Source organism: Symphalangus syndactylus, chromosome 9 (assembly GCF_028878055.3).
Source record: "Symphalangus syndactylus isolate Jambi chromosome 9, NHGRI_mSymSyn1-v2.1_pri, whole genome shotgun sequence".
In the NCBI taxonomy this organism is placed as follows: domain Eukaryota; kingdom Metazoa; phylum Chordata; class Mammalia; order Primates; family Hylobatidae; genus Symphalangus; species Symphalangus syndactylus.
The window spans coordinates 75,689,638-75,761,726 of record NC_072431.2 but is presented as its reverse complement, the minus strand read 5'-3'; the positions used below and the strand labels follow the sequence as shown (position 1 = coordinate 75,761,726).

At 37.9% G+C, this 72,089-nt stretch overlaps 1 protein-coding gene across 1 annotated transcript; it reads left to right on the top strand.

The window, feature by feature from the left end:
• Positions 1 to 46,764: 46,764 nt before the first annotated feature.
• On the top strand, positions 46,765 to 58,283 carry LOC129490725 (rho GTPase-activating protein 5-like). The gene is given in 12 exon segments (XM_055294534.2): positions 46,765 to 46,865; positions 46,927 to 46,992; positions 47,252 to 47,309; positions 53,265 to 53,496; positions 53,813 to 54,073; positions 54,076 to 54,640; positions 54,642 to 54,826; positions 54,829 to 55,784; positions 55,786 to 56,398; positions 56,401 to 56,441; positions 56,443 to 57,399; positions 57,402 to 58,283. Coding segments are annotated over 12 exon segments (4,917 nt in total).
• The last annotated feature ends 13,806 nt before the right edge of the window (positions 58,284 to 72,089 follow it).

Genomic DNA, 72,089 nt, shown 5'->3' with positions numbered 1-72,089 from the left:
TCAAAATTGTTAGTTGCAACTTGAGATAAATAAAATACACATAAATCCTCCCAAGTGGAAAAATATTCACTGTGTGTGTCTTTCATTTTCATTCATTAAGACAAAGTTCTGAAAGCCAAGTACTATATTTGTTGTTTAGTTCCCTTTTGCACTCAGAAGATTCAAAGGGAACTTGACATTAGCATTTCTAATCACCCTCTTTCAGTAAGAGCTGACACACAATCTATTTTGAATAGGCCTGAATGTCAATCACTGGTTTAGAGTCCACAAAGTGGGGAGGAGTGTGTTGAGTGTGAACCCAGAGAGCTGCATCTCCAGCATTTGAGCTTTAGATTCCTGAGGGCGCCCAAGTGAAGACGTCCATCATACAGCTGAATAGATGGTTCCAAACGTCGGAAGAAGACGCTGGATTGGAAATACAAATATGACTGGAATATAAGTTGAAAAAACTTTCTTTAAATTTTTTCAAATGTACTCCAGTGTCTCCAGACTCTGCTACTCCAGGCCACATGGCCAAGAAGTGAGTCTGTTGTATGAGAACCGAAACGAAGGGCAGTGAGTAGGACGCATGCTTGGACAGTAACACTTCTTCTCAGTGTAAGAGACTAGATGAAAGCCTAAGGAGAAAGATTGTTTAAAAAACAGGGCCAGAGACTATGAGGATTATAGGGAAGAGGAAATGGAGACACTTCATTCTTCAGTGTTGGAAGCTGATCAAGAACATTTCTTGAAGTGCATGGAAGAGAATTCTGTGCTGAGTTATTATTCTACCCATTTTGGGAGCACCATCAACACAAATCACTTATCAAGCCATCGAGTAGTTCATTTTGAGTTACACTGGTCAGTGTTTGGGAACTGGCACAACCTCCTCTCCAGGGACTATTCTGCTGCAGAAAAACACAGGCCAAGACTCTTTGCCCCAAATCGAAGCTGAGGCTCCTTGACTACTTGGGAGGTAATAGTGTGAAGCCCACACCCTAGGCAGAGGGGGAATGAAGAGAGCTGTTTGGTCACTGTCCAACTTACGCAATTTAGGCCTATTATATCTTGGTACTTATCTAGGATACTCTTAAACTCAGAATCTAGGTTTGGGGTTGTATTGCAAACATAGTAGCCACAATAGATGAAGCCAAGTGTATCTCTTTCAAGAATGACAAAAGATCTGAAATTTTACTCTCCTTGCAGACAAACAGGTTAGCCTGCCACATTTTCATGGATGCTGGCAGGAGAGACAAGACTCCCAGGTCATAGACAACTTTTTTTGCTCACAGCACAGCAGGCAGCATGAGCTTTGTGCTTGTTTCAATCCCCTCACCCCGCAATTTCCATAGGGGAATGAAGAGGCAAGCAAGTGATGTTGTGCATACATTGCAGCCAAAGAACCCCAAGCTCAGGAAACCCCCATCTTTTATAAGGGGCCTGTAAGTAAACCTACTTGCCTTTTCCCCAAAGGAGACATCATCTTCATCACACTGCACAGAAAACAAGGCTGCCCCTTGCTCCAGAGAGATACTATTTCCACACAGCCTGGCTGTTTGCTGGACAAACATCCTTGGAAAGATGGTTTGGGCATTAGTTGGCTTAGAAGAATGATTCTTAAGGGATGGCAGGAACAGCTATAATCCATGCTGGGAGAAGGTGGTATGGTTCATTGATCAGTAATCACTAGTTAATAGCTAACTAATTGTAACCAAATTACAATCCATGAGACCACGCAACAACCAAACAATATCTGTTATGCAATTCTATGTGAAATACAACAAATTATTTCCCATAGAAACAAAAACATCACCCTTGACTAGATGGGACTGAGGGAATTATTATAATTGTTCAATTTATACTTGGTGTACAGGCTTAAACACAGAGGCAGTAGTTGACACCACGGGCTAGGATGAGATTACCCACGGAATATAATAAGTAAAGATGTGATGAAGGACGGCCAAGATGGGAAACCAACTGAATAAACTTAAGGCACCTGGCCAAACCCTGGGTCAGCGTCTTAACATTGCTGCCAGCGTTACACTTGCACATTTAATGAAGATTTCTTAGTAACAAGATCTGACTGAGCTTGAAGCTGCTTCTACCCTTGAATGTTTAATTTCATAAACCTGTAAATGACCTGTTTTCCTTCCTAGGAATACCTTGAATGAAAAATAGTACACACTCAGAAAGTATATTGTTAGCATACAGCAGGAAGGATTATCACAGAGGCACATATCATGAAATTAGAATCCAGACCAAGAGTTAGAACAATCCCAGACCCCATATGCTCCTCTTAATCTCCTTGCTATTGGTACCCTGTGTTCATTTCAAAAGGCAACCACTGTCCTCATTTCCAACATCATAGATTATGTTTATCTTCATTTGAACTTTGTTATACAATGGCATCATGTGGTATGCATTTCTCGTGTCTGGCTTCTTTCTCTCAGTATCATGTTTGCAAGATTTATAGTGTTGTATTGTGTGCAGCCATAATTAGTTCATCCTAATTACTGAATAGTATTCCATTGTATGAATATATCACAGCTTATTCATTCAGTATAATCTTGATGGAATTTTGATTTGTTTTTAGTATTTGTCTATTAAAGATAATGTTCCTATAAAACATTCTTGTACACATCTTTTGACATCTGTATACATTTCTGTTGGGTTTAAACTTAAAAGTAGAATTACAGGGATTTAGGGCATGCATAAATTCAGCTTTAACATGTAATAGAAAACAGTATTCCAAATGACTCTACCAGTTGACACTATCACCAGCAGCATATGAGAGCTCTGCATTTTCATAGGTGCCTGCTACTGTCATCCTATTTAATTTTAGCCATTCTATTTGGTGTATAACAGAATTTCGTTGTGGTTTTAATTTTCATTTCCCTAATGACTAATGAGCATGATTACTTTTTCATACGTGTATTGATCATTTGTATATCCTCTCGGTAAATTTCCTGTTAGAATATCTTGCCCACTTTTTCTATTGGGTTGTTCGTCATTTTAAAAATAGATTTTAGGCATTTAAAAATTTTTAGGCCAGTTGCAGTGGCTCACACCTATAATCCCAGTGTGATGAGAAGCCGAGGTGGGAGAGTCAATTCAGCCTAGGAGTCCAAGACCAGCCGAGGCAACATAGCAGGATTCCATCTCTACAAACCATTTAAAAAATTAACCAGGCATGGTGGTGCACACCTGTAGTCTTAACTACAGGAGGCTGAAGTGGGAGGGTCACTTGAGCCCAAGAGTTGGAGGTTGCAGTGAGCTATGATTGCCCCACTGCACTCTAGCCTGGGCAGTCCCTTGTCAGTTATATGCACAACAAATATCTTCTGTGACTCAGTAGCTTGCATTTGACTCATATTAAGTGTCTTAGTTTTAATATTGTCTTCCTATAATTACTTTTTTTTGGTTCATGGTTAACACTTTTGGCATTTAGGAAAATGTTCCCTGCTCTTAAAATATATTCTCCTATTTTGTCCTTAGATATTTTATTGATTTGTTTATCACATTTAGATCTATCACCCACCTGGGTTTTGGTTTTGTGGAGAGTGTGAATTGAGGATAAGATTAAACTTTTTCTTATGGATATGCAGCTAATCTAGCTTCATTTATTTATTGTCCTTTTGGCACTACTCTCCAATCAAGTGACTGTATACATGTGGGCTTATTTCTCTATTCTCTGTTCTGTTCATTTGGTCTGTTTTTCTATCTTGCACCAATGACACAGTCTTTTAGTTACTCCAGTTTAATAATAAATCTTTATATCCAGAGTGTAAATCCTTCAAATTTTTAATTCTTCTTCCTGTGTGTCTTGGGACTAAATGTATTAATTTTAGAATTATCCTATCGGTTTACACACATGCATACACACAACTGCTGCCGTTTCTAAGTAGGGATTGTATCAATTTAATCATTTCACAGGAAACTGGCATCTTAATAATATCTTCTGATCTTAATGCAATCTTCTGATTCAAGGACAAGGTATATAGCATTGTTTATTTGTCTTCTTTACCTTATCTCAATGCTGTTTTCAAGTTTTCAGTGTAGAAGCTTTACGTATTGTTAGATTTATCCCTAGATATTTAATGTTTTATGATGTCATTGTGAATAGTATTACTTTTAATTTCATTATCTAATCCTTGATGACATACAAACCTAAAATTGTGTGTTACATTTTCAATTCTATCCAGCAATCTTGCTAAATTCACTCATTAATTCTAATAGGTCATCTACATTTTCTACATACATAATCATGTTGTCTGCAAATAATGGCAATTTTATTTCTCTTGCCATCTTTATATATTTTATTTCTTTATCTTTATTTTATTGGCAAGGGAACTCTGGTAGTAGGCATCCAATTTAAAAGGAAAAACTTTCAATATATCACTAATGAATATGTTCACTGCTTTAGGTTTGCTAAGAAACATTGAATTTTATCATATGATTTGTCTGCATTTATTGAAATGGCCATGATTTTTTTCCTTTAATTTGTTAGAGTTTATGGTTGCTTGTTTTTGAACTTTATATACATAGAATGATTTAATATGTATCCTTCATGTCCAGCTTTTTTGTTCAATATTAAGATTGTAAGATTTATTTATTTATTTATTGAGACAAGGTCTTGTTGTGTCACCCAAGCTGGAGTGCAGTGGTGCGATCTTGGCTCACTGCAGCCTTGACCTCCTGGGCTCAAGCCATCCTCCCACCTCAGCCTCCCGAGTAACTGGTCCTACAGGCACACATCACCATGCCTAGCTAACTTTGTATTTTGGGCAGAGATGAGGTTTCACCATGTTGCCCAGGCTGATCTCAAATTCATGGGCAGAAGTGATCCACTGGACTCAGGATCCCAAAGTGCTGGGATTATAGACATGAGCCACCACACCCAGCCATTCATGTTTTTGCATGTACCTAGGGCTATTTATTTTCATTGCTGAAGAAAATTCCATTGTATGATTATACCACAAATTATTTATCAAATATCAAATGGAGTCTTTTCTACAGCAGCATGTACTACATGCTAACAGTGGCTAAATTAAGAGTGAGGACTGGGAAGATTTGAAGAGACATAAAAGAAGTGTCAGATACAGACATTGTGTTTGGAAAATTGCCTGTGGAAGTAAGGTCAGATCTACTATGACATTATCTTTCCCCAGAGAGGATTTAATTTGTTTTTGCAAGAGGCCTGGAGACACTGGCACCTGAAGATGACCCTAATCCAATGTGAATAACCGAGGTGATTCCCAGCTGAGTTACAGTCTCTGGTAAGGCCCACTGACTTATAGTTCACTATCTGGGAGCATCTCTTCAGGGTCCCAATCAAAAGTGAGGCCCAGATTCGCCACTCGTCTTTCCTCTTGGCAAGTCTTGGATCCTCTGTCCCCTTGAGGCTGCCCAAATTGCAGCTCAGCCTCTCAGCTGTTCCCTCTGACACCAGCAAACAACTCCTGAGATAAAGACTCCTAAATCCACGGCCACCTGCCTGGCTTCGCTTCTCCACTCACCCTGGCCCAGTGCTTCACTGAGTTATTGGCTCTTCCATGGTATCCAACAGATATTTTGCCGTATTTTCTAGCTGCTTTTAGTGGAAGTGTTTGTCCAAATTACTTACCCATTTATTTCACATAAGCAAGGTCATCTTTTAAACAAAGCCCATGAACCAATAAAACACAACATAAAATGAATTGTAATTGGTTAGTACACATTCGAAAGATACCAGCTTCCTAATTATTAAAAAAAAAAAAAATCCAATCTCAAATGAGATGATTTCAATGTTAAAGTAACGAATATTAAAGAAATGAGGATAATGGATGGAGCTCATTATCTCAGCTACCGCTAGTGAGTGTCAAACAGAAACTTATCTGAAGAGAATTTTGACACTATTAACAAGAATGGTACTATTTTTCATACTTACTGACAGTGCAATCCCACTGCTGGGGTAATTTATTCTAAGGCAATAATCTGAAAGGTAGACAAATATTTAAGTCAAGTATATTCAATTTAGGATTACCTTTAATAAGGAAAACATTTAAACTTCCCTATAATATGGTAATAGATAATTAAATAATAATATATCAATAATAGAATATTATACAATCTTTAAAATTAAATTTATTAAGCACGTCTCCTATAGTTTTAAATAACACTGTATCCAAAGCAAAATTTTAAAAATATATAATATGAATTCAATTATTCTAAAAAATACATAAAGAAAACTCCTGAAAAATATTCCAGATGTGTTAGTATTGGTTTCCTGAGTGGATACATTATAGACATTTTGTCTCTTCATTTTTATAGTTTTAACTGATTCATAAACTTTCTACCGAGTACACAATTCTTTTATAATCAGAAATAACCAGAAAAAAAGACTTTTATGTTAAAATTAATAATAGTAAATTATTCATTGAGAATAAGAATCCTGGCTAGTTTAATTTTCAGATAATTAAATATTTATGATATGATGCATATTCCAAATAGAGTCCCTGCCAGGAATAACATCATGAAATAATTCAAAACTAGACAAACAGAAATCAGCTTTTCTCTTATAATTCATAAAGCATGTCAACTGTTACACTTTTCAAGGGTCACAGTCGTGAACATTGGTTAACACTCTATCAAAATATCTTAATCTCTTTCTTACTGTCTTCTTTTCCTAAGAGAACGAGCCCATTCATGATGTCTCCGGCACTTCATATATGATTTTTCATTAATTTTCCCACACTTCATTTAAGGCAAACTTTTAAAATGTATTTTACAAATGTATAACAGATTCTCAAGAAAACGTATGACTGCAAAATTTCATGTCCACACCTTAGAGCTGGGACATAAGCGCACTGCGCGCTCTGCAGAAATTCTACCCGCCTCTCCAGGCCCTGCTTCCAGCTCCCGGCAGAGCGGGCTGGAAGTAACGGGGAAGAGTGGTTATTTGTTGGTTTAATATAATTTGTTTAGTCACCCAAGGATGACTAATTTGCATTTTCTCTCTCTTTTTATATTGATCCGTAGCACACTCTGTTTTCCACCTAATGGATATTTGGGCACTAACTTGTTAGTGTCACTTTCCTGTCCTTTCATGCAGGGTTTTCACGCTGTGGGTTCCCTGGCAGCCACCTCCCATCACTATGGTGTCCTCGCTTCAGTTTTGACACGACATCATTAGCAGCTGCAGACAGTCCTTGTTCCGGCTGAATAAGAGAGCACAGACGGACTTGGCACTGGGCACACACCAGGAGGGTCCGAGGCGGGGCCGCGGGGACCTGCTCTTGGGAGCGCGGACAGAGCCCCACTGTCCCTCTCCCCAGGGCCGTGCTCGTCAAAGACGGACAGGCAGTGGCTACACATGAAGCCACGAATGCCTTGAACTCGGCTCTGGACCTGATTTCTTATTTAACTGAAGGACAAAGAAGAAAAGAACAAAAACACCCATCAGCACGCCGTGGCGTCCCCTCGGACTCGCAGCGGGATTTCCAAGCTCCCCTTCCCAGGGCACAGGCGGGAGGACCTCCACGATGTTGGGGGCGGAGGGGGCTCCACCCTGGCAGCTTCCTGTAACCCCACTGACCCGTGCCACATAGGTCACAGCACTGCAGAATTACAGCTTTGAAAATAATTTAGGAACAGAAAATTATGTGATTATAATATGCTGAGTTTTAAAGCTAAGATATAAAATCATATTCACACTGAATACCACTAACAAAATATTCATATGCAAATCAGGTTAAAATATACTCCAACAGGATTCATAGAAGTTGTATGTTAGGTAGTAGAAAGTGATAGAAAGATTGTTTTGGAGCTATATCACACTTAGGCTGAATGCAATTTAAAAATAGGCATTATTATTGCATGTTATCAAATTGCAGTGGGGGCTCTATAACAAAAAGGATCAGTTTTTTAAGGAAACAGATAAAGGAGATGATAAGAAAAAACCCCACCCTATTGTATTATCAATTGTAAAGTCATATTTGCAATGTACCTTTCCTCTTCTTTTAGTAAAATAAGCATAAACTGTTTTCTTTAAAGACTATCCTACTAGATGTGAGGCAAGGGAGTGAACGTCCTTGCTAGGCCCGGCTCCTCCTCATCGCCCCTCCTCTGCCTCAGCCCAGGACACAATGTATTATACGTGAACCATCATTGCACATGCTAGATACACAATAAAAGTTAGTGCCATTCTTTCTCCTCTCTTCTTATATGGATCCTTTCTATTCATTTATTACACCTTATAAAAGTAATACATCTTAATAATAGTAAATTATTTATTGAGAATAAGACAGAATATACCATATACGATCACATAGAAAAGGAAATAACAATACACATTTCCATAGCATTCAACATATACTCAGTATTGTTCAATGCCCTTTGTACACATTATCTCCTTTAATCCTCAAGCGGTCCTGTGAAGATGGATTATCCGCATTTTACAGATAAAGAAACTGAGGACAAATAAGTTAAATAACTTGCCCAATTTAGATTTTCACAAAACTACCTTAAAATTTTGATTTGTGTAAGGCTAATTTTACAGAGTAATTCCAAATTAATTGTGTCTCACCCTGTCCCCCAGCCTGGAGTGCAGAGGCATGAACGTGGCTCATTGCAGCAGTAAGCTCCTGGGCTCAAGCAATGTCCCTACCTCAATCTCCCAACATGCTGGGATTACAGGTGTAAGCCACCACACCAAGCCTCTATTTATTTATTTTTAATTTTTTTCTTTCATAAATTGTGTAGTTTCCACATGGAGGTCTTATAAAATTTCTACAGTGTTCATTTCTAGAAATGTTATAGTTTGAATTGTTATTGTAAATTGAATTGTTTTGTATTATATTTTTATAATTGGGTATTGTCACTATGCAGAGGAACAATATTTATTTGTTGTTCTTATTTCAATCTCTATTTTGTTGCTATACTCAGAGTTTCTAATAAAAACACAGCATCTGCCAAAAATGTTAACTAGTTCCTTTCTCTCTTTTTTAACTTCATATCTAATCCCTAATTGGATAGATTTTTGTTACTATTCTTTGTTAATGTATCTATTTACATTTTCCTTAGTTTAGATAACATGGTCTCTATTATTTACGTATCTTTAACTATGTGTGGACATTATAGCCTGCTACAGGATGAAAATTATTTTATAATCCATTGGCATTAGAAAAAAAATGTGCTCTTTTGTTTCAGAATAAAGTTTGGCATAAAAATCCAAAAAACAAGTTTGTTAATAATGTTGCTCAAATTCTCTGTAAGTTTGTTTTTCTACTTGAACCATCAGTTTGGGAGTTTTTCTCTCCACTCTGATTGTGGATCAGTTAATAATTCCTTGAGTAGATAAAAGAATTTATTTTTATAAATACTAATCTTCTCATTTGAGACACAAAGTTTGATTACTATCACTTTCTTGATGAATTGCTTTTTATTAAGGAATATGATCCCACTTTTTCATATTTTATGCTTAGTCTTTCCTACATGTATCTTATTGATATTGGCACTTTTATTTTATTTTTGTTAGACTATACTTGGAATATCTTTTGTCCTTTCTAGGTCTATTCTTTTTAAGATACACTTTTTTTATGACTTTAGCTTTCTTAATTGTTTCAAGTCCTATCTAAAAGTCCCTGTATTTAAAGTAGGAAATTTAATCCATTCACATATATTGTGTTATTTTGTGTGTTTGAAATAATTTTTGCCAATTTGTATTCTATGGTTTCTTTTTCTTCTGCCCTCTCTACTAATTAAAAGCAATAGCTGACCCTAGACCAAATCTTGTCCCGGGCAGAAAAATGCTGTAAAGACATTATTGGGTCAACTGACAAATTGTAATATGTACAGTAGATTAAGATACTGTGTCAATGTTAAATTTACTGAAATTAATAATTGTATTGTGGTTGTGTATTTTCTATTCCTAGGAAATACACACTGAAGATTTAGGAGTAAAGGTCATGACATACTCTCAAATGTTAGGGGGGTAAATTGTGTGTGTGTGTCTATAGTATATATTTGTTTATATACACATATATACGTATACACACAATACATATAAACATGTAGGTATATATGTTTGTATACACACATATAGGAGCATATATATATACACACACACACACACATGCACACACCCAGACACATACATATGAATTTCCTTTACTGTGCATCATCAATAACATTATTGTCAGAATTAATTTCTTTTCCAAATCTGATGATAGTGAAAGTCTATCTTATTTTTGTTTTAATTTTCCTCAATTACTGGTGAAAATAACACTCCAGCTCTTGTTTATCTTCTCTTGTTTTATAAGCACTATTCTAAACATGTCCTTTTTTTTCTTTATTTTTTAAGAAAGACACCTATGTGCATGTCTGTATATAGAGGGAGTACATGTGCACAAATGATGGAGCTAATGGGGTTAATGATAGGTGAAGCTGGTTGAAGGACATGTATAGGTATTTTTATACCAGTCTTTTTCTTGTATCTATTCTGTAAGTTTGATATTATTTCCAAATGAAAGTTTCAGAAAAGCAGATATGTCATTCAGCACAGCAGAACAATACACCTTCCAATGCCCCTATCTCAGAGAAGCCAGATCCCCTGCAATGGCCCACGAGGTCTACTCCAGGTCCCCCTACTTTCTCAGAACCTGTCCTCCTCTTTCTCCTGGGAGACTCCCCACCATTTCCACCCAGCTCCCCCTTAGAACACCTTGCTATTCGTTGACAAAGCCCAGGGGCTCCTGACTTGAGGGTTTCGCACTTACTTTTCCTTTTGCGTGGAACACTCTTCCCCCAGATAGCTGCACAGTCAGCTCTCTCACTTCCTTCAAGATTTGCTTAAGTGTCACTTGTCAGGGATGCCTAGCCCCATCATCCTATTCAAAACTGCAACACTCTCAGCCCTCCATCTCCTCCATCCCGGCTTATTTTTTCTCAATATCACTTACTTCTTCAAATATATTAAATAACATGCTTATATATTTTGATTATTGTCTGGCTTCCCCCCCTAGAATAGACTCTCCATAAAGGAAGATATTTTTGTGTCTTATTCACTGTTATAGCGTCAGAGGCTAGAGTAAGCATCAATTTAATTGCTGAAAAAGCAAATTTATTTATCATATCTTTTAAGTGTACAAATCTGCATGCCACTTATTTTTATTCATTGTCTGTGATATTTACATAGAAATATATACTTCCAGTTTTTTATTACTTTTACTGCTCTATATAATTCCATTTTAAGAATATGTCACAATTTATTTACCCCTTTTCCTAATCATGAACGATTAGGTTATTTCTTATCTTTCCCTGTTACAATGCTGTCATTAACATTCATGAACACTCACCCTGATACCCACGAATGTCAATCTTTGTATACCTCAGCGAGAGTTGTTCTAGGCTGTAGAATTGGGAATGGAATTGCTAGAGGTCAATGCTTAAGGTCTGTGCATTTTAAACTTGACTAGGTGCTGCTCGCTGATATGATTATACCATTTCCCCCACTCATTAGGAGAACGACACAAGTTTTCTTTGCTCTCAGCAAGAATACATTAATACTTTCAGATTTTTAATTCTTGTCAAATGTGATTCTGAAGCATATCTCATTTGTGTTTTAATTTGCATTTCACTAATTACTAGCAAGGTTAAGCAGACCAGCTCATTTTCATCTCTTCTCTGCTGTATAAGCTCTACTTTGAAAACATGGGTCTTTTTTCTTTCTTTCTTTAGCTTTAAGAGATTACATAGTAATTTGTTGAGACTCTGGAGAATCTTTTCCTCTTCCACAGGGTGATTTTCACGTAATGTGCAATCGTTGTGTGTCTGCTGCTCATGTCCCTTGCCTCTTTCCCTCTGCAGTACCTCTGTTCATTTCCTGTTAACTGTGGTATTCCTCTTTGCAGGGGGCAGCGAGTTTTGATAATTAGCTGTGGAGAGGAGCAGGGAGATATAGGGCTGCGGCCATCTAGAGCTTTCATTCTGGTATTTTTTTCTCAAACTCACTCTTACCAAGTTTGCTACTTTCTGTTCTTTTTGAGTTTATCTCCTTCAAGTTTAGGAGTTAGCCTGACTGTAGGTAGGCTACAATAGAGCCCTTGATTCTTTTCTCTTCATCTCCTCACCTCTGCACCCTCCGTGCGCCAGGTCACATATAGGTGTAAAGTGTCAGTTTGGGTTTTCCTTCAGCATCAGGCCTCCTGCTGTTTCCACAGGATGGTTCTCCACTCACCGTGGCCTGCTCATGCCCTCAAATCTTGATCTACTCAAAAGATTGCTGGATGGGCCTTTCTAGATGATGCCACCTGTGAAGAAACTCTCCCTGCGTCGAGTCTGAGCCAGCAGGGCTGAACTCATCAGCTTCCTTGCACTCTCCTGCTCGTGACGCCACATCTTTGCATAATTTGTGTTTAAGTTTGCACTTTTAGCTACTTCTCTGTTTCATTAAAGATGAGAGTTTTTTTCTTTTTTTTTTTTTTTTTTTTTTGAGACAGAGTCTCACTCTGTCGCCCAGGCTGGAGTGCAGTGGCGCGATCTTGGCTCACTGCAAGCTCCTCCTCCCGGTTCACGCCATTCTCCTGCCTCAGCCTCTCCGAGTAGCTGAGACTACAGGTGCCCGCCACCACGCCAGGCTAATTTTTTTTGTATTTTTAGTAGAGACGGGGTTTCACCGTGGTCTCGATCTCCCGACCTCGTGATCCGCCCGCCTCCGCCACCCAAAGTGCTGGGATTACAAGCGTGAGCCACCGCACCTGGCCGGGTTTTTTTTCTCAATTGTACAATATGGGTATTCTGCAGTTGAAATCCTGATAAGGGAGGAGAGAACAGACCCCATGGTGAAGACACAAGGAGAGAGACGACAGCCAGTGTCCTCTTCTCATTTCCAGGGTGGTCTTTATGAAATTCAGTCTGGCAGATAACCAAGTAGACTCTTAGAAACTGTATCCAGACACAACGATGTGATAAACTAATTGCTACTGAAGAACAGGAAAGCAATAAGAAAATGTCAAGCATTACACAAGGACAAATGAAAATGATAGATTCAAGTATTGCTGTTGAAACTAAAAATAGTCTTGTTGTTTTTTGTAGCTGAACATTAATCCCCTTTTAAGATCTAAAAACAAGTTCATGTTTTCCTTTGATTTTTTTCTGAATTGATTTTTTTTTATTTTTTTCTTTTAGTGATTTTTGTAGTCATAAATCCTGTTTCTCTTTTAATGGTTGACCTCAAACTGTCAGTAAGTGTACCCTTCTACTCAATGTTGAGAATTAACCAATAGCTGGCCAACCCTGAAAGACCAGAGGAGACATTTTTGCAGTTTTCCTCACTAGCTCTTCTCCACACCAATGACAACTTGTTAAAATCATGTAGCATTTTAGTGTCAATATTTTTATACTATATCTTTTACATTTGTAACAATCCATTCTCAACTGTTGTATAAAAAGTTTCAGCAAGGCCAGGCACAGTGGCTCACGCCTGTAATCCCAGCACTTTGGGGGAGGCAAAGGTGGGTGGATCACTTGAGGTCAGGAGTTCGAGACCAGCCTGACCAACATGGTGAAACCGCTACTAAAAATACAAAAATTAGCTGGGTGTGGTGGTGCATGCCTGAATCCCAGCTACTCGGGAGGCTGAAGCAGGAGAATCACTTGAACCCAGGAGGTGGAGGGTGTAGTGAGCTGAGATTGTGCCACTGCACTCTAGCCTGGGCAAAAGAGTGAGACTCCATCTCAAAAAAAAAAAAAAAGAAAAGAAAAAAAAAAACAAAGAAAAAGAAAAAAGCTTTAGCAAAATCACCAGCAATGACTGGAACTCACTGTGCGTCTCACTGTCACCAGATTACATATCTACTTCCTTGGTTGAGTTCATTTTTTTTTTTTATTTTGTTAAAATACAACCCAGGGTAATTCTCCTTTTTTTTTTCCAGAGATGGGTAGCCAAGTGTTTACATGTGTGAAAGGATTTGGGTTGCAAGCATGGAATAGTGTGATGGATGAGCACAACTCTCTTCCCGTAAGAAGGTTCAAAGCACCACCAGGTTGGCATCTCCAGAGATCCCTCATTGCAGTCTCGCTCTAGTTCTTCAGGGGCTTTTCCCCTCGAGAGGTGGTTAGATTTTTCTCTTTGTCATTGGAAATCAGAAATATCATGAAGATTTTCCCAGATAGTACATTATTGTTCCTCAGCATCTCATGGCCACTTCCAACTGAAGATTTACATTGACTTCCAGGAAATGCTTACTTTATTACTTCTTGGATTAGTTCCTTCTCCCCCTTCTCTCTGTTCTATTTCAAACAACTATCAAACAAACACTGAGTCTCCTAAAACTGTCCTGGGCTCCCTCAAAATTTCTGCAATATTTTCACTTTGACTTTTTAATCCATATTTGGGGATATTTCTTCTATTTTATCTTCCAATTTACTAATCTGGCCATCAATTACTGACGCCTACCACTAAATACTTTATTTGGCAATCTTTTTTTGTTACTAGAAATTTTCTTTGCTCGATTTTCAAAGCAATCTGTTTCATGTTACAAACTTGTTCACTACATCTGAAAATATTTCTGCAGATATTATTGAAACTTATTTTTAAGTTCTTGTGCCTTTCTTTGATTGTGTCTTCTCGAAACTAATCTTCTCTTCCCCGTCTTGATTCATCCTGTTCCTTTTCTCTATTGCCCATTAATTTTTAACACAATATATATTCACATATTTTAAAGAGTTAAAATGAAACAGCTATACAAGCTTACTAGGAAAAACTATGCTCTCCTATTGATGGATTATTTGGAGTTTTACTTTTATGTTGCTAAATAACATGCTTATATTTTAGTTTTTCTATTTTTTTCCAATCTTAGGCACTTTTATTGGCATCTCAGTATGGAAGAATAAGATACAGCTCTTATCACACATGCCACCAGTTCACTCACACTTCTTGTATTCTGTTCCACTGATAAGAGTTATGCCATAATTTTTGTTAAGTCAATATTCAGTGTTTATATAGCTAAAACCTTCAATACCGATTTTTCCTTTGACACTCAATTTTTATTTTCTCTGGAGTAGTGTCTATTTTAGTTTTGCTCAGTTTTCTATATGCTTAATTTATCACCCAAACATAGCCCCTGTGATGTAATGTTCTTTCTACCCTCTATAGATTTGTCATCTATTGATCTATCAAACTATAAATTCCTCTATTTTCAAGGTAACATAAACATGGCACCTCCTGTGTGTCAGGCACTATTCCGAGCACTTCCAAATTCACTGAATGCTTACAACATTAACAGGTAGTTATCTTGTTATCCTCATATTTCATGTGAGGCATGAAGAGAACAAATTCACAGTTCATACATGAAAGAGCTTATTCCAACCCATGTGATCTGACTCCAGAGTCTGTGGTCTTCCTCCATCCTCTGCAACCCCATATATACAAGCGACCCCTTGGGAGGGAGTCTAACAATCCCAACATCTTAAAAGAGCCTCTGTTGCAGTTTCCACCCTGTCCTACTTGGCTCTGGTCAGCTCCAGCCTGGTTGCTCAGCATTCCTCCCAGGGCTTCTATCACCATCATGGGGACCTCTTTTGCCTTTCTTTCATGTTGATTTCCCCAATTACTGGTTCCCCTGACTTCATCTTTCTTGGTTATCTTCTTGCTTTAGCAGAGCACATTCTCCCCTCGCTTCCTGGGAAAGGATGCCTAGGGCTGAGTTCCAAAGACCCGGCATGCCTGGGGATGTCTTTATATTATGTTCACACTAAATAAGAGTCTGGTTGCACAAAATGCATGTTGAAAACATCAGCCTCAAAATATTGATGTTCCATCCAGATGTTATTCCATTACGTTCTGTCTTTCGATGTTGCTGTTAACAAGTTCAATCCCATTCTGATGCTTGATTCTTCATTTAAAACCTACTTCTTCTCTTTCTTAAAAGCAATTGGCATCTTTTACTTTGTTCTTAGCATTTTCAAAATTTGCAATGATGTATGTTTGTGTGAGATTATTTTCACATAGTGCTGGACAGCAGTGTGCCTTTAACCTGGAAATATGTCCCTGAGCTCCGAGAAAGAGAAAATGTAAGATCAGAAATTTGGAAGGAAGAAGAAAACTTCAAAGGCAATAACCACAAATATTTTTTGAGAGATAATAAAAAAGCTACAGAATGCATGAAACATATAAGAAGAAATACCGTTAAAAAGAGGAAGAAGGCAGGATATTCAGAGAACAAAAAGAGCTCTGAAAAGTTAAATATGTGATAACATAAATGAAAGCTAGAAAGATTGAAAGAGCAAAGGAAACTTTTCTTGAATCATTGCTTTCATGAATTCTTCTCTTCTGCCTAATGTGGTTCTTCTCTTCTTGGAACTTCTATTCTTCTGCTGATTGGAAGCCCTGTGGTACGTGCAGATTTATTGGCTCTGGGTTCACTCTCAGCTTTCCTTGTCAAGTCCTTGCCTCAGGATGGAAACTCTTCAACTTTTTGGTGTCACGATCTCTTTATGGTCATAAAAATTATTGAGGATCCTAAAGCGCTTTCAGAAGAACAGAAAATGGAGGAGGAAAGACAAATTGTTTCAGCAGAATATGAGACTCAAGAGGAATGCCAGCTTCACATAAAGATGGAAAAGATGAGTGAAGTATGGAACACAAGATTGGGAATGTAAAAAAACTGGAGAAATTGACACAGACCACATTTTTCTAGGTCTTGCAAAACAATTTAAAGAATGAAGAACTCAGGAAGGACCATGAAAGGGTTTTGGTCTGCGGACCAGTATAATCAGAAATATTAATAGCTTTCTGGGAGCCCAGTCTGGCTGCAGGCTGGAGAGGAATAGGAAAAATCAGGGCTGGAAGCAGCAAGGTTGGATGAGGGACTCCTGAAGTAGTCTAGGAAACATATAACATGGCTTGAACAGGGCAGCTGACAAGAAGGTTGGAGAGATGTGCTAGATTTGAGAGATTTAGATGCTAGATTTAGATGCTAGAGTCATCACAAGGGAATGTGCATCACAAGGGAATTATCACATTCATGATAATCTTGGATGTCATAACTTCTATCTTTTCAATATCAATACACACATTCCCAAAGGCTCAGAACAAACGACAGCATGAGGGCACAAAGTTGGAGAAGTAAATAGTTATTTGCTTGTATATAGAAGTATAAAGTATTTTATGTAAGGCAGAACTAAACGTTGGCTTTATTTGTAAAGAGAGAATATGTGGCTTTGGCATGAGGTGGAAAGAACAAATTGTCACTGTTCTGCATTCTTTTTAAATTTTGATTGGTGAGAAATTTACCTACCTTCATACATAAACACAAAAGCCACATGTTTCCAGGTTGGTAGATTAAAGGGGCAGAGGATAATTGCATTTTTAAAAGGGCTCTTGTACTATTTTATGTCCTTTGACTATATTGTCAGGTGTAATTGCTTGCTTTAAACAATTTAAATCTAGTGTTATTTCTCATAATGCTTATTTGGCATGCCCATATTTATATGTTAATCTTAATAATTAGAATTGCACATCCTCAAAATTTCAAGAAATTGGATTGCAATATGGAAAAAATTCATCATCTGGAGAAGAATCTTGACCTTAACAGTTTTGTTAAAAACTAATTGGCAAAATTTTATGACCAAGCACCACCTGCTTCTCCAGGGATAAGGCCAGGATAGGAGACAGATCTGATTGTTGAACATCAGGACATAAACGATGTGTCCAGAGAGGAAGAAATGTAAAAGCCTGGGAACATGTCTCTGAGGAAGTTTCAACATCGTCCCACGTCTGAGGTCATCGTGTCCTTGGATCTCAAGGACATTTTCTTACTGAGCTGGAATCTTGGCTTTGTAAGAAGAGAGTTGATCATAATATCATAAAAATTAAAGATAGTCTTATTCAGACTGTTCATCTTACAGTTGCAAAATTTTAAAAAATGCTCAGGAAAGTTGGATAAATAGCCCAAATTAGTTGCAAAGCTAGACTAGAATGCAGGTCTCTCTGAATTAACTCTGCATTTATGAAATTGTCATTTGACAGAATAGACTGAATAAAGCCAAGCCATGAGTCACATGTCCACACAACCAGTTACCCGAGAAAAACAAGGCTCAGCAGAATCAGTCTATCCACAGTTAAATGTGGCCCTGGAGAAAAGGGCTCTATGCTCAAATTAGTTTGAGAATTCATTGAATTAACTAGAAGTAAACAGCCATTTTTTGCATGTGATTGATTGGAAAGTTGGATTTTGCTGTGACATCCTTGGGGTTGTTTTGTTTGCATTGATCTCCAAGAGTCATGTGAAAAACAATATATTCCAGATTTATGTGGCTGCAAAGTATCATTTACATGAAACACCTATTATCATCTTACCTCCATCTTAATTAATTGATTTTTTTTGAGTCTCTGTCACCCATGTTGCAGTGCAGTGGTGTAATCCTATCTCACTGCAGCCTCAATCTCCTGGGCACAAGTGATCTGCCCACCTCAGCCTATCTTGAGAGGCTGGGACTACAAGTGCACACCATCGTACCCAGCTAATTTTTTAATTTTTTTGTAGAGACAGTGTCTCCCTATGTTGCTTAAGGTGGCCTCCCACCTGGGCCTCCCAAGGTGCTGGGATTACAGACATAAACCACTGTGCCTGGTCCATTTTAATTCTTAATATTAACTTATAGAAGAAAGTTCAAAATATCTCAACATGGCTTTCAAGTTTCTCTACAATACAAATCCAACTTACTTTTTAAATCTCTGTACTTCAGTTAACACTGTCCTCTGTTTTTAGAGTTTCCATAAAATTCATGACTTCCATATTTGCGTATCCTATTCTCTCAGACTGAAATCATCGTTCTTCCATCTCTACCACACAAAGCTTCATAACCAGTCTTCCTTCATGGAACCACCTGTGATCCTTTTTTTTTTTTTTGGAATTCATTTCCGTTTCCTCTTTATCATTCAGTAATCCTATCTTTTATGTAACAGATACTTGCAGAGGGTCTCCTAAGTGCCAGATGTCATTCTAGGTACTGGAAATATAAGTGTAAGCTAAACAAGAAATCACTGCCCCAGGGAGCTTACATTTTATAAGGATGAAGAGGTGGGAAGAGAGAACATTTTTTAAAATTAATTACTTTTATAAAATATTTTATTTTAGTATGGTGCTTTTCATGATACATGAAGGTTGTGTACAGATTCATCTCTTTTTAAACTTGTTGAAGATACTACCAATTCTCAGTCATTGTTACATCTTTCATAGCTCAGCAGGTGCCTCCCATGTACTAAGACTTCAATAAATGTACTGAACTTAGTGCCTCAGAAAGAACCATTTTTGAGCATCTAGTGCAGCACTGAGGGCAGGTGAGTGGGAGGCTTCTGGTGGGTTCTATGCAGGAGACCTATTTCAGCGGTGTGAGGATGGCCATCTTTTTTTTTTCTTTTCTTTTCTTTTTTTTGAGACAGAGTTTCACTCTTGTTGCCCAGGCTGGAGCGTAATGGCACGATCTCGGTTCACTGCAACCTCTGCCTCCTGGGTTCAAGCGATTCTCCTGCCTCAGCCTCCCAAGTAGCTGGGATTACAGCCATGCACCACTACACCTGGCTAATTTTGTATTTTTAGTAGAGACGGGGTTTCTCCATGTTGGTCAGGCCAGTCTCGAAATCCCAACCTCAGGTGATCTGCCCGCCTCGTACTCCCAAAGTGCTGGGATTACAAGCATGAGCCACGACTGGGGATGCCATCTTTCGCTAGGCTTGCCAGGCTCCTGTGTCCTCACCTCACATCCCGTGTTGACTTCGGCAGTATGTCCTAATGTCCTGTATGAAGCTTTCTTCAATCAATTACAAATATTCAGCAGTTAGAGCTATTTTTCAAATTTAGCTGGGCATCCTGTCCTTTAATTGGCTAAATATGGCAATTTAACCTTTTGAATATATGAAAAGGACTGAAACTTTCATTACTGGAAAGCTCTTCTAGGTAGAAACAAAAATCTCAATGAAGGTTAACACAATTTTTATCTATTTAGGCACTTTTACACAATTGATGGAAAAAGAAGCTGCCTCTCTCTTTCATATATGAAAAAAATGTGATTCTTTGGCCAGATAGGAAGAAAAAAGAGAACTTTTACTGCATGCCTGTATATGGTACTAGTTCAATAGAAGTTTCTTCCACAAGCTATAAGAGCAGGAAGGATAGCCTCTAGAAGCCTTGTTTGTAATATATCACGATTCACTTACTGACCCTTGACTCGAACAGCACCCACTGAACTTGATGTATGCCTGGGTCTACCCCTAGGTGCCAAGAATGTGAAATGATTATGGCATCTGGGAGAATATGGTGCTTATTTATTTTTATACTTGATGATTTATTTATTTACACATACATGATTTTCAGACTGGTCCTAAAATCCACTTAAAGCAGCTACCTGATAAAATATATTTAAAAATAAGTGAGAGAAATATAGCTTTAAATTAAGCCTAAATGGACTGAGCTTCTAAGAAAAAAAAACCAGAATAGACATGCTAGCGTGTCCAGAATTGGTGGGTTCTTGGTCTCACTGACTTCAAGAATGGAGCCGCAGACCCTCGCGGTGAGTGTTATAGCTCTTAAGGTGGCGCGTCTGGAGTTTGTTCCTTCTGATGTTCAGATGTGTCCGGAGTTGCTTCCTTCTGGTGGGTTCGTGGTCTCGCTGGCTCAGGAGTGAAGCTGCAGACCTTCGTGGTGAGTGTTACAGCTCTTAAGGTAGCGCGTCTGGAGTTATTCGTTCCTCCCGGTGGGCTCGTGGTCTCGCTGGTTTCAGGAGTGAAGCTGCAAGACCTTCGCGGTGAGTGTTATAGCTCATAAAAGCGGTGTGGACCCAAAGAGTAAGCAGTAGCAAGATTTATTGCAAAGAATGAAAGAACAAAGCTTCCACAGTGTGGAAGGGGACCTGAGCAGATTGCCTCTGCTGGCTGGGCAGCCTGCTTTTATTCTCTTATCTGGCCCCACCCACATCCTGCTGATTGGTAGAGCCAAGTGGTCTGTTTTGACAGGGTGCTGATTGGTGCGTTTACAATCCCTGAGCTAGACACAAACGTTCTCCACGTCCCCACCAGAGTAGCTAGATACAGAATGTCCACTGGTGCATTCACAAACCCTGAGCTAGACACAGGGTACTGATTGGTGTATTTACAAACCTTGAGCTAGATACAGAGTGCTGATTGGTGTATTTAGAATCCCTGGGTTAGACATAAAGGTTCTCTGCGTCCCCACCAGACTTAGGAGCCCAGCTGGCTTCACCCAGTGGATCAAGCACAGGGGCTGCAGGTGGAGCTGCCTGCCAGTCCCGCGCCGTGTGCCCGCACTCCTCAGCCCTTGGGTGGTCGATGGGACTGGGTGCCGTGGAGCAGGGGGCGGCGCTCATCGGGGAGGCTCCAGACCCACAGGAGCCCATGGAGGGGGTGGGAGTCTCAGGCATGGCTGGCTGCAGGTCCCGAGCCCTGCCCTGCAGGAAGGCAGCTAAGGCCCGGTGAGAAATCGAGAGCAGCACCAGTGGGCTGGCACTGCTGGGTGACCCAGTACACCCTCCGCAGCGGCTGGCCAGGGTGCTAAGCCCCTCATTGCCTGGGGCCGGCCGGGCCCGCCGGCTGCTCCGAGTGCGGGGCCCTCCAAGCCCACGCCCACCCGGAACTCCAGCTGGCCCGCAAGCACCAGGCGCAGTGCCAGTTCCCGCTGGCGCCTCTCCCTCCACACCTCCCTGCAAGCTGAGGGAGCCCACTCCGGCCTTGGCCAGCCCAGAAAGGGGCTCCCACAGTGCAGCGGTGGGCTGAAGGGCTCCTCAAGTGCCACCAAAGTGGGAGCCCAGGCAGAGGAGGTGCCGAGAGCGAGCGAGGGTTGTGAGGACTGCCAGCACGATGTCACCTCTCACTAGGAGAAACTCTAAGGGACTATATGTGTATGTGTATATGTGTACATATGAATATATATGCGTGTGCATATAAAATACATATATTTATACACAAAATACATATATTTATGTATACACACATAGCTATTGTAGTCTAATATAATGTAAATCTTATGTATGCTTAAAAATCCCTTTACAAAATCAAAAGGTAAATAAACAGGGGTAAATATATACAATGCACACAAAATACAAGTGGCTGATAATCTTTGTGGCAAAAGGACTCCTATGACTGGGAAGGGGAAGGTGAACACTCCATTCAAAAGGTGCTGCGGGACAGGAAGAGACAGCTGGGGAAGAGCACGGAAGGAGCCACTCGGATAATCTTTGGTGCAAACTCAAACCCTGGTGGTGACTTTAGCATGACACAACTTTCTTCCCTAATTTCACTTTGCCTGACAGCCTTGTCTCGCACAATCATCTAATATTGATGACTATTTGGTGATTGTATTGTAGTGCAACTAATATGGTGAGAAGCCTCCATTCATGTCCATGGCCATCTCTTTCGGACTTAGCTCCAGTTGCTGGTTGGAGCTGTCATCACATATTGTCTCTGGGTTGTTTTAAGGCTCACATCTCCACACACATGAACACACCTGTGCACACACAGGAAGTTTACTAACATAGTGCCCGGCATTCATTCAAAGCTCAACACAAGAATCTTCCCTCTTTCAAGCTTTGTCTTAGACAAGAGTAGTTTGACGGCAAAAGGAGAAACCTACACGAACTAGTCTAAGGGTGAATAATCACAAAGAAGTAGGGATATTTAAAAGAATCGAAGGGCAGAAAACACAGCCAGTCTCACAAGCAACTGGACCTGAGAAAAGAACAATAAAAACTCTGAGGAGCAGCAAATCCACAGGTTTTCCAGCAAGGAGCTGTGGAGGCAGGACCACCCGGGCACCTCACTCTGGGATGCAGCCAGTGCCATGGAAAGGCCTGGGTCAGCATGAGGACAGGTATCATGGAAGCTGGAAACTTGATGAAGTCGGCGGAACAAGCTTGGACACTGGAATCAGGCCAACCAGAATGAGAAACCATCTCCTCATAAGTGCTACTGTGCTGGCCCCGAAACTCACTTCACTGTTTTGGGTCTCAGCTCCTTCATCTATAAAGTGGGGTAATGAGCTTTCCTCATAGGATTGTTGCAAGCGCTAGACAAGGGTTCATAAGAGATTCTCAATCAGTTTTTGCCTCTCTGCTATATCTACATTGCATATGCAATCATAAATTTTATCAGGTCAAAAGGCAGACAGATCAAAATGGAGTATTCAATGAAACAAGCATAAATGCCATGTTCTAACACATCTGGTCCCAAAGGAGAATTTTATTCCTGCAGGAAGAATGTTGAGAAGACCTCCGGCCAGTCAAAGAAGTCTAAATCCCCACCCAGAGCTTTGCACGCTCTATATACCTATTAATGTATTTCTATGTCTAGTGGTAAAGTAACCTAATTTTGCTTAATGTAGCAACTTTCAATTCTCCAAATTACTTTAATTATTAAATAAGGGAGGAAGGTTGTTTTGCTGATTATTAAAATCCTCCAGAAATAATTTTCTGTAGAACATACTTTCAGAAATGTCACACTCTAATGATTCAAGCTTAGTCCTGAATAGAAAACATAATTTTTGTTTTTTCATTTGTAAGACATATGTAATATTGTCATGATGAATTTAGTAAGTCTTATTCAATATTCATTCATATATTCAATTATATTTGGGGAGTTTACTAATGGCTGGAAATTGGGGATATGGAAGCTATTTTCTGATTTCACAGAAATTATAGATGAGCAGAGAAGGCAGACAATATAAAATGTAAGTATATGCAAAGAAGATGTACAGCATCTCATGAGAGGGTGTTCAAAGTATAGAAGGTAAGTGTCATACCGAGATAACTAAAAAGTTATAAATATCATTTATTGAAAATAACACATTTTCTATAGAGTTTTAAAAATGCATGTGTTACTTACATAGGAACACAAAAAAACACTTTATGTCTCTAAAACTGATGTACCAAAGGCCCCACAGTCACACTTTAAAGAAAAAGACCACTTTGGCTTTGCAAATTTGGGAAATTTTATTTTGCCTTTTTGAAGCTAACAAACTTTCCTCAGACTACTTCTAAATCATCATAACATTTCTCACCATGGCAAACGGAGGCATTAGCAAGAAGAGAACAGGAGAGGTTCTGATAAATCTCTTTCAGAGGGATCATTAAATATTGTTGTTTTTCTTGGAATGTCTGAATTTTCATGATCTCTCAGCCCTCCAATTAGGCTGGGTCTCCTCAATGTAGAAAGTGATAATAATGAAGAAGTTAGGTAAGGTGTTCTCTTGAATGGGAAGATATGAAAACTGCAAAACATTAAGGGCAAATCCATTCATCAGCCTCCTTAGCAAATCAGTTCATTCCAAAACTTGACTCAGCCGCTTTGTCACTAAACATACCCTCTTGACCTAGCCCTCGAGAGAGTAATTTTCAGTATTAGGGACATACTCCTGAACTTACTTCATTTCTAAAGAACGGAGTGTTCTCTTGTTACTCATTGACGTCGAATGAGACACCAGAGCAGAAGCTGCACATCAGCTGTAACTTGGGAAATAAGAGACTCACATGACACAGTCTGCTTCCTACAAAATCCAAATTAATTCCACATGCAAAAAAAGAAGACTAAAGTGTCTCTTGAGGATTGAGGTCAGGGAAGACTGTCAGAGAATGGTGAGCACATAGAGTATTTCACAACTTTAGTTGATGGCCATTTCATTCTATCTTGTATAAACTGGGACTTCTTAATAATTGATTCAACGTGTAGCATCATTTTTAGTGTGTTTCTTTGTATAGACATGCCCTTTAATTAGTTCTGATTTTCTATATTCTGTAATAGAAAACCAATGTTGGTTTTGTCATCTGCTTTGTTTTTTTCTTTGAAAATATTTCTCCTTTGCCTCTGTGTACTAGGGAAAAAATGGATTTTGATCAAATCGAAGCAAACCTTTAGGTGAAGAAACTGCTACAGTAAGCAAACAGCCATAAAAACGGTAAATAAAGTGAAAGAAAAAATAAAACAGGTCCTTGGTGGAAAGGGATACCCTTAAGTATTCTTAGCATGAGAACAATGACCTGATTTATGATGAAACTAAACGCCTCTATCCAAATTCTGACCTGATTTTTTCCTGCTTTATATTAGCATACTTACTGTTTTGTTTTTCACTGTAAACTTTTTCATTCACATTGATCTCTTATTATTAAATATAAAAAAAGTACTACAATAATGTTTGGGAAACAGGAACGTAGGTGAGCCTGAGTGACACCATTTTAAAATCAACTCCATCTTAAAACTAGCAAGTCACATTCTTTGCCAGTCACACCCCGTGGTCATAAGATGTTTACAGCTAAGGAAGCAATTTAGTAATGCCCGCAAGGGCAAACTCCTAGACAGAAGAATGTTCATATGTCCCAATATCACATAACAGTATATGCTTCTAAGATGATCATAGCATGCTTTGAGGTACTTGCGCACTCAAATGCCAAGGATAACTTTCTCCATATCAACAAAGTAATCAATTTTTTCATGCTGTTAGCCCGTGCGCACCTTAGCTTTTACATACATAAGATCCCTACACAAGAAGAATTTAAAGCACTGATGGCACATTCCTCAGCTTGTTTTCTGAGGATGCCCTACTCTGTAACCAAGTGGCTTTCCATAAACTCTCTCTTCTCACTGCACTCTGAGACTCACTCACATTTCCTTCCTGTGCGAGATCCATGAACCCTCTCTTGGGATCTGGAACAGGACCCCTTTTTCCAGCAACACTAACAGTTAAACAAAAACAAGCCTTTGGAGATGTCTAGTAGGGTTTCTCAGCTTTTGTGTTTGGTGACTTTTAAGACTGTAATTTTTTTAATTGTGTTTTTAAACATATAACACATATATAAAAGAGTATAGTATATGTGTTTGCTTGTATGTATGTATGTGTGTGCATAAAGAATAGCAGTAAAACAAATAATGTGTACACACTGCCCAGCTTAAGAAACAGAACTTAAAAGTGTCTTCCTGATTTTATCCCCCTCACTCTGTCCCTCCAGAGGTAACCACCATGCTGAATGTTTGTCATTAATTCCTCATATAGTTTTATTTTTATTTTCCCCATGTGGCTGTGTATAATAAATGTACTATTTAGATATTTTCAAAGTTGATCTCAGGAAAGGGCTATTTTTAAAATAAAGCCTCCATGGTAAGAGAAGCTGATCTGTGTCTCTCAGGATCACAGTCTGGCCTTAGTTTTCCTGAGAAGTTACAATAGCCCCATTTGAGAAAACAAGTGGTCGAGGACAGAAGTGAAAACCTGTGAAAAAGCTGGGACTTCTAGAAAGGCTGCAGTGTGGTCCAGCAGGAATACAACTGGGGTGTAGTGGGAACAGGGTTTGTCTTCTAAGCTCAACACAGCCAAGTTCCAACCCTTGGGGGTAACTAGTGCACAGCCCTTCGTGGGTGCCATATGGACGATCTCAGCGGATTCGGGCTGCAGGCACAGGAGACGGAACAGAGGCTCCACCAGCACTGCACACTGATGAGTCTGGTGGGACACGCCGCCATTCCACCTTCACACAGAAAGGCCACGTGTTGATGGCAAAGACGGCACAGATGACCACTTCCTACACACTATGAGTGACACTGCTCCGATTGGGATTTTTTTTTGCTCACTAGCTCTGGTGTCATGCTTTCTCCTTGGGATCTTTCCTCAATATCATCCTGGAACTCCCTTTGCTTCTCTCACATGTTACATCTTCACTGTCTTATTTCCTATGTCCTCCTTTTCTTTAGTGCTTTCACTTGTCTTGGTGAAACCTATCTTCCAAAAACTTTTTGAGAAGGGATTACTTGGGAGAAAACGTGCCTGAAAGTATATTTACAGCTGATTTTCATTATTTGCCATAGTTAACTTCCTATAAAGTTGCCATCGACACTGAATTAGCAAATACTGAGCCATTGCTCTCAGCGAAATAACAAGATTAGGTTCCTGCCAGCCTCTGTTCACAACATTTTCATCTACCAATCAATACATTACCCTGTTTTATGTGTGTTTCTGTTTAAAGACATCTTATTTTATATACAGTTAATTCATTAATATTGCACTCACGGCCAAGAGCACTGTAACTCAGGCCAGAATGAAGCTTATCCGCACATATCACACCCCACTTGTGCTAAAGAAAGCTAGCCAACACTTCAGCACTACACCTGGGGGTCATTTTAAGCGGAGAAACCACAAACAAAAAAGCACAAAAATCCAAAGAAAAAATTGCACTAAATAGACCATGAGAAGAATATGTTCCTGCATGAAAGCTGCATTAAACCATGTCATCTTGTTTAACCTCAACCGGGAAAGTGTGTTGGGCAGTCAAATTGTTTACCATATGTCTGCAAATGACTGCAAAAGTGTTGTAATACTGATTTGAGAGTTACGAATAAGTTTTAGTAAGAAAATTCACAAACACAGAATCCGCAAATAATGAAGACTTCATTCTGTTCTCAAACTTAATTGGTTGTTTGCCCAGATACAGTTGTCCAGGCTGGAAATACTTTTCCTTCAGAATGTTAAAGGCATTCTTCCATTTTCTAGTTTCTAGTGTTGAAGACAAAACATCATCAGTTCTTATTCTTTAATTATGATCTTATTTCTCTCTGAAATATAATATTACAGCTTCTTTAGCCCACGTATTCTGCAAACGTCACGAGAATATGCATGGCTTGAATATTTTATTTTATTCTCATGGAAGCAATGAGATTTTTCAGTTTGGCTGCACAAATTAATTCTAGAAAAATTCTGAATTTATTTAATTGGTGAGTCCTCTCCTCTGTTCTTTTCTTTTTTTCTTTTTTTTTTTTTTTGAGATGGAGTCTTGCTCTGTCTTCCAGGCTGGAATGCAGTGGCGTGATCTCGGATCACTGCAAGCTCCGCCTCCAGAGTTCATGCCATTCTCCTGCCTCAGCCTCCCAAGTAACTGGGACTACAGGTGCCCACCACCACGCCCAGTTAATTGTTTGTATTTTTAGTAGAGACAGGGTTTCACCATGTTTGCCAGGATGGTCTCGATCTCCTGACCTCTTGTTCTCTCTTTTTGAAAGGCTTACCATTCAGATGTCAAACACTTTGTCCTGGTCCTCTAATTGCCTTATCTTTTATGCCTTATTTTCCAGCTCTTTTTCTTTCTGCTCTACTTTTGAGGTTATTTCCTCAACTTTAAATTGCAAACTTCCTATTAAGTTTTAGTTTCTGCTATCATGTTTTTAATTTCCCAGAGCTATGTTTGTTTCTTGCTTCTCATTTATATCATTGCGTTCTTGTTTCACAGGTACTTCTTTCTCTCCAAAGATATTAGTGACTAAGGATGATTCTTCAGAAGGTCTTCCTTTCAGGATGGGTATGACAAGCTTGCCTGAGGCAGACAAAACTGCCACTGAGAACTGGAAAAATGCGAAATGAAAAATTTACCTTGAAATGACCCGAAAACTATCAGAGACATTCAGGAAATGAATAAGAAATAAACTAGAGCAATATCATATTACTTGAAGACAGACTCTGATTAACTATGTATACTGTAAATTCTATGGCAGCCAATACAAAAATTAAACACATTATAGATTATGAGTCAAAAGGTGAAGATAAAATAAAATCACAAAATATGTCCAATCAACTCAAAAGAAATCAGAAAGATGAAATTAAAAAAAAACCAAAATAGATGGAACAAATAGAGATCTAGCAAGATGGCAGATGTTAATCTAAACACAACAAATATAATTTTAGCAGCATAAACACACCAATTCAAGGACAGAGATTGACAGAGTGTGTATAAAAGCAAGACACAACTATATGCTGTCACAAGACAGCCACCTGCACATACAAGAGTTCAAACAAAAAGAATGAAGAAACAGACACCCTGAAACACAACACACAAGTAACATTATCAGGTATGAAGAGAAACAAATCTTTGTGTGTGTGTGCACCTAACAACTAACAATATATTTTAAAATATATAAATAAATCTGATAGAAATAAAAGGTAAAACAGACAAGTCCACAATTATAGTTTAAGATTTCATCACTCCTTTGTCAATAATTAATAGAACAAGTATTTAGAAAGTCAATGAGAGTACAGAAAAGCTGAACAACACCGTCAACCAACTCTATCCAAATGACACCTGCCTATGGAAGAGTCCACTCACCCACAGAAGAGTACACAGACTCTTCCAATGTGCATGGAACAATCACTAACAGAGGCCAGACTCTGGGCTAAAAAACAAATCTCAACATGTTTAAATAAATAGAAAGTATACTGTGTGCTCAGAGATTGTGATCTATAATTGTAATGGGATTAAACTGGAAAAAAAACTAGCAAAAATATATCTGGAAAATTTCTCCAAATATTTGGAGATAAAATGGTGCATGACTAAATAACCTGTGAGTCAAAATAGTTTCAGCTAAAAGTAAACATTATTTTAAAGTGTAGAGGAAATTAAATGTGACATCAGAACTTGCAAGATCTAACTAAAGTAGTTCTTAGGGGAACATTTTTATTTAAATGCCTATATTATAAGAGAAGAATCTCAAATTAGTACTCTAAGGTGATATTATAAGAAATTAGGAAAAGAAGACAATACAAAGCCCAGAACAAGCAGAAATAATAAAGATGAACAGAACCCCAAATTTAGAAAATATAAATATTTTAAAAATTAATAAACCAAAATCCACTTATTTGAAAAGATCAATACAGTTGATTAACTTTTAGACAGACTTATCACAGAAAAAAGTCAGAAAGCACAAAGTACCATATCAATAATGAAAGAGAATACATCATTACAGATTGTGTATGTATTAATAAACCTATAAGTTTAATTTTGAAACATAGATGACATAAACCAATTTCTTGAAAGATACAAACTACCAGAAGTCAATAAATGAGAAATAGATTAGATGAGTAGTTCTATTATTTATTACGGAAGTAAAATCTAGAGTTAAAAACCTTCCAACAAGAAAATATCAGTCCCCTAAAACTAAAAAGAGAAGAAAATATCAGGCCCAGGTGGCTTCACATGTAAATCCTAGCAAATTTTTAAGGAAGAAATAATACCAATTAAATATGATATCTTACAGAATGTAGAAGAGGAGATAACACTTCTCAACTTATTTTATGAAACTAAATCTCCAAATCAGAAAAAAAAACATTATAAGAAAATGACAGATAATACCTCTCATGAACTTAGACACAAAAATTCTCTACAAAATAATAGAAAATCAAGTCCAGCAATATATAAAAAGGATAATACATTTTGACTGTAGAGGGATGAATTGTGTCCTCTAAACAAATACTGAAGGACAGCGTCCTCAGCAGGATGTTGGATAGAAGCTTTCAATCCTCATTCCCCAACAGAAGCAGGGATCTTGACACACCCAAGACAAAAGGACCATTGTTAGAGGCTGGGAGTCTGGCAGAGGGAGCCCAATACCCTATTGGAGGAAAAGGTTCGAGAGTAAACACACTGAGGAAGGTAAGAAGAACAGTTTGATTTTACCTGCCTTTCCCCTCCCGCAAGGTGGCAGAACGAAGTGCCTAGAGGGTGCCCATTGGTCCATGATTTCTCTCATGGGGGAAAGAGAGTGTAACAAGGGTTGGGCTTCCCTAGCCATCCAGGATGCTGCCCAAGAAGCTTACTCAAAACACTGAAGGGATCAGCACAGTTGAGTCACGGTGGAGGAGGAGCTAGGAGCAGGGAAAAGGGGTGGGGGACCCACAGTAACAAAGGTTGCAGCTTCCACTAACAGCCTCCTGAACTCCACCAGGAGGCCTGCCCAAAAACCTAGTGGGACACATTACCAGCAGACCCCTCAACTAGCTGGTGCATGCTGCCAGCACTCCACATGACCTTCCCTATCCCCCTGCCAAGATGGTACAGGCAAGTTTCTGCACATTGTGCATGAACAAATGCAGAGAGCCTGCTAGACTCAAAGGGACTGGGGAAAGGTGCTCAACCTTGAATGCTTCAGGGCACTGTCCCAGGGAAAATAAACAGGAGGCTCTTAGGACCCAGGCCCGCTTTGCATGATAGAGAGAGAAGGTATGAAGTCCACTGAAAAGAGAACATGATGGAGTAAAGCAGGTACATCCATGGAAAAATGTCTGAGAGATCTCTAGAGTCCCTAGCTTGGCTGGCTAGTGAAGCTGTTTTTCTCCTGAAGTCATCACTATAGACTAGAGGAGTTGATTGCTTCTTCAAATGAGAATACAGCAATGTAAGACTTCAAGGAACATAAAAAAAAATCTCAAGAAAACATGACACTGTTACAGGAACACACTAATTGTTTACCAGTTGTAAACACAAACTTCTCTCTTGTAATGAAAATATTCCATTGATAAACCTTATCACAATGTAAGATTGTACCTTCCTCAGTTGAGATCTTGGTTTGAATTTATGAGCCCTGCTTATTGCACTGGTGAAACATGTTGCTCTAATTGTTGTGTGCTAATGATGAAAGAGCAGAGGTGGACTTAATGCAGGACACTGCCCTTGAGGCAAGTACAGGCCAAATGATATTACAGCACATTGTACTGAGGGACATTTTGAAGTCACTGAAATAGAACAGTGGAGTGGGAGAACTGAGTTATCGTGCAGGACAGGCCAGCATCAGCAGGCCACAAGAACTGAGAGCCTGTGTCTTTTCTGTGCCGATGCAGAGTTTATCCATTTTTGTGCCAGGTTGGAACATATTTTAGCAGTAGGGATACTAGTGAATAGGCAATGAAGAGTTTTTATAAATGGGATTTAAAAAAAATTAATAATGCATTTTGAATTGCACTACTAAGTTGATGATTAAATCTAAATAATGTAACAGGGGTTAAAATGATAATGAAGATGCCTTGTATGATGGTCATGCATGCTCAAATGTAAGAGTTAAGAAAGTAAAATGTAAAATACAAAATATAATTTTCCAACATTAAATTTCAACAACATTCTAGCTTCAGCAAAGCATTACCAGCCACTATGACAGAATGATTTTCTGGACAGTTCTATGGTATTTACTTATTAAAGTGTTTGGTTTTATAGATGTATTATAAATATAAGGAATTCATAAGAAAAATAGTGGAAATAACATAGAATAATTATGATAAAATAATAATAGGTACATTGAGTTTTGTTTTCCGTTTAGAGGAGGTTCATATTTACTGTCATGTGAGAAACACATCAGCATCAGTTCTAGAGTTTGTTTAAAATAATGAAGCTTTCAGCTCTGACTGGGCAATCAGGATCTGCTGAGGTGGAAAATTCGGGGTAAGTCTTTTAGAGCCTTGTGGGTAAGTTTGTGATCTAGATGTATGATAGACCCCACTCTGGGCCAAAAGTTTATGAATTTTATTTACTTTATTCAATTTTCCTTTCAGATTAATTACTTTCTCTTCTGTAATTTTAATTCTTTTAACCTAATTTCCTTTGGTTGATTTCACTTTTTCTCACTTCTTGAGATGAATACTTAATTAGTTTATATTTATCCCCTTAAAAATAAAAAAGATTACTAACTAGGTGCAGTGGCTCACACCTGTAATCCCAGCACTATGGGAGGCTGAGGCGGGTGGATCACTTGAGGTCAGGAGTTGGAGACCAGCCTGGCCAACATGGTGAAACCCCGTCTCTACTAAAAATACAAAAATTAGCCGGGTGTGGTGGTGGACACCTGTAATCTCAGCTACTTGGAAGGCTGAGGCAGGAGAATTGCTTGAACCCAGGAGGTGGAGGTTGCAGTGAGCAGAGATTGTGGCATTACACTACAGCCTGGGCGACAGGGCAAGACTCGGTCTCAAAAATAAATAAATAAAATGAAAAGATTACTAAAACATGCCTCTTACATCTAACTATCTTGGATAGTAAGCATTTTTATAATAGTTATTTTCTAAATAGTCTGGAAGGAAAGTTTTAATTTTGCTTTTTACCTAATATTTACATATGATAGTTATTGTTGCAGATGGTGTTTTTATTTTAAAATTTCTGATGGTTTGGATTTTGTTTTAGGCTAACTTTTGTAACTGATGTATAGATTTTTTGTTATCATTACATGTAACTAGTAATACTTCAATATTTTAAAATTCATTAAGAATTTTGGTTTGTTTTTATAAATATTTAATATATATTTGCAAGTCTGTAAATATATATTTGCTCATCAGCCTCAAAATTCTAAGCATGCCTACTAAAGCAAGCTTATCAATTATATTTTTCAAATTCTCTCTATCCTAATTTATTATTTCTTATCAATAAAGAAATAAGACGAATGGTGGAGTAGCAAATTGCAATCGAGGTTTTGTCAATTTCTTTATGTTTTCAAGAATTTTATTTTTATTTTGATGCTATATTGTTTCATATAAGAGTTAGTAAATGTCATAATTCAATTATAAATCCACTACCTTTTGTTAATATGAGCTAACCCTCTGTGCTATTTCCATTGAAATCCCTGTGCTTTGTCCACTGAGTTCTATTGTGTCTGTGCCTGAAATTACCTCCACTACCATTGGAACTCCTCCACTTGCTCTCCTGTGCTTTGCATTTTTTCAGTATATTATTGCATGCTTCTTTTTTTATTAAACTATCATTTTGCTTAGGTGCTTCTCTTATGTGCAGTCAAATTTTGTGTTGTCTTTCAATATGTAGCTTTAATATGAATTTAGCCATTCATAGGTATTAATATGAACATTAATATGTATTTGTATGTATATTGATATGTTTAGTTTTGCCTCAGTTAAGTTTATACTTTGTCATGCTTCTTTCTCACCTTGTTTTTCTTTTTCTGTTGCTCTACTGATAATGTGTTCATTACACTTTTGTATTCTTTGTCTTATTTGAAAGTTAAGAATTATTTTCTTTCTTCTACTTGTAATTCACTTTAAATATAAAATAATAAATTTGAGAAATAATGTAAAGAATGTAACAGCTAATATCTCCAACTCTGAAAGATGAAAATGTTGGATGCCTTTATACCTTCTATTTTTCAACACACCTTCCAATATTTTACAGATTTTGTCTGCAGTTTTATGTATAGTTTTTCTTTTTTATATCAATCATCTTCACTTTTAACAATTATTTTTAATATATGTTGCTTTATAAAAGCAGTGACAATTTTTTAGCTATAACAGGTTTAATTGCTTAGTATCATTTCTTTTAAATACCTCATTTCACTTCTTTTAGTTAATTGCTGTTAATTTCTCTCTTTGCAGGACAAATTTTTTAAGTATTTTTTCAAAGACACATGGTTACCATAGATTAAATTGATGCCCCCAAATGATGATATGTTAGAGTCCTAAACCTCAGAACCTCAGAATATAACCTTATTTGGAAATAAGGGTTGAAGATACACTAAGTTTTTGCAATTATTTTTTTTTTTTTTTATTTTTTTTTTTTTTGGCGACAGTCTCTGTTCCCCAGGCTGGCGTGCAATGGCACAATCTGGGCTCACTGCAACCTCCACCTCCCGGGTTCAAGCGATTCTCCTGCCTCAGCCTCCTGAGTAGTTGGATTACAGGCATGTGCCACAACGCCTGGCTAATTTTTGTATTTTCAGTAGAGACGGGTTTCACCATATTGGCCAGGCTAGTCGCGAATCCCTGGCCTCAGGTAATTGACCTGCGTTGGCCTCCCAAAGTGCTGGGATTATAGGCATGAGCCACTGTGCCTGGCCTGCAATTAGTTTTAATGGCAAAATCTGCAATTGTTTTTGTGCCAACCTAATAGTTAAGGTGAGTTCATATTGGAGTAGGACGGGCCCCTAAATCGATATAACTCATGTTCCTGTAGAGCAGGAGAGAGCACAGTCACACAGACAGGGAAGGGGAAAAGGCCATGACAGAAGGCAGCAAGAGTGGAAGTGCTTCTGCTGAAAGCCAAGCAACATCAAGTATTGCCGACAATCATCGGAAGCTGGAGAGGCAAGGGAGGATTCCACCCTAAGTTTCAGAGGAAACATGGTCCTGCCGACGCCTTGATTTTGCACTCATAGCTTCCAGAACAGTGATTCAATACATTTCTGTGGTTTTAAATAACTCCATTTATGTTACTTTGTTATGGCAGCACTTGGACACTAATAGGATGGGGTAATATCACTTATGATTTTTGATGTTCTTGAACATGTATTGCAGTTAATTTACCCATGAATTTAGTGCATGCCTCAAAATGGAAAGCTTGGGTCTATCCATTTGGGTTGAGATTGTTTTTTCTCAACCTTTGAATTATTGCTTTATTTTTTCTTTCCTTTTTTCTTTTTTCTTTCCCTTTTTTTTTTTTTTTTTTGCAGATTCTTCCTTCTAGTTGATCTCCAGCACCTGAAGCCCTTCTAAAAAACATTGATATAATCAAAATTTACCCTGCCAAAATCGATCTATCACTGCTCACATGCCCTGCATCTGCAGTTCAGTGCTAGAAATCCTAAGGAAGTTCTCCTGAGGGTATTTTCCACTCACTTACTAAGCAATATTTTAAAAGTAATTACTGGTTCTTTGCTCAATTTGCTTAAGCTGTTCTGTATTGGAGAGTTTCCTTATATTTCCTGAAATGTTTCCAGTGCTGATATGGATTCTTCCATATTATCATATTCCTAGTTCAGTTTAATAGATCTTTGGTGAAGGTGGGCTTCTATCAGGGATGGTTATGTCAACAAAGATAGCTTTAGGGAATATGTTTAGAGGGTGTTACAATGGCTACAATGTTAGCCTTTTGTTTTATCCTTTCACCTGTTGGAATGCTTTTATGGGTCATTGGCCACTTCAGCTGGGCCTGAGTTTACTTCAAAGCAGGGAAGCTTTGGGTTTGTGATGGAGTTGAAAATGTTGAAAAGGGGTTTGGTCCACCAGTCGGTCACTTCTTACCTTAAAATTACTTCATTCTACAGGGAAAAGCCCTCATTCTAACTTTCACAAAACACCCTTTCCTTAGACCAGTTCTACTGAATTCTCCTGACAGAGACCTGAGCAGAGCCTCAGCTGTATGGCAGCACCCTTTGGATAACAGGTGTGTGGATAACGTGTCTCCATCTGACGCGGGAGAATTGTAGGTCTTCAGCCTGACAGCGTACCTGCTCCACAGCATAAGCCACATTGAGTGTGGGTCGCCAGCAACATCGGCTTCTCCATCTGGTCTTGGTAGGAGAAGTTCTATAGTAGCTGCAGGAATATTTGGGAGGACTTTCAAATGTGTCTCTATTGTTGGGAAAGTTTCTTTACAATCAGCAAAGTAAAGACAGTTAAGGGTCATTTTCACATGTGCTCACATTAGTGGCCTTCCTAACAGTAAACCCACAAGCCCAAGTCCTGGTTGTGAAGTTGGAGCTCCTTGACCTGATAGTTCCTACACTTCTGCAAACCTTCCAAGGGTATCAGCTGGAAGGGATAGGTCATTGTTGCCAACTGTGGCCAGAAGGTGCAAGAAGCCTTGGCACAGCAGACTGCCTGACACTCCACATGCCCTTCTGACTCAGTCCCAAACCAGCAAAACTGCTAAACGGAACTCCATGCAGCTATTGGTGCAGAATTGGCAAAATAAACTGTGCAATACAGGTGCCAAATCAAAATGTGTAGAAAAAATACGTTGGATTAATTCTAGGTTAACTCATGTAGAAAGTGTTCAAACTCTGCAAAGGATGCTGAAACAGGAGTAATTCTCTGTGTTAAAAGACAAATATTTGCATGAATATTTGATGTAATTTGTGATCATAAGAAAGGGCCTACACCTGACAGATAAAGTTGAAACTGTCCTTGTGTTCATAGTCAATGACTTTTCTTGTTTTGAAGTGTTAATTTTGATGGTTTTAATGTATCAGCAAATCATCTTTTAATTGAAATTTTCAGATTTATTAGCATGCATTTGTACATAGTATTCTTATAACTATTTCCCACATGATGTAGACTATATTCACTTCCTCATTTGTAATTTTTACAAATTCTTCTTATTCTGTATTTTCTAATGTTCATGTTTTTACTTCTCCATTTATTCTGCAGACAATTGTCCATTACATGTATTTTAAAAGTCAACTTTCATAATTACTAAGTCTGTTGTTTTCTTTATCTAATTGCCTATTTCTTATTTAATTAGGCATAATTAAATCCTCTCTTTTTAAAAACTACTGCTTTTTATACATTATGGCATTTAATGAAATATGTTAGTTTCTTTTTTAAATAAGTTACTTCTGCCTGTAAAGTTATCAAGGCTTTGAACAGATATTTCAAAAAAGAAGATACACAAATGTTAAATAAGGACATGAGAAACTTCAAAATCATTAGTAGTCATCAAGAAAATACCAGTGAAAATCACAATCAGATATTGCAACCCACATATTAGGATTGCTAAAATAAAAGGACAGTTACTGGAACTCTTGAGTATTACTGGTGGCAGTAAAAATGGAACAATCACTATGGAAGAAGGCTTGCAGCTTTGTACTAAGCTAAACATACATCTACCCTGGGTCCCAACAATTTCACTCCTAGAAAGAAAAACATGTAATCACGAAAGACTTGTACATAAGTGTTCATAGCAACATTAGTCATAATAGGCAAAAACTGGAAGCAGCCCAGGTGTCCACCAGCAGGAATGGATAAACAAACTTTGAGGTATTCATAGCTTCAACAACCAGTATGTAGCGTTGAGAAGGAAATGAAAAGATCTCATGCAGTAACATGTTGCCTTACAAAAAAAAAAAAAAAAGAGTGTATATTGTATGATTCCATTTACAAGAAGTTCTAAACAAGTTAATCCACGGCAAAACACCAAAGTCAGAGCCCTTGGAGTGGTGGAACAGGTGTGGTGGAAAGTGACCGGGATGTGATGTAGCCCCAGTCATTGCTTTTGGCAGGGGGAGGGAGAAAGGGGAAATGAAATAGGTTGGAGCATTCTGTTGTTAACGATGTCAACCCTCAGGAGAAACGGTCTTACTAGAGGCCTAACCTGCAGGAGTGTTTTTGTCTGTTTGTTTTTTGACACAAGGTCTTGCTCTGTCATGCAGGCCAGAGTGCAATGGTGCAATCACAGCTCATTGCAGCCTTGACCTCCTGGGCTCAAGCAATCCTCCCACCTCAGCCTCCCAAGTAGCTGGGACTACTGGCAGGTGCCACCATGCTCGGCTTATTTTTGTATTTTTTTTGTGGAGATGGCATTTCACCATGTTGCTCAGGCTGGTCATGAATTCCTGGGCTCGAGTGATCTGCCCCTGTCAGCCTCCCAAAGTACTGGGACTCCAGGTGCAAGCCACCATGCCCGGCCTGCTGGGTTGTTATTAGAGCCTAACCAACCTGGGGAAAGAGAAATACACAACTCCAGCCCACTCTAGCAGTCTCTTTCTCACCTGGAAAAACTGAGAAGCACTTGTAAGTTTAAAGTCCAAGGACACAGGCTTACCAGGGACTGAGGCCTATTCACAGGACTCTAGAATGCTTTTCCTTACCCCACACATTACCACTAAAGGCTAAAGTCCTTTAGCATGACTAAAGGACTATTTGTAGCAATTCATTTTACCTGGGACATTATGTCCAGCCATCAAGAAAAAGTTACAAGACATACTACAACATAAAAACACAGTTTGAGGAGACAGAGCAAGCATCAGAACCAGAGTCAGATATGGCAGGGATGTTGGAATGGTCCAGCCAGGAGTTTAAAACAACTGTGATTAACACGTTAAGGGCCCTAATGGATACAGTACATGGCATGCAAGAACAGATGGGCCTTGTAAGAAGGGAGATGAAAATTCTGAGCAAGAACTAAAGAGAAATGCTAAAGGCCAAACTTACTATAAAAGAAATCAAGAAGGCCTTTACTAGGCTTACTGGTAAACTGAATATGGCTGAGGAAAGAATGTCTGAGCTTGAAGATTCTTTAGTAGAAACTGCCAAAACTGAAAAAGCAAAGACGAAAAGACAGAAAGGTGTCAGAACAGAATATCGAAGGCCTGTAGTACAGCTACAAAAGGTATAATATACATGTAAAGGGAGTATCAGAATCAAAAGACAGAGAGAGGAACAGAAACAACAGGGGTTAAGCATTTTCTCAAATTGATGTCAGACACCAAACAGTAGATGCAGGAAATTCAGAGAACACCATCAGGAGGAGCTCCAAAAATCTACACCAATGCATACTATTTTCAACTACAGAAAATCAAAAATAAAGAAAAAATTCTGAAATAACACAGAAGGCCAAAGAAGCATTTTACCTATAAAAGAACAAACGTAGGAATTGGATCCAACTTCTCAGAAACCAAGCCACAAAGAAAGTGGAGTTAAATATTTAAAATGTTGAGATAAAAAATTCACAAACCCAGAATTCTATACGTTGTGAGGTTACCCTTCAAAAACGAAGAAAAAATAAAGACTTTTTCAGACAAACAAAAAATTGAGGGATTTGTTGCCAGTAATTCTGTTGCGAGAAATGTTAAAAGATTTTTTAGAGAAAAGGAAAATGATAAAGATCAGAAATTCAGAATTACATAAAAAATGGAAGAGTATCAGAGAAGAACTAAGTGAAGGTGAAATAAAACCTTTCATTTTTCTTATTCTTAATTGATCTAACAGATAGCAACAATTATTTGATTATGTATGCTTATGTATATGTGTGTATATATGTATGCTTATGTATACACACATATATATACACTAGTATACATAGCCAAATAATTGTTGGAAGAAATCGGATTATTTTGTTATTATAAGGTATTCACACTACCAGTAAAGCAGCATAGTGTTACTTGAGAGTGTACTGGGATTAGTTGTAAATGTACATTGCAAACTCTAGGGCAACACTAAGAAAAGTAAAACAAGAAGTATAATTCACATGCTAATAAAGAACAGAGAATGAAATCAAACGATAAGCATGGTTTTATTGGTTATTATTTTGCATAATGTAGAAAGGTTCTAAACACTCCGCAAAATAATCCAAAATATTTAAAAGACATGATTTAATAAATCATACATAAACTCTTGTAAATTTTATAAAGATCTATTTAGAAAGATCAAAAAAATTTTAAGAGTGACTCAATGCGTTGTTTTTTTCTTAATTCTAGAAAGGTTTAAAAGTGTGCTAATCAGAAAAAAAAAAAGGCACATCCAAGGATGCGAACATACTTTTAAATGGCTAAACCAAGTTTGTAATGTGACAAGAATTAAAATATGTGTACTAATTTTTAAAGTCCAAATCATAAGGGAGAGTACCCTTAGAAAACTGGCTGAAATATCTTCAAAATGTTTAGAGGTTAGAAAAATATAAATAGTCAAATTTTTAAAAAGTTTAAAAGTGAGCTAAAGCAATTCTGTTGCATATAAAATAAAGATAAGTTATAAACACAGCATGGGGTAAATATAAATTTTAAATAAATGTACCATTAACCTAAAAGCAAATTGCCTTTAAGTGAATGAGTTTTAAGCAAAACAGTTTGCTCCTAGTTGGAACACAATAGGAATTCAGTAAAGTTTGCAGAATTCTAGTAAATGGTACAGAATGATTTAGGCTGAATTTTTTGCTGTTATTGTTATTTTTAGAAAATGTGACATAATTCAAATTTCTTTATGTCATAATTTGATCATTGTAATGCCTAAAGTTATGAGATTTTATTCAGCAATATTCATTAAATAGGATTTTTCTGAAATGCCAATTGAAACAATGATAATTACTATCGCTACATAGTAGAATTCAGCAATTAGCCTAAACAATAGCTTCACAGCAAATAGATTGCTACAGGACTAAGTTCAATATAAGAAAAATATTTCAGCATCTGAATAAGCACTATAGAACATAAAAGTTTTCAGGAAATGATTTTTAGACTTTGGTAAGACTGTGATTGGGCAAGGAAATGGCATGGAATGAAAGTAGATGGGCAAAGATTTAGGAATGCAACTATAATAAAACTCACCCTGTTATGTTCAATAATATACATAATAAAATAGAGTAGGAGCCCAAGGAAAGGAGAAAAATATTCTGATATTAATTATGGCTAAATAGTTGGAATGCCTTGAATGCCATGCTGAAGAATCTGAACAATTTTATAAAGTAGGAAAATTTGAAATATAAAAAGTTTTGAGCAAAAAGCATGAGATTTAATTCACATTTTGGTTTCTACATAAAGAAAGGGAGCAGAGAAATTAGAGGGTAGTAGGTTAAATATTTTGTAAAATAATTTGAGAAAGAAATAGTAAAAACAAACTATGGAGGAAGAGGAAGATAATTCTTATTAATGTAAACCAAGTATAATGAAATATGCTTAAAATGTTATCTTAGAGTAACAAAAACATGAGGGAGGAAAGACAAATGACAAAATCTGATAGGCTTTCACTATAAAACAATACTGAGTAAAAATGTAATAAACAACATCTCAAATGTATTGCCAAGTCCTCAAAAAATGAAAATTCCCAGCATCCAAAAATATCAAAGAGGCTGAAAATATAATGATGAATGGATGCTGATGCTACAGTTGTCCTGGGCCTCTGCTGATCTTGGAACCACCAGGGTTGGCTTAATAGCTGCAGAGGTCAGGAAACAAATATTTTAACTATGCAAATGAGGTATGAACCCTGAGAATCTCCTGACAATTTGGACTCTTTCACTCAGTGAAACAGTGAACCTAAAAATATCTTCCCAAGAGGCACACAGATGTTGGGGAAATTTGTCTACTCCGTGTAAAAAATAAAAATTCTTCTTCTCTAAAACTTTCTCACTATAGACTTGCTCCACGTGAATTTGAAATCCAGATTATGTTGCTTGTGTGATCTAGGGAAATGTACACTACAAAATTAACCTGAAGTGCCAGATTTTAAGTCATAGAGCACTTGGCAAATACAAAATCAAGTCGTTTTTGCAGTACATGATTTCACCTTGCCAATACAGGATACCCACATTGCCACAGATAAAATCCTGCACAATATAAATCCGTAATCAAGAATTACCAAATACAGGAGGAAAAAAGCCACAATAATATCTTTAGTGTAAATAACTGACACCCTGGAATTTTATGCAGAGCTGTGCAGTGCGTTAAGAAAGAGGGCAAAGTGGTGCTGAGAAGAATGTATATTCTGTTGATTTGGGGTGTGGAGTTCTGTAGATGTCTATTAGGTCCGCTTGATGCAGAGCTGAGTTCAAGTCCTGGTTATCCTTGTTAACCTTCTGTCTAGTTGATCTGTCTAATGTTGACAGTGGGGTGTTAAAGTCTCCCATTATTATTGTGTGGGAGTCTAAGTCTCTTTGTAGGTCTCTAAGGTCTTGCTTTATGAATCTGGGTGCCCCTGTATTGGGTGCATATATATTTAGGATAGTTAGCTCTTCTTGTTGAATTGATCCCTTTACCATTACGTAATGGCCTTCTTTGTCTCTTTTGATCTTTGTTGGTTTAAAGTCTGTTTTATCAGAGACTAGGATTGCAACCCCTGCTTTTCTTTGCTTTCCATTTGCTTGGTAGATCTTCTGCCATCCCTTTATTTTGAGCCTATGTGTGCTGGAAGTAAAGCACTCTTCAGCAAAAAGAACAGAAATCACAACAAACTGTCCCTCAGACCACAGTGCAATCAAATTAAAACTCAGGATTAAGAAACTCACTCAAAACCACACAACTACATGGAAACTGAACAACTTGCTCCTGAATGACTACTGGGTAAATAACGAAATGAAGGCTGAAATAAAGATGTTCTTTGAAACCAATGAGAACAAAGACACAACACACCAGAATCTCTGGGATACATTTAAAGCAATGTGTAGAGGGAAATTTATAGCACTAAATGCCCACAAGAGAAAGCAGGAAAGATCTAAAATTGACACCCTAACATCACAATTAAAAGAACTAGAGAAGCAAGAGCAAACACGTTCAAAAGCCAGCAGAAGGCAAGAAATAACTAAGATCAGAGCAGAAATGAAGGATATCAAGACACAAAAAACTCTTCAAAAAATCAGTGAACCCAGGAGCTGATTTTTTGAAAAGATCAACAAAATTGATAGACTGCTAGCAAGACTAATAAAGAATAAAAGAGAGAAGAATCAAATAGACGCAATAAAAAATAATAAAGGGGATATCACCACTGATCCCATAGAAATACAAACTACCATCAGAGAATACTATAAACACCTCTATGCAAATAAACTGGAAAATCTAGAAGAAATGGATAAATTCCTGGACACATACACCCTCCCAAGACTAAAGCAGGAAGAATTTGAATCTCTGAATAGACCAATAACAGGCTTTGAAATTGAGGCAATAATTAATAGCCTACCAACCAAAAAAAGTCCAGGCCAGACAGATTCACAGCCGAATTCTACTGGAGGTACAAATAGGAGCTGGTACCATTCCTTCTGAAATTATTCCAATCAGTAGAAAAAGAGAGAATCCTCCCTAACTCATTTTATGAGGCCAGCATCATCCTGATACCAAAGCCTGATATAAAAAAGAGAATTTTAGACCAATATCCCTGATGAACATCGATGCGAAAATCCTCAATAAAATACTGGAAATCGAATCCAGCAGCACATCAAAAAGCTTATCCACCACAATCAAGTTGGCTTCATCCCTGGGTTGCAAGGCTGGTTCAACATATGCAAATCAATAAACGTAATCCATCACATAAACAGAACCAATGGCAAAAGCCACATGATTATCTCAATAGATGCAGAAAAGGCCTTCGACAGAATTCAACAGCCCTTCATGCTAAAAACTCCCACTAAATTAGGCAGTGATGGGACATATCTAAAGATAATAAGAGTTATTTATGACAAACTCACAGCCAATATCATACAGAACAGGCAAAAACTGGAAGCACTCCCTTTGAAAACTGGCACAAGACAGGGATGCCCTCTCTCACCACTCCTATTCAACATAGTGTTGGAAGTTCTGGCCAGGGCAATCAGGCAAGAGAAAGAAATAAAGAGTATTCAATTAGGAAAAGAGGAAGTCAAATTGTCCCTGTTTGCAGATGACATGATTGTATATTTAGAAAACCCCATTGTCTCAGCCCAAAATCTTCTTAAGCTGATAAGCAACTTTAGCAAAGTCTCAGGATACAAAATCAATGTGCAAAAACCACAAGCATTCCTATACACCAATAATAGACAAACAGAGAGCCAAATCATGAGTGAATTCCCATTCACAATTGCTACAAAGGGAATAAGATACCTAGGAATCCAACTTACAAAGTATGTGAAGGAACTCTTCAAGGAGAACTACAAACCACTGCTCAAGGAAATAAAAGAGAACACAAACAAAAGGAAGAACATTCCATGCTCATGGATAGGAAGAATCAATATGGTGAAAATGGCCATACTGCCCAAGGTAATTTATAGATCAATGCCATCCCCATCAAGCTACCAATGACTTTCTTCACAGAATTGGAAAAAATTAAACTTCATATGGAACCAAAAAAGAGCCCGCATTGCCAAGACAATCCTAAGCAAAAAGAACAAAGCTGGAGGCATCATGCTACCTGACTTCAAACTATACTACAAGGCTACAGTAATCAAAACAGCATGGTGCTGGTACTCAAACAGAGAGACAGACCAATGGAACAGAACAGAGGCCTCAGAAATAACAACACACATCTACAACCATCTGATCTTTGACAAACCTGACAAAAATAAGAAAAGGGGAAAGGATTCTCTATTTAATAAATGGTGTGGGAAAACTGGCTAGCCATATGTAGAAAGCTGAAACTCGATCCCTTCCTTATACCTTATACAAAAATTAATTTAAGATGGATTAAAGACTTAAATGTTACACCTAAAACCACAAAAACCCTAGAAGAATACCTAGGCAATACCACTCAAGTCCTTGCATGGGCAAGGACTTCATGACTGAAACACCAACAGCAATGGCAACAAAAGCCAAAATAGACAAATGGGATCTAAGTAAACTACAGAGCTTCTGCATGGCAAAAGAAACTACCCTCAGAGTGAACAGGCAACCCACAGAATGGGAGAAAATTTTTGCAATCTACCCATCTGACAACGGGCTAATACCCAGAATCTACAAAGAACTTAAACAAATTTACAAGAAAAAAACAAACAACCCCATCAAAAAGTGGGCAAAGGATATGAACAGATACTTCTCAAAAGAAGACATTTATGCGGCCAACAGACACATGAAAAAATGCTCATAATCACTGGTCATCAGAGAAAAGCAAATCAAAACCATAATGAGATATCATCTCATGCCAGTTAGAATGGTGATCATTAAAAAGTCAGGAAAAAACAGATGCTGGAGAGGATGTGGAGAAATAGGAATGCTTTTACACTGTTGGTGGGAGTGTAAACTAGTTCAACCATTGTAGAAGACAGTGTGGCAATTCCTCAAGGATGTAGAACTAGAAATACCATTTGACCCAGCAATCCCATTACTGGGTATATACCCAATAAATCATGCTACTATAAAGACACATGCACACGTATGTTTATTGTGGCACTATTCACAATAGCAAAAACTTGGAATCAACCCAAATGTCCATCAGTGATAGATTGGATCAAGAAAATGTGGCACATATACACCATGGAATGCTATGCAGCCATAAAAAAGGATGAGTTCATGTCCTTTGCAGGGACATGGATGAAGCTGGAAACCATCATTCTGAGCCAACTCTCACAAGGACAGAAAACCAAACACCACATGTTCTCACTCATAGATGGAAACTGAACAATGAGAACTCTTGGACACAGGGCAGGGAACATCACACATGGTGGCCTGTCGTGGGTTGGGGGGCAGAGGGAGGGATAGCATTAGGAGAAATACCTCATGTAAATGATGAGTTAATGGGTGCAGCAAACCAACATGGCATATGTATACCTATGTAACAAACCTGCACGTTGTGCACGTGTACCCTAGAACTTAAAGTATAATAAAAAAAAAAAGACAGAAAGAGGGCAAAGTAAATGCATTTTCAAATAAAACCTGAGTTTCCACTAACAGACTTAATTTATTAAAGGAATTTTAAAATATGTAGTTTATTAAGGAAAAGGATATTCTTAAGTGATCTCAATTCTTAGGATGGACTGATATACAAGAGATAATGGCGTGCAAAGAAATTAGAAAGGGAGGGGCAGAGCAGGATGATGGACTAGAGGCCTACACCATTTGTTCCTCCACGGTAACACCAAATTTTAACAACTAACTACACACGAAAAGCACTATCACAAGAATGAAAGATCAGGTGCGCAATCTCAATACATGATTTTAACTTCATATCACAGAAAGAGACTTTGAAAAGGGCAGGAAAGATGGCCTCCACATACCGATGCTCTCCCTCCCTCGTTCTCTCCTGCTGGGAAATCTATGCACTTAAGGGAGGGAGATCACAGTGATTGTGAAGTTTTGCATTGAACTCGCTGGTGCCTTATCACAGTGGAAAGCAGAACAAGGTTGTACTCAACTGACATCTGCCCATGGAGGGAGCATCAGGACCAGTCCTAGGCAGAGAGGAATCACCCATCCCAGTGATCAGAGCTTGAGTTCCAGCAAACCTCACCACTGTGGGCTGAGTGCTCTGGGGCCCTAAGTAAACTTGAGGGGCAGTCTAAGCCACAAGGACTGCAATTTCTAGGCAAGTCCTAGTGCTGAGTGGGGCTCAGGGCCAGTGGACTGGAGGGGCATGTGACCTACTGAGACACCAGCCAGGGTGGCTAAGGGAGTGTTGCACATTATGAAGAAATCTATGTGTTGGGAGAGGGAGAGTACAGTGACTGGAGGACCTTAATTTGAACTCAGTGCTGCCCTGGCACAGCAGAGACCCGGCAGGATTCATCATTTGCTGACTATAGAGCCCCTCCACCATCAGCCCTAAGTAACCAGCAGTGATACCCAGGTAATACACCACAGGCCTAGGGATCTAAGACTTGCTGGCTTCAGGGATGACCCAGCACATCCACAGCTGTGGTGACTATGGTGAAAGACTCCTTTTGTTTGAGAAAAGTAGGGGTGAAAACAAAGGGAACTCAGTCTTGCACCTTAGGTACCAGCCCAGCCACAATGGGGTAGAGCACCAAGTAGGCTCTTGGGGTCCCTGAGTCCAGGCCAAGGCTGTTGATCAACATTTCTGGACCTGCCTTGGGCCAAACGGGAGCCAATGGCCCTGAAGGGTGAGTCCCAGGTCTGGCAGCATTCACCACAAGCTGACTGAAGAGACCTTGGGCTTTAAGTGAACAATGGTGGTGGCCTGGCAAAATCCCACATGGATCGGTGGTGGTGGTGGCCACAGAAAGAGTCTCCTCTGCCTATGGAAAAGGGAGAGAAGAGTCAGAAAAACTTTGTCTTGTTGTTTGGGTGTCAGCTTAGCCACAGTAGAATAGAACACTAGATAAATTTCTAAGGTTTTTGACTTCAATTCCTGGATCCCAGACAGCATCTCCGGACCCACCCAGGGCTTGGAGGAACTTGCTGCTCTGAAGGAGAAAAAGTAATGGCCAGCTTTGCCACCTGCTGATCATAGATCCCTAGGGCCTTGAGTGAACTTAGGTGGTAGCCAGGTAGTGGTTACAGTGGACCTTGGGTGAGACCCAATGCTGTGCTTGGCTGTTCAGGTCTAAAGTAGCACAGTCCTAGTGTTGGTGACCACAGGGTTCTTGTGTCCCCCCACCCCCAGTTCCAGGAGGCTTAGCAAAGACAGAGAGACTTTGTTTGGGAAAAGGTAAGGGAAAAGAACAAGACTTTCTGCCTGGTAATCCAGATAATTATTCTAGATCTTGTCCAAGACAGGTGGTACCTCTCTGAGCCTACAAGAACCATAACGTTATTGGGTTTGGGGCCCATGTCTCTTTGAATACCTGGAAAGCCTTCCCTAGAAGGGTGGGTATAAACAAACAAGCCTAGACAGTGAAGACTACAATAAATGCCTAACTCTTAAATGCCCTGGCACCAACTAACATCTACAAGCATCGAGACCATGCAGGAAAAAAAATGACCTATGAAATGAACCAAACAAAGCCCCAAGGATTAATCCTGAATAAAGAGAGATACGCAACCTTTCAGACAGAAAATTCAAAATAGCTGTGCTGAGGAAACTCAAAGAAATTCAAAATAACACAGAGGATGAATTCAGAATTCTATCAGATAAATTTAGCAAAGAGATTAAAGTTATTTTTAAAAATTGAGCAGAAATTCTGGAGTTGAAAAATGTAACTGACATACTGAGGAATGCATCAGAGTCCCTTACTAGCAGAATTGATCAAGCAGAAGAAAGAATTAATGAGCTTGAAGACAGGCTATTTGAAAATACACAGAAAAGACAAAAGAAAAAAGAAAATACACAGAGAAGACAAAAAAAAAAAAATGAAGCATTTGCTTACAAGATCTAGAAAATGGCCTCAAAAGGGCAAATCTAAGAATTATTCACCTTAAAGAGGAGATAGAGATGGGGTAGAAAGTTTATTCAAGGGGATAATGATAGAGAACTTCCCAAACCTAGAGAAATATATCAATATTCAAGTATGAGAAGGTTGTAGAACACCAAGCAGATTTAACCCAAAGAAGACTACTTGAAGACATTTAATAATCAAACTCTTCAAAGATCAAGGATAAAGAATGGATCTTAAAAGTAGCAAGAGAAAAGAAACAAATAATGTACAACTGAGCTTCAACACTTCTGGCAGCAGACTTTTCAGTCGAAATTTTATAGGCCAGGAGAGAATGGCATGACATATTTAAACTGCTAAAGGAAAAACACTTTTACCCTAGAATAGTTCTGGCAAAAAAAAAAAAAAAAAATCCTTCAAACATGAAGGAGAAATAAAGACCTTTCCAGACCAAAAAAAGCTGAGGGATTTTATTAACACCAGACCGGTCCTACAAGAAATGCTAAAGGGATTTCTTCAATCAGAAAATGACATTAATGAGCAATAAGAAATCATCTAGAGGTACAAAACTCAGTGGTAATAGCACATAAAAACAGAGAATATAATAATACTCTGTGTTGTGTAAAATACTCTTAAATAGAAAGACTAAATGATGAAAACATTAATTTTGAATTATCAAAAATAGTAATTACAGCAACTTTTCAAGATGTAGAGAGTACAATAAGACATAAAGAGAAACCATAAAATGTTAAAAAGTGAGTGGATAAAGTTGAAGTGTAGAGTTTTTATTCATTTTATTTTTGCTTGTTTGCTTATTTGTTTGTTTATGCAATTAGTGTTGTCATCAGTTTCAAATAATGGGTTATAAGATCGTTTTTCAAGCTTCATGGTAACCTCAAATTGAAAAACACATAATGGGCACACAAAAAATAAAAAGCAAGAAATTAAATCATAACACCAACAAAAATCAACCCCACTAAAAGGAAGACAGGAAGGAAGAAAAAAACAAAACAACCACCAGACAACCAGAAAACACATAACAAAATGGCAAAAGCAAGTCCTTACTTATTAATAATAATATTGAATGTAAATAGACTAAAATTTCCAATGAAGAAAGACATAGAGTGGTTGAATAAACATAATAGCAAGACCCATGACTGTTGCCTATAAGAAACACACCTCATCTGTAAAGACACATGTAGACTGAAAATAAAAGGATGAAAAAGATATTGCGTGACAATGGAAGCAAAAAAAAGAAAGGAGTAGCTACACTTATGTCAGACAAAATAGGCTTCAAGACAAAAACTGTAATAAGAGACACAGAAGGTTATTATATAATAATAAATGAGTCAATTCAGAAACAGAATGTAACAGTTGTAAATATATATGTACCCAACACTGGAGCACCCAGGCATATAAAGCAAATAATATTAGAGCTAAAGAGAGAGACAGACTTCAATACAATAAAAGCTTCAACACCTCACTTTCAGTATTGGACAGATCTTCCAGACAGAAAATCAACAAAGAAACATCAGACTTAATCTGCACTTTAGAACAAATGGACTTAATATATATTTACAGAAGATTTCATTCAATGGCCACAGAATACACATTCTTCTCCTCAACACATGGATCATTCTCAAGAATAGATCATATGTTAGGTTACAAAACAAGTCTTAAAACATTCAGAAAAATTGAAATACTATCAAGCATCTTCTCTGACCACAGTTGAATAAAACTAGGAATCAATAACAACAGGAATTTTGAAAACTATATAAACACATGGAAATTAAACAATATGGCCCAGAATGATCAGTGAGTCAATGAAGAAATCAGAAGGAAATTGAAAATTTTCTTGAAACAAATGATAAGGAAACACAACATGCCAAAACCTATGGAATGTAGCAAAAACAGGGAAATTTATAGCTGTAAAAGCCTACATCAAGAAAGAAAGAAAACTTCAAATAAATAAGCCAAGAATGCATCTTAAAAAATTAGAAAGACAAGAGCAAACCAAACCCAAAATTAGTAGTAGAAAAAAAAATAAAGATCAGCACAGAAATAAATAAATTTGAAATTAAGAAAACAGTACAAGAGATCAATGAAATGAAAATTTAGTTTGAAACAATAAATAAAATTGACAAATCTTTAGCGAGACTAAGAAAAAAAGAGACCAGAACCAAATAAATAAAATCAGAGTTGAAAAAAATAGAGACATTAGAACTGATACCACAGAAATTCAAAGGATTAGTAGCTAGTATGAGCAACTGTATGCCAACAAATTGGAAAATCTACAGGAAATTTGTAAATTCCTAAACATATACAACCTACCAAGGTTAAACCATAAAGAAATCCAAAACCTGAACAGACCATTAACAAGCAATGAGATCAAAGCTGTAATAAAAAGTCTCTCAGTAAAGAAAAGTCTGGGAACCTGATGGCTTCACAGCAGAATTCTACCAAACATTTAAAGAACCAATACCAATCCTACTCAAACTATTCTAAAAAGTAGAGGAGGAGGAAAAACTTCCAAATTCCTTCTATGAGGCCAAAACCAGACAAAGACACATCAAAAAAAGAAAACTACAGGACACTCTCTCTGTTGAATATTGATGCAAAAAGCCTTAGCAAAATACTAGCAAACTGAATTAAACAATACATTAGAAAGAATATTCATCATGACTAAATGGGATTTATCCCAGGGATATAAGAACATTTTAACATATGCAAATAATTCAATGTCTTACATCATATCAATAGAATGAAAGACAAAAACCATGTGATCATTTTAATTGGTGCTGCAATTGACAAAATTCAACAACCTTTCATGATAAAAATCCTCAAAAAACAGGCATAGAAGGAACATACCTTAACATAATAAAAGACATATATGACAGACCCACAGCTAGTATCACACTGAATTAGGAAAAACTGAAAGCCTTTCCTTTAAGATCTGGAACACAACGGTGATGCCCACTTTCACCACTGTTATCCAACATAGTAATGGAAGTCCTAGCTAGAGCAATCAGACAAGAGAATGACATAAAGGGCATCCAAATTGGAAAGGAAGAAGTCAAATTATCCTAGTTTGCAGATGACATGAGCTGATATCATCTGCAAAGACTCCAAAGAAAGTACAGAACTGATAAACAAATTCAGAAAAGTTGCAGAGTTGGAAAAAAAAAAAAGACATTAGAACTGATACCACAGAAATTAACATGCAAAAATCAGTAGCATTTCTATATTCCAAAAGTGAACATTCTAGAAAAGAAATAAAAAAAGTAACTCCATTTACAATAACAGCAAAAAAAATTAAATACCTAGGAATCAAAAAGAAGTGAAAGATTTCTACAACGAAACTATAAGACACTGATGAAAGAAATTGAAGAGGACACAAAAAGTATTTCACGTTGATGGATTGGAAGAATCAATATTGTTAAAATGTCTATACTACTCAAAGCAATCTACAAATTCAATGCCATCCCTATAAAAATACCAGACATTCTTCACAGAAATAGAGCAATCTTAAAATTTACATAGAACCACAAAACATCCAGAATAGCCAAAGCAAAAAGAGCTAAACTGGAGGAATCACATCACCTGACTTCAAATTATACTACACAGCTACAGTAACCAAAACAGCATGGTACTGGAATAAAAACAGAAGCATGAATCAATGGAACAGAACAGATAACTCAGACACAAATCCACACATCTCAAGTGAACTCATTTTTGACAAAGGTCCCAAGAGCATAAAATGGGGAAAGGACAGTCTCTTCAATACATGGTGCTGGGAAAACTGGATATTCAAATGCAGAAGAATGAAACTTGATTCATATCTCTAACCATATACAAAAAATCAAATCAAAATGGATGAAAGACTTAAATCTAAGACCTCAAACTATGAAATTATTTCAAGAAAACATTGAAGAAATTCTCCAGGATATTGGCCTGGGCAAAAATTTCTTGAGTAATATCCTACGAGCACAGACAACTAAAGCAAAAATGAACAGATGGGATCACATCAAGTTTAAAAGCTTCTGCACAGCAAAGGAAATGTCAATAAAGTGAAGAGACAACCCACGGAAGGGGAGGAATATTTGCAAACTACCCATCTGACAAGGAATTTATAACCAGAATATATAAGGAGCTCAAACAACCCTGTAGGGAAAAAATAATAATCTGATTTAAAAATAGGCAAAAGATCTGAACAGACATTCCTTAAAAGAAGACATATAAATGGAAGCAAGCACATGAAAAGGAGATGAACATCATTGATCAACAGAGAAATGAAAATAAAAACTACAATGAGATATCATCTCACTCCAGTTAAAATGGCTTTTATCCAAAAGACGGGCAATAACAAATGCTGATGAGGATGTGGAAAAAAGGGAATCCTTATACACTGTTGATGAGAATGTAAATTATTACAGTCACTATGGAGAACAGTTTGGAGGTTCCTCAAAATACTCAAAATAGAGCTACCATATAACCCAGCAATCTCACTGCTTGGTATATACCCAAAAGAAAGGAAATCAGTATATGGAAGAGATAGCTGCACTTCCGTGTTCACTGCAGCACTGTTCACAATAGCTGAGATTTGAAAGCAACCTAAGTGTCCATCAACAGACAAATGGATAAAGAAAATGTGGTACATATACGCAATGGGGTACTATGCAGACATAAAAAGAATGAGACCTTGTCATTTACAACAGCATAGGTGGAACTGGAGGTCATTATGTTAGGTGAAATAAGTCAGACTTGGAAAGTCAAATTTCGCATGTTCTCACTTATTTGTGGGTGCTAAATATCAAAGCAATTGAACTCATGCAGATAGAGAGTAGAAGGATGATTACCAGAGGCTAGGAAGGGTAGTGGGGGGTGGAGGGAAGTAAGGATGGTTAACAGGTACAAAACATACATATATATATCTATGTAATATTATATATATAATTATATATAAGTATATATATAATTAGAATGAATAAGACAGTATTTGATAGCTCAACAGGGTGACTATAGTCAATAATACTTTAATTGTACATTAAAAATTAACTTAGGTCAGCGCCAGGGAGCCCGAGTGGCCGCCATTACTGAGCCTGGCGCTGCGGCTGGCGCTGGGAGAGCGGGGAGGGATGGGGCCGCAGCTGGTGGCAGAGAGGGAGGGAGGGAGGGACGGTGAGCAGGCTGCGGGAGCCGTGGGGCTCAGGGTTTCGGGGCGTGTGTGTCGGGGAGGGCGGAGGGAGGTGGCTGAAGGGACGCGCCGCTCGGTGAGCGCGCCGCGGAAGACAGGCGAGCAGAGAGCGGAGGAGGAGGCGGTGGCGGCGGGAGCGCTACCCAGGAATGTTGCTGCGCAGCCACTGCCAGGGCCGTTGTGGTTGAGGGGGAGACAGAGGAGACAGACGTTGTTAGGAAGACGATCTCTATGATCTTGAAGATGTTTCTGCACAGAAATGAGGGAAATACAAAGAACCAAATACAGTTCTGAAACTTGGGATCTGTATTTTGAGATGATTTTATTTTCAGAATGAGAAGCATATCTGGTTTCATATCTACATTTATGAATGTAGAGACATGAGAAGAGAGTTATGATGGCAAAAAACAAAAGAGCCTCGTCCCCCATCCTATACTATCAGTGTAGCTGGACTCTCTGGGACTGAAAAAGACAAAGGTAGCTGTGGAGTTGGAAAGTCTTGTTTGTGCAATAGATTTGTACTCTCAAAAGCAGATGAATATTATCCACAGCATACTTCTGTGCTTAGCACCATTGACTTTGGAGGACGAGTAGTAAACAATGATCACTTTTTGTACTACTGGGGTGACATAACACAAAATGGTGAAGATGGAGTAGAATGCAAAATTCATGTCATTTAACAGAGTTCATTGATGACCAGACATTCTTGCCTCATCAGAGTATGAATTTGCAACCATATATAAAACGTGCAGCTGCATCTAAATTGCAGTCAGCAGAAAAACTAATGTACATTTGCACTGATCAACTAAGCTTAGAACAAGACTTTGAACAGAAGCAAATGCCTGAAGGGAAGCTCAATGTAGATGGATTTTTATTATGCATTGATGTAAGTCAGGGATGCAATAGGAAATTTGATGATCAACTTAAATTTGTGAATAACCTTTTCGTCCAGTTATCAAAATAAAAAATACCTATAATAATAGCGGCAACTAAATGTGATGAGTGCGTGGATCATTATCTTAGAGAAGTTCAGGCATTTGCTTCAAACAAAAAGAAGCTTCTTGTAGTGGAAACATCAGCAGGATTTAATGTCAACATTGAAACGTGTTTCACTTCACTGGTACAAATGTTGGATAAAACTCATAGCAAGCCTAAAATTATTCCCTATTTGGATGCTTATAAAACACAGAGACAACTTGTCACAGCAACAGATAAGTTTGAAAAATCGTGCAGACTGGGACAGATATCATGCAACTTGGAAAACTGTTAGTAATAAATTAAAAAATCATCCTGATTATGAGGAATACATCAACTTAGAGGGAACAAGAAAGGCCAGAAATACATTCTTAAAACATATACAACAACTTAAACAGGAACGTATAAGAAAAAGGAGAGAAGAGTATATAAATACTTTACCAAGAGCTTTTAACTCTTGCCAAGTCTAGAAGAGATTGAACATCTGAATTGGTCAGAAGCTTTGAAGTTAATGGAAAAGAGAATAGATTTCCAGTTATGTTTCGTGGTGCTAGAAAAAACATCTTGGGATGAAACTGACCATATAGACAAAATTAATGACAGGCAGATTCCATTTGACCTCCTGAGCACTTTAGAAGCTGAAAAAGTCTGTCAGAACCATGTACAACATCCAATATCCGAGAAGAGGAGGGTAGAAATTAAGGAAAAATTCAAAAAGACTTTCGAAAAAATTCAAGTCATTTCACCTGGACAGCCATGGGAGGAAGTTATGTGCTTTGTTATGGAGGATAAAGCCTTCAAGTATATCACTGAGGCTGATAGCAAAGAGGTGTATGGTAGGCATCAGTAAGAAATAGTTGAAAAAGCCAAAGAAAAGTTTCAAGAAATGCTTTTTGAGCATTCTGAACTTTTTTATGATTTAGATCTTAATGCAACACCTAGTTCAGATAAAATGAGTGAAACTCATACAGTTCTGAGTGAAGAACCTAGATATAAAGCTTTACAGAAACTTGCACTTGATAGGGATTCTCTTCTACTTAAGCATATAGGATTTGTTTATCATCCCACTAAAGAAACATGTCTTAGTGACCAAAATTGTACAGACATTAAAGTAGAGCAGTTACTTGCTAGCAGTCTTTTACAGTTGGATCACAGCTGCTTAAGATTATATCACGATAGTACTAATATAGATAAAATTAACCTTTTTATTTTAAGGAAGGTTGGCCTTGCCCAAGAACTAGCAAATGAGATAAGGACACAATCCACTGATGATGAGTATGCCTTAGATGGAAATTTTATGAACTTGATCTTCGGCCGTTCGCCTTACTTTTTGAGTCTGTTATGGACTGCCACCTTTAAACCACATCGGTGCTTCTGTGTATTTAATTCCATTGAGTCATTGAATTTTATTGGGGGAATTTATTGGGAAAATAAGAACTGAAGCTTCTCGGATCAGAAAAGATAAATACTTGGCTAATCTTCCATTTACATTAATTCTGGCTAATCAGAAACATTCCACTAGTAAGAATCTACCAATTCTCAGGCACCAAGGGCAGAAGATGGCAAACAAGTTACAATGTCCTTTTGTAGATGTACCTGCTGGTACATATCCTCATAATTTTAATGAAACCCAAATAAAGCAAGCTCTAAGAGGAGTACTGGAATCAGTTAAACCCAATTTGGATGTGGTGAGCCCAGTTTCTGCCAATAAGGACATATCAGAAGCTGACTTGAGAATTGTCATTTGTGCCATGTGTGGAGATCCGTTTAGTGTGGATCTTATTCCTTCACCCTTCCTTGATTCTCATTCTTGCAGTGCTGCTCAAGCTGGACAGAATAATTCCCTAATGCTTGATAAAATCATTGGTGAAAAAAGAAGGCGAATACAGACCACAATATTATCATACCACTCTTCGATTGGAGTAAGAAAAGATGAACTAGTTCATGGGTATATATTAATATACTCTGCAAAACAGAAAGCATCAATGGGAATGCTTCGAGCATTTCTATCAGAAGTTCAAGACACATTCCTGTACAGCTGGTGGCAGTTACTGACAGCCAAGCAGATTTTTTTTTTAAATGAGGCTATCAAAGAATTAATGACTGAAGGAGAACACATTGCAACTGAGATCACTGCTACGTTTACAGCATTGTATTCTTTATCTCAGTATCATCGGCAAACTGAGATCTTTATTCTGTTTTTTAGTGATGTTCTAGAGAAAAAACATATGATAGAAAATTCTTATTTTTCTGATAATACAAGGGAATCAACCTATCAAAGTGAAGATGTTTTTCTACCATCTCCCAGAGACTGTTTTCTCTATAACAACTACCCTGATTCAGATGATGACACAGAAGCACTACCTCCTTATAGTCCAACTGGGGATGATGTACAGTTGCTTCCCACACCTAGTGACCATTCCAGATATAGATTAGATTTGCAAGGAAATGAATATTCTATTCATAGTACCCCAAACTGTCATGACCATGAACACAACCATAAAGTGTCTCCACCTATTAAAACTAAACCAGTTGTACCTAAGACAAATGTGAAAAAAATGGATCCAAACCTTTTAAAAACAATTGAAGCTGGTATTGGTAAAAATCCAAGAAAGCGGACTTCCCGGGTGCCTTTGGCACATCCTGAAGATATGGATCCTTCAGATAACTATGCGGAACCCATTGATACAATTTTCAAATAGAAGGGCTATTCTGATGAGATTTATATTGTCCCAGATGATAGTCAAAATAGCATTAAAGTTCAAAACTCACTTGTAAATAACACCCAAGGAGATGAAGAAAATGGATTTTCTGGTAGAACCTCAAAAAATCATGGGGAACGGAGGCCTTCAAAATACAAATATAAATCTAAAACTTTGTTTAGTAAAGCCAAGTCATACTATAAGAGAACACATTCAGATGCAAGTGATGATGAGGCTTTCACCACTTCTAAAACAAAAAGTAAAGGAAGACATCGTGGAAGTGAAGAAGATCCACTTCTTTCTCCCGTTGAAACTTGGAAAGGTTAGGTATTGGTAATCCTGCAATCACTTCTGACCAGGAGTTAGATGATAAGAAGATGAAGAAGAAAACCCACAAAGTGAAAGAAGATAAAAAGCAGAAAAAGAAAACTAAGACCTTCAATCCACCAACATATAGAAATTGGGAAATTAATTACTTTGGGATGCCCCTCCAGGATCTGGTTACAGCTGAGAAGCCCATATCAGTATTTGTTGAGAAATGTGTGGAATTTATTGAAGATACAGGGTTATGTACTGAAAGACTCTGCTGTGTTAGTGGGAACAAAACTGACTAAGACAATATTCAAAAGCAGTTTGATCAAGATCATAATATCAATCTAGTGTCAATGGAAGTAACAGTAAATGCTGTAGCTGGAGCCCTTAAAGCTTTCTTTGCAGATCTGCCAGTTCCTTTAATACCATATTCTCTTCATCCAGAGCTATTGGAAGCAGCAAAAATCCCAGATAAAACAGAACGTCTTCATGCTTTGAAAGAAATTGTTAAGAAATTTCATCCTGTAAACTATGATGTATTCAGATACATGATAACACATCTGAACAGGGTTAGTCAGCAAAATAAAATCAACCTAATGACAGCAGACAACTTATCCATCTGTTTTTGGCCAATCTTGATGAGAGCTGATTTTGAAAATCAAGAGTTTCTGTCTACTACTAAGATTCATCAATCTGTTGTTGAAACATTCATTCAACAGTGTCAGTTTTTCTTTTACAATGGAGAAATTGTAGAAACGACAAACACAGTGGCTTCTCCACCACCTTCAAACCCAGGACAGTTGGTGGAACCAATGGTACTACTTCAGTTGCCGCCACCGTTGCAACCTCAGCTGACACAACCACAATTACAAACGGAACCTCTTGGTATTATGTAAGTAGGAAGTGATTGCAAACAGGCTGGATTTGGACAAAAAACAAATCTAGACATGCATGTTTCAGGGTTCAGTAGTATACTTCATATTTCATGCAGATAATTCATATTCAAAATGACATTTTCTCTTTGAACTAGATGGTATTCCTTATTTGCTTACATTACAAATCTAAGACCATGTGATAAGCATGACTGGAGAGGTTTAATTTTTATAAACAAAAATAGCTATAAAATACAAAGCTGCTGCTGCATGCAACCTTATTGCAATCAGTATATCATTCCTGTGACAATTTCTGTCACATTATATTGTGAATAAAATTTAAAAACTCACCTATATGAAACATTTAATGCTTTTCAGCCTGCTTTCTGGCTGATTTTGTTATTTGATATGCTAATCTGGGCACCTTAATTTACATTCTGGCAGTCAGTGTAGATAAGTAAAAGCCCAGTTAAGTATTTTATAATTTCAGGCTACTGAGGCCATGCTTGGGATGTTGTTTGAAAGAAAAAATACACTTGACATATTTCACATTTCTGTACCTACATCTTTACTTCCAAATAAATCTGTGGATGATTTGATGAAGGATAAATGAGCCTGTTTCTTTTACACACATACCAAGGACATGCTTGTGACTAAAGTGAGTTGATAATATTGTGCAAAGGATAGTTGTCACCAACTCATTTCTTTGTAGTTCATAATGAAATAAACATTTTGTAGACAGTTAATTCTGGAAACAGATGCATGTTCAAAAGCTCTATGATCTTATAATCTTAATCTAATATATTTTAGATATTTTAGTTTTTTCCCTCTTGGAGAACACATTTAGTATAGTGTAGAAAATACTTCATGACATTTGCATTAAGTTTATATAACTTTTCATACATAAACATGACATTTGTTGTAGAAAATTCTTTAAACCAAACATTTAAATCTAGGACTTCAATTTAATTTGTTCCTTGTGTCTATTTTTATGTGGCCCTTAAAAACATATCCAAAAAACCAATAAAAATACTTTGGGTACTGACAAACTCTTTGGAGTGTTTATGTTACAAATTTGTATTCATGTCCTTTCCTGTGATGTGTTATCCTAAAACCCAAAATGGCTTTTGCACCATTTTTAAGCCAATTTTTTTCCTTTGATGTTGGTACCAGAATTACTATAAATGACTGCTGCCTTTGGGGGTAAACATTTTGTTAGTGAAGATATAACCAGAACAATAAATTATGGATAAAATTTTCGGAATAGGTGGCACAGGCAAATTTCACTAGGTTATATTTTGTGTAGTAAAGAAAAAAATTCTTTGGTCAATGTTATCTTAATTCAGACTATAATTTTAAGATTGTCTTATATGTATTATAGTAAATAGATGATTTTCAGAAAAAATAACTCAAAGAGTATAATTGGATTGTTAGCAATTCCAAGAATAAATGCTTGAGGGGATGGATACCCCATTTTCCATGATGTGATTACTGCTTACTACATGCCTGTCAAAGTATCTCAAGTACCCCATAAATATATACACCTACTATGTACCTACAACATTTTTTTTTAATTTTTAAGATCTTAAAAAGGAAAGCAGGCTGGTAAATCTAAACAAGTATTAGTATTATGAAACCTTAGTAATAATTGTTTTCAAGGAAGGTAGAAGTAGATATAAAGTAACTTTAGACTTTATGCTAAGTATGTATGTTACATTTAAGAGCAGCTTAACATAACATGTAAGAGTAGCTCCTAACAATAGGGGTAGAATATATAAGCTCCCAACTAGTACGACGAAATGAGTTTAAATCCATTAAGTCAAAGTAAGAAACAAGAAAAGAAAGAAAGAGCAGGGCAATTAGAAACTATAAAATAACATGGCAGAAGAAATGCAAATATACCATTAATCACAATATATGTAAATGAGATAAACACATTAACACAGAGTTTGTAGGATTAGATTTTGATAAAGTCTAACTAAATGATACTTGAAAGAAACACTTGAAATTACTACACAGAAAGGTTGAAAGTAAAAGAATGGAGAAAAGATAAACTCATTAAATACTAATGAAAAGAAATCTGGGTCAGAGGTAAGAATGTCAGATTAAATTTTAGGCAAAAGGATTATAAGATTACGTCATAAAACATTAAATTAACCAATAATACACAACGGTTTTAACCTTGTATAAAACTAATACATAGTCTGAAAAATATAAAGAAAACATGTACAGAATCAAAAAGGTAGATTGAGAAATCTAACAGCACATGAGAGATTAAAGAGAAAAAAATGTTGAACAAATAGTTATAGTCACTCTTTGAGTTGCAGGGGATGCTACAAAGAGAAAAATGAATTCTCATAAAAATGCTTGCCCTCATGGAGCTTATACTCTAGTAATATGTATATGGTATTCCATGGGGGTGAGTACTATGGAAAAATAGAAGACAAAGGAGGAACACAGGGAGGGAGTTGGCCTTGCTGAAGAGTGTTTAGGAAAAGCCTCCCTGGAAATGTAGTTTTTGAGCAACATTTAAGGGGTGTGAAGAAGCAAGGACAGACATCTGGATTTCTAAGGGAAGAGTATTTCAGAAGAAACAACAACTTCTAAGGCCTTAAATGGGGCATGTCCAAGAAACAGTAAATGGGCTGGTATTTTTAGAATGTGTTGATTTAGAGGATGACCTAGTGGCAGAAGAATAAGACCAAAAGGTAAAGACTGGAGAGAGAGAAAGTCACGCAGTGCCTGCAGGCTATTGTGTGAACCTGTGAGGAGGAGAGGATGTGGAATGGGAAAGGAAGGAAAGAGTCAAATCTCAACAAGCGTCACACTGGCATATTTTATGAAAAGTGGAATTAAGTTAGAAATCAGTGAAGAATAACTTAAAATTTATATAGTTGGACATTTACAAATGCATTTCTCAGTAACTTGTGGATCAAATATTACACATAACAAATATTTTAAAATACCTAGATGTGAACAAAACATAAATACAGCATATCAAAATGTATGGGCTATAGTCAAAGTATTATGAGGGGAATTTATATTCATAAATGCTTATTTATAAAAGCTCAAAAACTAGCTTAACAAGTTAGAAAATGAGGCCAGGCGTGCTGGCTCATGCCTGTAATCACAGCACTTTGGGAGGCAGAGGTGGGTGGATCACGAGGTCAGGAGTTCGAGACCAGCCTGGCCAACATGGAGAAGCCCCGTTTCTATTAAAAAGACAAAATTAGCCGGACGTGGTGGCAAAGGCCTGTAATCTCAGCTACTTGGGAGGCTGAGGCAGGAGAATGGCTTGAACCCAGGAGGTGGAAGTTGCAGTGAGCTGAGATCGTGCCACTGCACTCTAGCCTGGGTAACGAGCAAAACTCCGAAAGAAAAAAAAAAAGGAAGGAAGGGAGGGAGGGAGGAAGGAAGGAAGGAAGGAAGGAAGGAAGGAAGGAAGGAAGGAAGGGGAAAAGAAAAGAAAAGAAGAAAAGAAAAGAAAAGAAAAGAAAAAAGCAGCAGAGTGTTCTTAGAGAAAACTGAGGGAAGAGAATATGTGGAATCTAAATCTAAAAAGGTCAAATACATAGAAGCACAGAGCAGAACGGTTGTTATGAGGGGCTGAAGGGTTGGGAGAAATGAGAAGAAGGTTAAAGGGTACACACTTGCAGAATAAGATCTGAAAACCTAATGTACAGCATGATAACTACACTTCATAATAATATATTATGCACTTGAAATTTGCTAAGAGAGTAGATCTTAACTATACTCACCATGTAACAACAACGTAAGTGGCTAGGTGAGGTGATATGCGAATTACTTTCATTGTGGTTGCCATTTCACAATCTATAGGTCTATCAAAACACCACATTGCATACCTTGAATATATGTAATTTTTATTTGTGAATTAGACCATAACATAGTTAAAAAAAGAGAGAGAGAGCATATGGAAAAGTAGGGAGGGAAATGAATACAGCAGAAAAGATTGACTAACCTAAAACTGAGTTCTTGAAAAAGACTAATAAAATTCTTAAACCTATTGCATGATTGACGAAGAACAAAAAGACAAAAAACAAAGAAATAATGACAGCAATAAAATGGGGACATAACTAGGTACCTATACAGAACTACAATGGAAGGAAATACTATAGTCACATTTTACAAAAATGAAAACTTAGGTAAAATTCAGTTTTTCAGAAAAAATATATTTCACAATATAGACTCAAAAAATTAAATAGATTTCTTTTTTTTTAAAATAGATTTCTAGAAATACAAAGTAAAATGCAGGAAGAAGAAGAAGGAAAGAAGGAAGGAAGAAGGGAAGGAAGGAAGGAAGGAAGGAAGGAAGGAAGGAAGGAAGGAAGGAAGGAATCAAAAACTGGAAGAGAACAAGGATGCTGATTCTTAGTATTACTACTATGTGTTCAGTGCAGTAAGATGGCAAAAAAAAACACGAGATACAAATACAGAATAGAAAGATTTGAAGGAAGAAATGATTTAATTTGTTAATTGTTAGATTAATAATATATAAATACTTATTAATTACAAAAAATAGTAAGTAAGCAGTAGAGAAGTCAGACAAAACCTTCCACATGTCATCAAAATAAACGTCGCTAAGGGGCAAAAGATTATCACATGTATCTTTAAGAAACATACATCACTTATGCAACATTCTAGGAAAAATATCTAAAATCTAAATCTAAATATAAGAAAACATCAGACAAACTCGAATTGAGTTATACTCTGTAAAATACCTGTCCTTTATTCTTCAAACGTGCCAATGGCATGAACAACAAACAACTGCCATAGAATTGTTTGTTGTTGTTCATGATTTTGAACTGGATTCTATACTGGAAAAATCATTGCTGTAAAGGAAAAATTATTGATGTAAGAGACAAAACTAGAATATAGATTATAGTTTAAATAAAAGTGTATTAGAAATATTCAGTTTCCTGCATTTTATAACTGAACTGTAAATGTCTAAAAGTATGTATATCATTTTTCTTAAGAAATACACATTGAGGCCGGGTGTGGTGACTCACGCCTGTAATCCCAGCGCTTTGGGAGGCTGAGACAGAGCGAACACTTGAGCCCTGGGGTTTGAGACTAGCCTGGCCAATATGGCAAAACCCTGTCTCTACAAAAAACACAAAAATTAGCTGGGCATGAGGGTGCGTGCCTGCAGTCTCAGCTCCCAGCTACTTGGGAGGCTGAGATGGGAGGATCACTTGAGCCCAGGATAGGGAGGTTGCAGTGAGCCAAGATTGCCCCACTGCACTCCAGCCTGGGCGACAGACAGAACAAGATTCTGTCTAAAAAAATAAAATATATATATTGAATTTTTATGGCATGAAGGTACATAATGTATACAATTCACTGTCAAATGGTTCCGTGAAATTTTGCCATTATGGATAAAGATGATAAAATAAACATGACCATGTTTAAAATTGTCAATTCCAGATTGTATGGGAGTTCTTTTTAATATTCTTGCAACTTTTATGTAATTTTGAAATTTTCTATAAGTTTGAATTTTTAAAAAACTAAACAAGATACAATATACAATAACTACACGAGGACCAAGGAATAAGTCTAACAAGGGAGATGCAGAAACTTTTGGGAGGTAAATTATAAACCTTTATTAAAGACGTGAAATAGAATTTAGAAAATGGAGGAATATACCTTGTTTGTGGATAAAAAGTAATCCACAAACTTTACAAAACTTAAATATATATATATACATACACAGTACAAGGAGAGAATCCAAACAAAGCATGATAGCTTCACTGAGTTGAAGAAACAGTGATTGGAGTTCAGTGAGTCTAAAGTCACTGGAATTGCAAAAAGTATTGGAAAAGAGTGAGCAAGGCAGAGAAAGAGCACCATAGCGTTCACTGGAGTCTTCGGCTGAACACCAAACTATGCATGGTTAGAGTATGGATCCATGAGACTAGGTACAAAACTATTGGGGAAAGAACAGCTACTAGGAAACTAAAACTGAACACTCACTAGAGCTTGCACAGGGCAGAGGAATAATTGGCATCTGAGCAGGCAGAGTGTAGAAAGCTTGTTAAACACCAAAGGCATTCAAAAGAGCACTCAGAAAGGTCAAGAATTAACAGTAGGGCTAAAGTATCTAGCATAGGGAACTATAAATCTGCCCTGACAGAATGCTTTTTTTTAAAAAAGCATTTAAAAATGCTTTAAAAAATGCTTTTTTTTTCAAAAGCATTTAAAGAATCCAGCAGATCCAAAAGAAACTTAACCGCCTGTTAAAACAAAACTCAGTGCTCTTAAAAGAAAAAAATCCTGACCTCAGTAATGTGATATTCACATTGTACAGTGTCAAAAAAAAAAAAACCCAAATGTGAAGAAACAGGAAACTAGGACTCATAATCAGAAGAAAATCAATGAATAAAAATGGACCCAGAAATGACAGAGATAATGCAATTGACAGACAAGGACTTTAAAACAACTATTACATAAAGGTTTTTAAAGGAAAGCATAAAAATAATAAAAGCAAAGTAGAATAAAAATTAATATCATGGAATTCAAGGAAGTTGATGCATACAAGAATGAAGAGATGGATAAGATCCTACAGGGAATGTGAACACTTGAGTCAAGGTGGATGGCAACACTGAAAATGAGAAGCTATTTTCTAAATCGGAAAAAAATGAGATAGAATGGATGATAATGCCATCTCATGCCAGTTAGAAAGGCAATCATTAAAAAGTCAGAAAACAACAGATGCTGGAGAAGATGTGGAGAAATAGGAACGCTTTTACACTGTTGGTGAAAATGTAAATTACTTCAACCATGTGGAAGACAGTCTGGCGATTCCTCAAGGATGTAGAACCAGAAATACCATTTGACCCAGCAATCCCATTACCCAAAGGATTATAAATCATTCTACTATAAAGACACAGGAACACGTATGTTTATTGCGGCAGTATTCACAATAGCAAAGACTTGGAACCAACCCAAATGCCCATCAGTGATTGACTGGATAAAGAAACTGTGGCACATATACACCACAGAATACTATGCAGCAATAAAAAAGGATGAGTTCATGTTCTTTGCAGTGACGGAGATGAAGCTGGAAACCATCATTCTCAGCAAACTATCACAGGGACAGAAAACCAAACACCGCATGTTCTCACTTATAAACGGGAGTTGAACAATAAGAACACGTGGACGCAGGGAGGGGAACATCACACATGGGGGCCTGTAGGGGGGTGGGGGGCTAGGGGAGGGATAGCATTAGGAGAAATACCTGATGTAGATGATGGGTTGATGGGTGCAGCAAACCACCATGGCACATGTATACCTATGTAACAAACCTGCACATTCTGCATATGTACCTGAGAACTTAAAGTATGTGTATATATGGATGGTAATGCAAAAAAAACAGTAATTGCATCTAAGAAATAGTAAAAGCTTTCTTGCAAATGGCCTTGTTGAGTATGAGAAGTTTCATGGGAAAATCAGAAAAAGTCAGTACGAATTAAGAGAAATAAAATGATGCAAGAAACTGGAAGCAAATCATAGGACAAAACTAAAATATATATATATGTATAAGATGATTTTGAAGATCAAAGCTATGTTAAATGTATTAATTACTAGTGGACAAAGCTAACATATTACATGACTTTTGCCATCATAGTTTTAAGATTAGGAGGCCAATATGATACAAGGTTAGTCAATAACCAATAAAAAAGTAGGGTGTTAGTTAAACCAAGCTACATAGAAAGATCTCAAGATAGAAACGACATAATTGAGTAATAGAAAGCTACCAACTTTCTAGAGATCATAAAAATGGCAGAGTTGATTCAAGAGAACTTGGGGAATGGCAACTGGAGAGGTGACTGTGTCAGAGAGAGCACAACCCTTCAGAAGAAGGTCCAAATCAGGGCCTGGTCCTGCATGCAGGTGATTGAATTAGAAATGAAACAAGACTGAATTAAAGTAAGGATATAATGGAGCTGATAAGAGAAAGGTGTGCGTGTGCGTGCGTGTACCCCGTGATGGGACAGACACAAGTACAGAAACCTTCAAGGAATTTTGAGGATCTTTCTGTTGATTTTTTGACAGGGAATGTCATACATTCAGTCACATGTTGCTCTTTTGGGAGGATGGCATGTTAGGAGGCCCTTACTGAGGCATGAGATATATAAGCTCTCATATTTGCTTTAAAAAGGTATCTGGGTGTTATGGTAACAGGAAAAACACACTAGCCCAAACCACATTCCTCTAGCCTGCCATACTTGTACACCAACTCTATAAAAGACCTTTAGCTTAAGGTTTTGTTTTCTGTTAAAATTTTAAAAATTCTTGAAAGGAGTATTCACCTAAACCGATCCTTCATTTGTTTTGTGGAGCTGATGAATTTATCGAATCTTTTTTTCCTGACAGTAATTTGAATAAAAAGAAAGGAGGAAAATACTAGGCCATAGAGAAGTTCCAGTAAGAAGAAAATACTGCAGCAAAGAAGCTAGGAATACAGAATTCGTTATTTAACTGAGCTCATTTCTGCGTGCCACACCTTGTACATAACTGGGCCGTACAACTTTGAAATGAGGTGTGGCCCAGTGTTCCAGGATGAGTCCAGGCAGAGACTTTTCCTGAACTCCTGTCAAATTTGCTGCTCAAAATGCTTGAGTTTAAGCCAAATTCAATAAAAGGAAAGATTTCACTCACTATGTGGTAAGCTTGGTTTTCCTGATTTCTCAGTGAGATTGTCTACAGAAGATCTAATGGAAAAAACGTTGTTATATATAATCTCTGGGTGTGCCTGAGACTGGGGGCAGGGTGGGAAAGTGAAGAAAAAGGGTGCATGCTATTTGATTATCTGTATCCAGGTAGTTAATCCCTTTCTTTGAATAAGTCAAAATGATTTGACAGCCATTATTAAAAAATAGGTTCTGTCTTAGAACTTAAAAACTGATGAAAGTACATTTCCTATTTTCCTGCTTGAAAATATAGGTGTCTACTGTTTATTCTTTATTTTTTTAACCTCTATATGCGCTTTTTTAAATGTATAACTAAAGCAACAAAATTTTAAGAATCTCTGTTTTGTCGTTGTTCATGTAACAGTGAGAGACAGAGACCAAGTGTCAGGAGAATCTTGTCCTTCAGTGGTTGCTCAGGATTCTGACGCTCACTCTATGCTTACAGGGGCAGGGTAATAGCCTTTTCACTGCAGTCTAGCCCTAGGCCTTTAAAATGCTACCATCCCAGCGAGATTAAAGAAGGACTGCTTAAAGATGGTTAGATGTTGGGAGTATGTGGTATGCAATTCTACAGTTCGTTGATTTTGACAAAGCACTTTAACTATCTACATAAACTGTGTCTAAAATAAGCACTTACTGCTGTGTTATTGCAATGTTTCCATTGCCAAATTTCATGAACAGAGTTTCTAAAATTATGTGACTCTATATAGATAATAGTCTACTGATGCAGTAATCTATGACATTCAAGATTTGTAATTAATGCCACATATCTACAACTATCTGATCTTTGACAAACCTGACAAAAACAAGAAATGGGGAAAGGATTCCCTGTTTAATGAATGGTGCTGGGAAAACTGGCTAGCCATATGTAGAAAGCTGAAACTGGATCCCTTCCTTACACCTTATACAAAAATTAATTCAAGATGGATTAAAGACTTAAATGTTAGACCTAAAACCATAAAAACCCTAGAAGAAAACCCAGGCAATACCATTCAGGACATAGGCGTGGGCAAGCACTTCATGTCTAAAACACCAAAAACGATGGCAACAAAAGGCAAAATTGACAAATGGGATCTAATTAAACTAAAGAGCTTCTGGACAGCAAAAGAAACTACCACCAGAGTGAACAGGCAACCTACAAAATGGGAGGAAATTTTTGCCATCTACCCATCTGACAAAGGGCTAATATCCAGAATCTACAACGAACTCAAACAAATTTACAAGAAAAAACAAACAACCCTATCAACAAGTGGGCAAAGGATATGAACAGACACTTCTCAAAAGAAGACATTTATGCAGCCAAAAGACACATGAAAAAATGCTCATCATCACTGGCCATCAGAGAAATGCAAATCAAAACCACAATGAGATACCATCTCACACCAGTTAGAATGGCAATCATTAAAAAGTCAGGAAATAACAGGTGCTGGAGAGGATGTGGAGAAACAGGAACACTTTTACACTGTTGGTGGGACTGTAAACTCGTTCAACCAAGTCAGTGTGGTGATTCTTCAGGGATCTAGAACTAGAAATACCATTTGACCCAGCCATCCCATTACTGGGTATATACCCAAAGGATTATAAATCATGCTGCTATAAAGACACATGCACACGTATGTTTATTGCGGCACTATTCACAATAGCAAAGACTTGGAACCAACCCAAATGTCCAACAACGATAGACTGGATTAAGAAAATGTAGCACATATACACCATGGAATACTATGCAGCCATAAATAATGATGAGTTCATGTCGTTTGTAGGGACATGATTGAAGCTGGAAATCATCATTCTCAGCAAACTATCACAAGGACAAAAAACCAAACACCGCATGTTCTCACTCATAGGTGGGAATTGAACAATGAGAACACATGGACTCAGGAGGGGGAACATCATACACTGGGGCCTGTTGTGGGATGGGGGGAGGGGGGAAGGATAGCAGTAGGAGATACACCTAATGTTAAATGATGAGTTAATGGGTGCAGCACGCCAACATGGCACGTGTAGACATATGTAACTAATCTGCAGGTTGTGCACATGTACCCTAAAATTTAAAGTATAATAATAAAAAAAAAACTGAAAAAAAAAAGAAAAGAAAATGGCAAGGCCTTGCTCCAAAATCCTCAAGGCCTCCACTAAGATTCACCTATGGGAGCCTGCCAAAGGCTCCAAACAGCATCCCTATCTGCCACTGATACCTCAAACCATTGGATCTCCTGGGTCATATGGCCCAAGTGACAGAGCAGCTTGCACAGCAGCCTGGACCTGTTGCAGAGCCTTCTCCTGTTCTGGACCCCACTCAAAACTGAGAGCCTTTTGGGTCACCTGATAAATGGGCCAGAGTAACACACCCAAATGAGGAATGTGTTGCCTCCAACATCCAAACAGGCCCACTAGGCATTGTTCCTCTTTCTTGTTTGTAGGAGGGGCCAAATGCAACAACTTATCCTTCAGCTCAGAAGGAATATCACTACATGCCCCACACCACTGGACCCCTAGAAATTTTACTGAGGTAGAAGATTCCTGAATTTTAGTCAGATTTATTTCCCATCCTCTGGCATGCAAACGTCTTGCCAATAAGTCCAGTGTGTTTGCTACTTCTTGCTCACTGGGTCCAATAAGCATAATGTCATCCATGTAATGGACCGGTGTGGTATCTTGTGGAAGTGAAAAGTTATCTAGATCCCTCTGAATAAGATTATGTCACAAAGCCAGATAACTGATATACCCCTGAGGTAGGACAGTAAAGGCATATTGCTCCAGCTGAAGGCAAATTGCTTCTGGTGGGCCTTATAGACAAGAATGGAGAAAAGGGAATGAGCCAAATCAATGGCTGCATACCAGGTACCAAGAGATGTGTTAATTTGCTCAAGCAATGAAACCACATCTGGTACAGCAGCTGCAACTGGAGTCACCACTTGGTGAAGCTTATGATAATCCACTGCCATTCTCCAAGATCCATCTGTCTTCTGCACAGGCCATATGGGAGGGTTGAACAGAGATGTGGTGAGAATCACCACCCCTGCGTCTTTCAAGTCCTTGATGGTGGCACTAATCTCCACAATCCCACCAGGGATGCAATATTGTTTTTAATTTACTATTTTTCTAGGTAGAGGCAGCTCTAATGGCTTCCATTTGGCCTTTCCCACCATAACAGCCCTCATCCTACCAGTCAGGGAGCCAATGTGGGGGTTCTGCCAGCTGCTAAATATGTCTATGCCAATTATACATTCTGCCCCTGGGGAAATGACCACAGGATGATTCCAGGGACTTACTGGACCCACTGTAAGTTGGACCTGAGCTAAAACTCCACTAATTACCTGACCTCCATAAGCCCCTACTTTAACTGGAGGACCGCAGTGACGTTTTGGGTCCCCTGGAATCAAAGTCAGCTCAGAGCCAGTGTCCAGTAGTCCCTGAAATGTCTGATCATTTCCTTTTCCCCAGTGCACAGTTACCCTGGTAAAAGGCCAGAAGTCTCCTTGGGGAAGGATGGGAGAAAGATTCACTGCATAAATTGTTGGTAATATAGTGAGGTCCTTCCTCAAGGGGGCCCAGCCTCCTCTTCATTCAAGGGGTTCTGTGTCTGTAAACTAGCTCGAGTCTGGAAATTGGTAGAGGGGCTCTTGCTCTCTGTTTTTATAATTCAAATTAGTCTTTTCCATTCGACCTGCAAGTTTTCTGTTTGTATAACTTAAGTAGGAATTCAGGAGGCTTCCTCTCAATTTCATTTCTAGGAACACCATGATTAATTAGCCAGTACCAGAGCTCTACACAAGTCAGACTATTCTGATTGCTGCTTTGCCTCTGCTGTCCATTACAGCAGCTATGCCCACCTTGCCTTTGAAAGTTGAGTGCTGCCACTTGGCCCCTGCCAGCTCAGTTATTCCCATTGTATTTAAATTTTGTAGTTGAGTGACTGAGGTTCTCACCATTAGATCTGACATACAGAGAAGAGCAATTACCAATTACAGAGCTCTTCAAAGATGCAGTTGCTGCCCTCACAAATCTATTTGCAAGGCACTGGTCAAGGGTATATCTTATGAACCCTCCAATCTGGGATGAGTAGGTCTAAAGTGATTAATCCACCCACCATCCAAATCTCCCTAAGCCTGTGGATCCCTTTCTCTACATTAAACCAAAGGAGATCAGGCATTTCTACCTGGCTCACAGTGGCCATCTTTTAATCCATATTTCAGCTAACCAAGCAAATAAACTATCAGAACCTTTTTTAACTCCCCAAGCTGCAACATTAAGTGCAGAGTTCTTACTTAGTGGGCCCAAATCAATAAATTCAGCCTGATCCAACTCTATGTTCCTTCTATCATTATCCCATTCATTTCCCATGCCTGTTCTCCAGATTGCTGTTTATGTAAATTAGAGAACTCAAACAGTTCTTTTCGAGTGTAGCGCACCTCCTCATGGGTCATACTCTTAACCTCACATCTAGGGGCCTGCTGGGACTTTAGTCTAGTTATAGGTCTATAAGCAAACAGATGTGTTGGGGGTGGCTTCTGAGGAGAATCAACATTACCTTGCCTGGCAACTGCCTCAGGGGAGGCCATCACTCTTGCCTCAAGCAGTGCAGGGTTTATCTCCCCAGACAAAGGTGGAAAGGCTGATGGCAGAATGGGTCAGGGAAGGGATGTTGTCACTACTGGGCATGGGGAAGCTGTTCCTTCTGGCAAAAAAATTCATCAGAGTTTACAAGCTCAGTGTCCCCAGCTTCATCAGGGTCCTCCCACACATCCCCATTCCAAGTTGCAGGGTCCTATTCTTTTCCAATCAATGCCCTCACTTTAACAGTAGACACCTGGTGAGGCAGTGCATAAACCTTTCGTTGCAGGTCAGCCACTCACATGATAACAGCTTGTGTCTGTTTTTCCACAATTTCAGTTCTTTCTCTACAGGAGATAAGACTCTCGTTCAGGGAAATCTTAGCAGATTAGAACACTTAGCACTTAGCACTTAGCACTTAGCACACTTAGCAGGCTCAGTGTCTCCTTCTGAAGCTGGGAGACAGAATCCCTGAGTTCATCATTTTCTTTCATCGCTGTGTTCACTGAACTTAGGAGCAACCAACCAGTTTCATTATGTTCCTTGGTTCTCCACATATGAT